At 53.5% G+C, this 69,980-nt stretch overlaps 2 protein-coding genes, 1 long non-coding RNA gene and 1 gene segment (V, D, J or C); 2 read left to right on the plus strand and 2 right to left on the minus strand.

The window, feature by feature from the left end:
• The window catches only part of LOC142821349 (uncharacterized), a 5,811-nt gene extending 1,739 nt beyond the window's left edge, over positions 1 to 4,072 (minus strand). The window contains exons 1-2 of the long non-coding RNA XR_012898148.1: positions 2,588 to 4,072; positions 2,199 to 2,311 (exon numbers count right to left, since the gene is read on the minus strand). This is a non-coding gene — a long non-coding RNA (uncharacterized LOC142821349). The remainder of the gene's footprint in view (positions 1 to 2,198; positions 2,312 to 2,587) is intronic.
• A 17,500-nt stretch (positions 4,073 to 21,572) lies between these two features.
• Positions 21,573 to 24,747, plus strand: LOC142821215 (mast cell protease 1A-like). The gene is made up of 4 exons (XM_075912065.1): positions 21,573 to 21,960; positions 22,823 to 22,958; positions 23,206 to 23,478; positions 23,766 to 24,747. Exons 1-4 carry the CDS (start codon positions 21,860 to 21,862, stop codon positions 23,901 to 23,903), a joined length of 648 nt encoding a protein of 215 aa, XP_075768180.1. The 5' UTR covers positions 21,573 to 21,859; the 3' UTR covers positions 23,904 to 24,747.
• Positions 24,748 to 28,885: 4,138 nt separating this feature from the next.
• Positions 28,886 to 30,791, plus strand: LOC142821264 (granzyme H-like). Its single transcript, XM_075912100.1, is given in 5 exon segments — positions 28,886 to 29,043; positions 29,501 to 29,554; positions 29,556 to 29,634; positions 29,953 to 30,225; positions 30,528 to 30,791. Coding segments are annotated over 5 exon segments (720 nt in total). The 3' UTR covers positions 30,684 to 30,791.
• An 8,501-nt stretch (positions 30,792 to 39,292) lies between these two features.
• Positions 39,293 to 39,995, minus strand: LOC142821265 (Ig heavy chain V region MOPC 21-like). The segment is given in 2 exon segments: positions 39,293 to 39,564; positions 39,944 to 39,995. Coding segments are annotated over 2 exon segments (324 nt in total).
• Between the last annotated feature and the right edge of the window lie 29,985 nt (positions 39,996 to 69,980).

Consider the following 69,980-nt stretch of genomic DNA (forward strand, 5'->3'; position numbering starts at 1 on the left):
TAGCTCCCTGCTCTTGCCCCTCTCCAGTATCTGCTCCTTCCGTCTTTCCCCAGCCGCCCTACCAGCAGCTCGTGGCGTCTCCAAGTAGGACACACGGCTTGGCAGTGGGGTCCCACAGAAGCCCTGTGGGCTGATCCCCCCCATCCGCATAGGCGGAGAGCCTCAGAGATACTCAGGAGAGGCTGCAGGGGTCCCACTAGCCCCTCGGCCCCAGGCAGGTCAGGGGAAGACCCTCGCTCAACCCACAGCCCCCTACCCTGCATGGGGCCCCTCTCCACACACACCCAGTGCCCTTCCCCCACTCACCATCCCAGTCCCCGGGGGGCATGAGGAAGGCCCAGGGGAGCAGCCCCAGCACCAAGCACTTCATCGTCAGATCTATCCTGGGCACATCATGCAGCCTCTCCCTCCGGTCTGAGGCTTTTATGGACCAGGTGGGGACAGGGCCACATACTCTCCTGCCTGGGAACATCCACTGGAGATCGGCCATGGGGGGAGATGCCCATTGGGGCAATTCTCAGGTCTCGGCCACGCCCACCTAGAGGGAGGTTTCCTCTCTGTTCTGGTCCCTGGCCTGGCGCCATGGCCAACAGAGTCCCAGCCACATCCTCAGGCAAATGGATGGGCAAACACAGCGGCTCACAGCCTGGTCCTGACTGTGGACGTGACTAACGCTGCCCCACCCTAGCCAGCAGTCTCAGAAACACTCCAGGGCTGTTCTGCAGCAAGATCCCTTAACCCCTAGATTTCAGGGGCAGGCCAGGAGGGACAAGGCCTGAACCTACAGGCCAGACATACACTCTGACAGCAGCCTCCAGCCCCGCACTGTGGGCAAAGCCAGGGCAGATCGAGAGCGTGGAGATCTGCAGACCTGTCCGGCCAGCAGTGCTGCAAGGAGATGGCTCTTTTGAGGGTTTTGGAGGTGAAGAGGGGACTCTCCTTTGGAGCTGGGCCTAGTAGATTTTGGAGACCCCTGTGTGCAAAACAGCATGATCACCCCATGACGGGGGCACCGGCTCCTGGCTTCTCTGGACTCCAGGATGGTGCCAAAAATGTGGGGGTCTGGACTGAGGCAGGAGTTGGGTGCAGAAGGGGGCAAGGGCTTCAGTGGGAGCAGGAGCCCGGGGGTGCGGCTATGGCCAAGATATTTGGAGTGCCAGGGAGGTTGGTGGCAGGAGTGCGGTGCGGTGCCGAGTCTGGGTTTGAGTTCTGGGAGGTGGCTGAGGGCTGGGCCAGAAGGTTGGGCGTTGAGGCTCAGGGTGGGCGTTAGGATGCGGGAGGGGCTCAGGGATTGGGGTGCAGGGCATATACCTGGGAAAGTGCCCCTTTCCTGATGCAAGTCTCAGGGATCTGCCTTTGGCTGGGATGTCAAAGGGAGTTAGGCACCCAAACCCCTCTGAGGAGCAGGGCCTAGATGGTCTTATTCCTTATTGTGATTACGGCTCTTCCCTGGTTCTCTGAATCCTGTCAGCCACCCCATGCTCCTCCCCCAAGCCTGGGCCTTTCACACACCGAACCTCCCAGTGGCCAACATGTCAACCCAAAGAGCCCCAAGAAAAGGGTTGCATGCGATTTCTTTCCATAGAGCGATAGAACTCTAGGGCAGGAAGAGACCTTAGAAGGTCACCGAGTCCAGCCCCATGCCCAAAGCAGGACCCAACTTAACAGAATCCTCTCCCTGTTGGGGGTGGAAGCGGGGCGGATTTGCACACACATAGTAGTGAGCATCACAGGTCCAGCCATTTCCGCATCCCATCTCCCACAGGGGCTAGTCTCCGATGCTCCTGGCCCACATTCCAAATGGCTGTGGAGCCCTGTTCAGGTGGGTCCAGCACTGGCCAGATTGGGGAGAAGAGTCTAGAGCGATGCATGAGAATCCTGAGGTAACTAGAATAGATCTCTCTGGACAGGGATGGGGCTAGGACGGATGTTTGGGCAACTAGAAGAAAGTAGAAAAGATCCCGATGGAATGTGATGGATCTAGAATGGATGTGTGGTGATGTAGAGGAAACTAGAATAGATCTCTATTGACGTGGATAGATCTACAATAGATATGAGTCTCTAGAGAAAACTAAAAGATCTCTATGGATAGGAATGGATCTAAAATGGATGTGTGGGGATCTAAAGGAAATTCAGTGTCATGTGATCTGGTCACATGCTCTCGTGTGATTTGCCGAGCGACAGCTGCCATTACTCACAGGTTATCTGAATGGTTCCTAAGAAGGCTGAGCTCTGGCATGGTCCATTGTCTTGGTTGACGGCCCATCGGCTCTCTCTCGCTCCGCCGCTGGTCGTGGGTTAGATCCATGTCCTGTATTTGAAATACAGATTCATTGTCCGTACTCCTCTCCTCAGACACAAAGATGACACGCTCAGAAATAGGACATATCCTATTGGGCCGATCCTCACGCTTCCAATGACACCTCACATGGCCCGTCTTGTATAAATCTCTCCCCCAATCATGGAGCTCTATATTGTAGAGGTTCATGCGTCTGTCTGTCTGTGAGTCTGTTCAAGGACTCCTCCTACACTTTAAGAGCTAAGCCAGGGGTGGGCAATTAATCTGTGGCAATGCACCAGGGTTCACCTCCATTCCCTCCCGATGGATCACTTATGTGCCTCTGAAGGAACAGGCAATCGCAGCTCTCATGGGTTAGGAAGCTTGATCCTTGGCCAATGGGAGGGGTGTTATGCTGGATCTGCAGAGAAAATAAGATGGGATGGGCCCTGACAGAGGGTAACCCTGGCCGATAAGCCCCACCCCCCACATCAGTTGAGCCTTCCGTATTGGCTTCATGAGAAGCAGCCCGATCTTCAGCACTCCGTCAGCCCTCCCAATTTCTCTGCATGGGGACGTCCTTGCTGCATTGACATCTTTGGGCCTGTGACGGCACGTTGGGTTTTTCCCGTCTCCTGCACCCCCGTAATGGCACGAACAGACTCCACCGGCCAGTAGAATAGAAGGAGTTTATTGCTTCTCCAGGATACAGCACTGCAGAGAGGTAATCTGGTTAGAACAACTGGGGCTAGGAGGCCTCAGTACCCCCCCTTGAGATGGGGGGGTGGCTGGGCCCTACAATCCCAGCCCCCTCCCTAGCTCCTTCTCCCCTGCTTCCCAGACTGAAACTAACCTTCCAGCCCTGCCCCCTAGCCAGGGGCAGCATTTCACCTTCCTTTCTTTCTCTCCCTGGGGGGTAGCTGGTCAGACAGGTTTGGAGCCCCCTTTGTATAATGACTCACCCCCTGCCCTGCTGGGCCATGCTACAGACAGCAGAGGTCGCCCACAGCCCACTGCCCAGCATAGCAACCAGCAAGGGCCGTATTCTGGTATTCACTACGTCACAGGGCCGTATTCTGCTGCTCCTGCCTCTCCTTAGGATCAAGGATGTGACCATTTCGGGATCTCTTTCACCTCCATCACCTTTCACCTCCCAAGTTGCAACTAGTCCCTCCTGGTCTGTCAGGGGGATCCTGACTGGTTTGGATGCCAAGCTATCAAGCACTGAAACTTCAGTTGCCCTTCCACCCACTGTCCTGATGCTCCTGCCTTGGAGCGGCCCCCCTGGGAAACTCCTCCTTTCCGGACAGGTTGTGGGAGGGAGAAGAGGGGGTGCTGATGTCAGGGTGTCCCTCCCCTTCCACGCCTGTATCCCATCTCCACACAGAGAGAGGGGGATGGAGGGATCTTGGCAATTCAAATCTCTACCATTCTCTCACATTGTGGGTCTCTCTCAAAGTCTCACAAACACACACTGCCCTCCCCTTGCATCTCCCACTCACCAACACACACGTGGGGGACTGTGGTTACTCCTGGTACTGCTCACAACATGGGCTAGTTTGGGTTCATGACTGGTCTGGGCATTGTCTCAGTTTCATTTCCTCTCTTATGCCTGAATTGAATTTTGAGGAGTGAGTTCTAAAATGGAGAAGTAGTACAAGGGCCCTACCATCAATCAAACATTAGTCCCGCCCCCTGTCACCAGAAGTCCCGCCCTTGGGGGGTAACACATCCGGGGTCAAGAGGGACAGGTGACCGGAAGTAAGGGGTGTCATGTGACCCTCTAAGAACTCGCCCCGCCTCCCTCTACAGACTCGCCCCGCCTCCCTCTACCAATCAAGAAGGGTTTTTTTCCCTGTGGGACCACCCTGCAAGCTGCTTTGACCAATCGGGGGGGGCAGTTCCAGGACCCATTGACCAGACCTGGGGTCGTGTGACCCCTCTAAGAGCTTCCCATGACACCCTCTGCCAATCAGAGCATAGCACTTCCCCATAAGTTCTAGCGCCACACAAAAGGAGGCCATCTTGTTCCAAGAGCGCATGTTTCAGAGAGCATGCAAACGCTGAGCGGAAACATGGCTTCTTTCACCAACTTTGTTTTGGTGCTGAGAAGAAAGCGCTACATCAGCGACAGTTCCGAGGAGGAAGGAGAAGTTGAAGGGAGCCCTTTGGCCCAGCCACTGATGGATACACCGGAATCTGACGCCAAAACCCAACCGCTCACGAGGCAGCCCGACGAGCTAGATGGCCTGCAGGAGGAAGGTGACCACGGCTCCCAGAAGTTGGAGAAGATGCATGGAAAAGAAGCCAAACAGGTAAATGAAACACCGAAGTTGGGGCATCATGGGGTTAGGAAACCGCGATTTAGTAAACTTTAAAAAAAAATGACCAGAGCGTCTTACATTATTTCTTTCTGGCAATTTCTCAACAGCTCGACGATGCCTTTCTAGCTGACCCTCAGACCCAGGACAGCATTGCATCGGACAAGGAAGACGAATCAGGCCCACCTTGTTTTTGCTCAACACCGATACAAAGCATTGAAGAGAACGCCAGGGACGACGGCCATGAAGAATTCAGGGGGTGGCTTGGCATTCACCTAGTTGAGCCAGTGCCACATCCTAAGCGTAAAAAAGTTATGCGCTCTATTGTACGCGTTGGTGTTTATACCGTCCTTAGCCACTGTCTTAGGGTATGTCTACACTACCACCCTAGTTTGAACTAGGGTGGTAATATAGGCAACCGGACTTGCACATGAAGCCCGAGATTTGAATTTCCTGGGCTTAATTTGCATAAAGCCGGGCGCCGCCATTTTAAAATGTCCGTTAGTGCGGACTCTGTGCCGCGCGGCTACACGCGGCACGGACCAGGTAGTTCGGACTAGGCTTCCTATTCGGAACTACCTGTACTCCTCCTTTCACAAGGACAGAATTTAAAACTCTACGAGCGCCCCCACCCCTGTTTTTTACAACTGTCACAAGGAGGCGCAATGTTCCATTGAGGTGCAACTATTACTCTGGAACAGCTTTGCGGTCTGGTTTAAAAAACCCTCAGCAGACAGCTCGTCCCTAGTTCTGACCGAAAACAAAGGGTTAGTTAAATTACGGCTCTCTAAACGTAACTGAACATAATCATCGGGGCCTACCCTACCACTAACGTCATCTAGAACTAACTGTATTCCCCTACGCATGGCTTCAATAACCTGTTCAGCTGAATTTATTTGCTCAAGATTGGCAAAACAAAATTCCTCACAATACACTTACCCCACAAATCTAGGTACTTCACGTTGCCAACTTCTCGCTCTCTCCATAAACAACTCTGGATTTTCACAGGCACTTGAGGGTTCCTCTACGGGCCCATCAGGGGCATCTTCTACCTCAGATGCTATTTCAGAGTCAGAGCAGTCTCCGTGAAATTCATCAGGACTAGCCAGGGACCCGTCTACAGACTCACCACCCCGCAGGTCAGATAAGCCATTTTGTGAGCCTCCAGCAGGGGGCATCTCTTTTTGGTATTTTTTCCTCATCACCTCTTTAGCCTTTTTTAAAAAATGTGCAGTGATCTTGGCCTGGCACTTTTTGGAGGCCACCCGTTCATTTGCCAAATGCTGTACCCCCTCTTTCTTTTAGGCCCCCTGAGGATACAGAGTTCCTCAGTTTTCTGAATGAAGCATCAAACTCTTCCCCCATACTAGAATATGGGGGAGCTGTGATGAGCTTATGGTTTTAGGAGAATGGTTTGTCAGTCCTTGGTTTTTTATTCACAACCTCTAGAGCGCATGCTCCGGGTTTGTGAATGTGTGTGGTATTGCGCACGTTCAGAACCCCTAGAGCGCCTGCTCCGGGTTTGTGAATGTGGGCGTTTTTGCTCACAGTTCTCAGGGCTTGGTGTGGCAGTAGCCGCTGAGGAACTGGAGTTGTGTTTGTGTGGCTGCAACACCTCGGCAATGCAGGAGTTTTCAGTCCTTGGTTTTTTATTCACAACCCCTAGAGCGCATGCTCCGGGTTTGTGAATGTGTGTGGTATTGCGCACGTTCAGAACCCCTAGAGCGCCTGCTCCGGGTTTGTGAATGTGGGCGTTTTTGCTCACAGTTCTCAGGGCTTGGTGTGGCAGTAGCCGCTGAGGAACTGGAGTTGTGTTTGTGTGGCTGCAACACCTCGGCAATGCAGGAGTTTTCAGTCCTTGGTTTTTTATTCACAACCCCTAGAGCGCGTGCTCCGGGTTTGTGAACGTGTGTGGTTTTGCACACGTTCAGAACCCCTAGAGCGCGTGCTCCGGGTTTGTGAATGTGGGCGTTTTCGCTCAGTTTCCTCAGGGCTTGGTGTGGCAGTAGCCACTGAGGAACTGGAGTTGTGTTTGTGTGGCTGCAACACCTCGGCATTGCAGGAGTTTTCAGTCCTTGGTTTTTTATTCACAACCCCTAGAGCGCATGCTCCGGGTTTGTGAATGTGTGTGGTATTGCGCACGTTCAGAACCCCTAGAGCGCCTGCTCCGGGTTTGTGAATGTGGGCGTTTTTGCTCACAGTTCTCAGGGCTTGGTGTGGCAGTAGCCGCTGAGGAACTGGAGTTGTGTTTGTGTGGCTGCAACACCTCGGCAATGCAGGAGTTTTCAGTCCTTGGTTTTTTATTCACAACCCCTAGAGCGCGTGCTCCGGGTTTGTGAACGTGTGTGGTTTTGCGCACGTTCAGAACCCCTAGAGCGCCTGCTCCGGGTTTGTGAATGTGGGCGTTTTCGCTCACAGTTTCCTCAGGGCTTGGTGTGGCAGTGGCCACTGAGGAACTGGAGTTGTGTTTGTGTGGCTGCAACACCTCGGCATTGCAGGAGTTTTCAGTCCTTGGTGTTTTATTCACAACCCCTAGAGCGTGTGCTCCGGGTTTGTGAATGTGTGTGGTTTTGCACACGTTCAGAACCCCTAGAGCGCGTGCTCCGGGTTTGTGAATGTGGGCGTTTTCGCTCAGTTTCCTCAGGGCTTGGTGTGGCAGTAGCCACTGAGGAACTGGAGTTGTGTTTGTGTGGCTGCAACACCTCGGCATTGCAGGAGTTTTCAGTCCTTGGTTTTTTATTCACAACCCCTAGAGCGCGTGCTCCGGGTTTGTGAATGTGTGTGGTTTTGCGCACGTTCAGAACCCCTAGAGCGCGTGCTCCGGGTTTGTGAATGTGGGCGTTTTCGCTCACAGTTTCCTCAGGGCTTGGTGTGGCAGTAGTCGCTGAGGAACTGGAGTTGTGTTTGTGTGGCTGCGACACCTCGGCATTGCAGGAGTTTTCAGTCCTTGGTTTTTTATTCACAACCCCTAGAGCGCGTGCTCCGGGTTTGTGAATGTGTGTGGTTTTGCGCACGTTCAGAACCCCTAGAGCGCCTGCTCCGGGTTTGTGAATGTGGGCAATTTTGCTCACAGTTCTCAGGGCTTGGTGTGGCAGTGGCCACTGAGGAACTGGAGTTGTGTTTGTGTGGCTGCAACACCTCGGCATTGCAGGAGTTTTCAGTCCTTGGTGTTTTATTCACAACCCCTAGAGCGTGTGCTCCGGGTTTGTGAATGTGTGTGGTTTTGCACACGTTCAGAACCCCTAGAGCGCGTGCTCCGGGTTTGTGAATGTGGGTGTTTTCGCTCAGTTTCCTCAGGGCTTGATGTGGCAGTAGCCACTGAGGAACTGGAGTTGTGTTTGCATGGTTGTTTCTTACCAGAGTCTTTTGTTTTGTCCTTGGGTTTGACGTATGTGAGGTTCGGACCGCCCAGATGCTTCATCTGTATTCTTGTGCTGTTTTGCGTTGTTAAGGGTCTCAAAGCAGATTCCTGGTTCTTTGGCGGTTCTGGAGGAGGTGTCCTTGTAGCTCTGACTACAGCATTGTCAGAAAAGTTGTCCATGCCTGTTAGGTGGGGGAAAAACTTTTTTTTTGTAAAAACACAACAACAACACATCTAAACTTAACATCTCTCTCACCCACACCTGTGTATTTACTTAAAACCTCAGAACAACCAAACCAATAAACAAAATATGTTTACTGGGCTTCATCGATCCATCAGTCACTGATGCTGGGGAATTTTCCTTTTCAGCTGTCTCTTTCCTTTTTCTTTTGAGCTCCTTTTCCCTCTGGTCTAAGGGCCTCTCACGTTTTGACTGTACTGTGGAGCAAACAAGATTATTATAAAACACATGAAACCCTCTTGTAAACTTTAAAATCAATAGCGTGTTTTTCTATTTAAAAAGTTATAGCTTCAAAAACAAAATAATCCACTTCAGGCTGTACAACAAACACCAGTTTTGAGTTTATTTCTACCACTTAAAAAAACAAACAACAAAAACCCACAAAATTTTTTAAATACATCTCATTTTGCAGAATAAAAGCCAAAACTGCTTTTAAAACCCCTTGTTAGTTTCAACAAACCAAGTACTGTAAAAAACCCTACACCTATGCCTTGCACAGCCTCTTCCCCCTCCCTCCACACACATACACTAAACAGCAGCTTTATAACACACACCAAACCAAGTTTGCAGCCATATACTTTTCAAAACCCACATGCATTTAACACATCACATTTTGCACAGAAAAAGCAACCCACCAAACACTCTATACCAGCAGTTTGCCAATGTCAGGGACTTTAACCCGGACGGCCTCCGTTCGTTGTCTGACCGCAAAGAGACAGGCAACACCAGCAAGATCCAATCACAAGCTCTTTATTGAATAGTGCACACTACAATAGAGAGCGGCCCGTCTCCTAAGTGAACCAGCTCTGATTTCAGTAACAAGTAAGATTATATAGACAGTTCCATCGCGTCATAAAACATTTGCCCAAGCATCTCAGCCTTCCCTTAATTAGTTAGAAGCTTCTAGTGTTAATGTGTATACTTCATGGCCTTAAGCAATTCATAATACGTCAACAGCTTTCTTATCAGCCCAGAAGGCAAGTACCAAACAACAAAGAGACAGGGAGTTAAAACAACAGAGGGCAGAGACAGTTCGTTAAGATCAGGGTGAGAACAGAAACAGGGAGTTACCTTCTCAGTTCTCAAACTAGCTGTTCCCATCACAGGCACAGCCTTTCACTTACTTTACTTCTGCAACTCAAGCAAGTATGTAGGGAGCGCCCCCTTGCTTGAACTATGTCTCTAGTCCTGCTCAGGGACTACTTAGAAACTTTTGTTAACCTCTTTCCTTGATCTGTCTTAACATAACTGCACTGGGCCCAATTCTCTAGGGCCTAACACCAACATCTATTTTAAAAACACACCTGTGTGTGTGTCAAACTCCATCACACACACACCTTCAAAAACTCCCCACAATGGTTTTAAAACCATTTGCAACACACACTAAATCAAGTTGGCAACCATATACTTTTCAAAACCCACATGCATTGAACACATCACATTTTGCACAGAAAAAGCAACCCACCAAACACACCTTACCAGCAGTTTACCAACATCTATTTTAAAAACACACCTGTGTGTGTGTCAAACTCCATCACACACACACCTTCAAAAACTCCCCACAACGGTTTTAAAACCATTTGCAACTCTATTTTTTTAAAAGCAGCGGTATGCAACAAACTGCTTTTTAAAAACCACTTATCTGTAGCATAAGCCCCTGAATCACCCACAACTTAACCCCTATTGCCAGCTTTTTTAAAATAAAATCGCCAGGTAAAAACACTCCACCTTTTTGTAACCATCCCAGATACTTTTAGCCTAACCCCATCACTTCCTCCCCCAACTCAGAATTGAACATTTATTTTGAAAACACATTTGGCACAGAAAGAACAACCCACCACCCAGCAGTTTGCCAACATATAGTTTAAAAACACCAATAAGCTCCCCCACAATTAAGTTTTGAAAAAAAAACCAAATCACGATTTAAACGTTACAATTAGTTAAAAGAAAAAAAATAACCCGCACGCTTTAAAAAATGATTATGGATAGTTACCTTCTACCACAGGGTAAAGGCATGCTGGCACAGGGCTATTCTGTTTTCCCCTATGTATATTTGGGACTATGGAATAAAGAACAAGCAAAAAATGTGAGTTAGGATTACCCCCAAATGCTTCAAACCCCATTTTAAAAACACACCTAGGTCTTGCACAGACCTCATCTCTCTCTCTCACAAATCACACACACACACACACACAAACCCCACATAACTTTAAAAGCCAATTGCACACAAGTTACCTTTCACTATGGGATAAAGTGTTGCAGGCACATGCTTGTTCTGTCCCCCCCCCCCCCCCCCCCTCCAATGTGTGCTTGGGCCTTAAGGTTAAAGAATAAGCACAAATGTTAGTTAGTATTACCCAGGTTTTTTTTAACAGTATTAAGCACAACTACAGTTAAAAATGGTTTTTACCTTGGCCTGGTGGGGAACTGCAGCTTAAAATTACTGGTTCCATGTTAAACAGATCACACCGCAATAAAGATAGCCACCATTATTTTACTAAGAGAGCATGGCCAAAGAGTGGCATTATAGAATATATATTTTCAAAGTTAAAAACAAGGAACATACCTTCTCCTGTTGCAGTCCAGCAGCCATTCAAGAAAGTTTCTGTTGAAAAGGACAGTCTCCAAACTACCTAGGTTTTTGATACCTTCCTAACCCATTGTTTGAAACAACTTCAACATAGGAGCTAACAGGTGAATCTGATCACTGCAACTCTGAAATAATAGATCCTTAAAGACATAGGCACCCCTCCCTAACATTGCCCTTTGTGATCTGAGGGTGGAAGAATTAAGCTGTCTCCACAACTGAGTTGCTTTCGGCTACATTTATTTTCTTTTAGTTAAAATATATTTTTTGTAGGGCTTTCTTACAGTATTAACAGTAAAAGCACCAATCCTTAATGTAGCTGTATCCATTTCCACGTGGACACCTTTTGCAGATATCAATACATGTCTTGGGGTTTGTTTTTTTTAAACATGCTTCTTTCATGCTGAAGGCTTGGGGTTTAAATGAAATGCTTTTAAATGTTTGATTGTCTTTAGAGCAAATGCTTGTTCTACAGTATGGGTAAAAGTTGGAAACATTTCAGTTTGGGGTTAGACCCTTAATTTTTTTTAACTTTTAATGGCTAGAAAAAGTAGCCCCTAACATTTAACCAGCTCTTGGGTCATATTTAAACTGTCCAATAGCATTTCTACCAACTCCTGTGTCCTTTAAACTATCCAATACCGCTCTACCCACCCCAGGGGTTATATTTAAACTGTCCAATAGCATCTGCAAACTCCTGAGGTGTTATTTAATTAGATATTCATCAGAGCCAGCCCATCCAACCCATCAAATTTAATTACTAAACATTAACCTCAACAAGGGTAAGTGGTCACACCTAAACCTAACCACTGACTAGAGCCCCTGGCTATTCAGCGAGGTGCGGTGAAACCATTGAGTTCATGTCTAATAAATCCTAACTGGGGGGGGATACTTTTTTCCTTTTATTTAAAAAAACAAAACATTTTGAGGGGTTTTTCCTTCCCCCGAGTTTCTACCATACATCTTTCAGGCTTTTTCAGTAAATGGGCCTCTTTATACAAAATGGATTCTCACAAACTTTATTTTTTTTAAATGATTTTATTTAAAAAACATACAGACCATGTGTTCCACTAAATCTTTTACTCATGTAAGGATCACACAAACCTTCTGAGAGAAGATAGTCACAAAAGCCCCTTTTCAATAGATATTTACAGCTACTACGTTTTATATCTCATGTGTGTCCCCTCACCATTTTCTAACTTCATCCTTTTAGACATCTTACAAATAGGCTTTTTCTTAAGCAGGGTTTTGGCATTTCACGAGGAGTAACAGTAGTTTGGACTAGGAAGCCTAGTCCGAACTACCTAGTCCGGGCCGCGTGTAGCTGCGCAGCACAGAGTCCGCACTAGTGGACATTTAAAAATGGCGGCGCCCGGCTTTATGCAAATGAAGCCCGGGAAATTCAAATCTCAGGCTTCATTTGTAACTCCGGTTGCCTACATTACCACCCTAGTTTGAACTCGGGTGGTAGTGTAGACATACCCTTAGGGAAAAGCTTTTTGAGGACTGTGAGGGTTGTGTCATAGATGCACCAGCCCAGTGGTACCATGACTGTGTGACTTGGACTCCAGAGGATATAAACTGCAAGCTCCGGGGCCTATGTGCTGAACTGTGTTTGGAAAGCTTATTAAATACTAATAGAAATGTAGCCGTGTTAGTCTGGTGTAGCTGAAGCAAAAAACAGGACCATGTAGCACTTTAAAGACTAACAAGATGGTTTATTAGGGGATGAGCTTTCGTGGGCCAGACCCACTTCCTCAGATCAAATAGTGGAAGAAAATAGTCACAACCATATATACCAAAGGATACAATTAAAAAAAATGAACACATATGAAAAGGACAAATCACATTTCAGAACAGGAGGGGGATGCGGGGGCGGGGGGGGGGGGGGGGAGGAAGGAAGGTAAGTGTCTGTGAATTAATTATATTAGAGGTGGGGAGAGTGAGATGTCTGTGAGCTAATGGTATTAGAGGTGATGGGTAAGATAGTTTGAGCCTTTGTTCATTCCTTCCCGGAGAGTGTCGAATTTTAACATGAATGATAGTTCAGAGGATTCCCTTGAAACTATTTTCTTCCACTATTTGATCTGAGGAAGTGGGTCTGGCCCACGAAAGCTCATCACCTAATAAACCATCTTGTTAGTCTTTAAAGTGCTCCATAGTCCATTATTAAATACTGTTATTGCCGTAGGTAATGCTATGCAATGTCTGTGCTTAACTCAAGAACACTTAGCACAAGGGGTGACTTTGGTAAATGCAGTGCAATTCAGTCAAGATCCTCACAGTGTTTTAAAGACCATGACCAAGCCAAAAGACCCCTGCTTAGAGGGTTATATTGAATGTCTGGTGCGTACAAAAAGTTACAGAACCCTGCTTAAGAAAAAGACTATGAAAGATGTATGGTAGAAACTCAGGGGAAGGAAAAACCCCTCAAAATGTTTTGTTTTTTTAAATAAAAGAAAAAAATCCCCCCTTCCCCCCAGTTAGGATTGATTAGACAAAAACTCAATGGTTTAACCGCACCTCACTGAATAGCCAGGGGCTCTAGTCAATGGTTCGGATTAGGTGTGACCACTTACCCTCAAGTGAGGGTAATGTTCAGTAATTAAATTTGATGGGTTGGATGGGTGGGCTCTAATGAATATCTAATTAAATAACACCTCAGGAGTTTGCAGATGCTATTGGACAGTTTAAAGGACACAGCAGTTGGTAGAAATGCTATTGGACAGTTTAAATATGACCCAGAAGTTGGTTAAATGCTAGGGACTACTTTTTCTAGCCATTAAAAGTTAAAAAAAATTAAGGGTCTAACCCCAAACTGAAATGTTTCCAACTTTTACCCATACTGTAGAACAAGCATTTGCTCTAAAGACAATCAAACATTTAAAAGCATTTCATTTAAACCCCAAGCCTTCAGCATGAAAGAAGCATGTTTAAAAAAAACAAACCCCAAGACATGTATTGATATCTGCAAAAAGTCTCCACGTGGAAATGGATACAGCTACATTAAGGATTGGTGCTTTTACTGTTAATACTGTAAGAAAGCCCTACAAAAAATATATTTTAACTAAAAGGAAAAAAATGTAGCCGAAAGCAACTCAGTTGTGGAGACAGCTTAATTCTTCCACCCTCAGATGACAAAGGGCAATGCTAGGGAGGGGTGCCTATGTCTTTAAGGATCTATTATTTCAGAGTTGCAGTGATCAGATTCACCTGCTCGTTACTGCTTTGAAGTTATTTGAAACAATGGGTTAGGAAGGTATCAAAAACCTAGGTAGTTTGGAGACTGTCCTTTTCAACAGAAACTTTCTTGAATGGCTGCTGGACTGCAACAGGAGAAGGTGTGTTCCCTGTTTTTAACTTTGAAAATATATATTCTATAATGCCTCTCTTTGGCCATGCTCTCTTAGTAAAATAATGGTGGCTATCTTTATTGCGGTGTGATCTGTTTAACATGAAACCAGTAATTTTAAGCTGTAGTTCCCCACCAGGCCAAGGTAAAAACCATTTTTAACTGTAGTTGTGCTTAATACTGTTTAAAAAAAAAACCCCTGGGTAATACTAACTAATATTTGTGCTTATTCTTTAACCTTAAGGCCCAAGCACACATTGGGTGGGGGGGAGGATTGACAGAACAAGCATGTGCCCATAGTGAAAGGTAACTTTTTTGCAATTGGCTTTTAAATTTATGCAGGGTTTGTGTGTGTGTCATTTGTAAGAGAGAGAGAGCGATGAGGTCTGTGCAAGACCTAGGTGTGTTTTTAAAATGGGGTTTGAAGCATTTGGGGGTAATCCTAACTCACATTTTTTTGCTTGTTCTTTATTCCATAGTCCCAAATATACATAGGGGAAAATAGAATAGCCCTGTGCCAGCATGCCTTTACCCTGTGGTAGAAGGTAACTATCCATAATCATTTTTAAAGCGTGCGGGTTATTTTTTTCTTTTAACTAATTGTAACGTTTAAATTGTGATTTGGTTTTTTTTTCAAAACTTAATTGTGGGGGAGCTTATTGGTGTTTTTAAACTATATGTTGGCAAACTGCTGGGTGGTGGGTTGTTCTTTCTGTGCCAAATGGGTTTTCAAAATAAATGTTCAATTCTGAGTTGGGGGAGGAAGTGGTGGGGTTAGGCTAAAAGTATCTGGGATGGTTACAAAAAGGTGGAGTGTTTTTACCTGGCGATTTTATTTTAAAAAAGCTGGCAGTAGGGGTTAAGTTGTGGGTGATTCAGGGGCTTATGCTACAGATAAGTGGTTTTTAAAAAGCAGTTTGTTGCATACCGCTGCTTTTAAAAAATAGAGTTGCAAATGGTTTTAAAACTGTTGTGGGGAGTTTTTGAAGGTGTGTGTGTGATGGAGTTTGTAATAGACACAGGTATGTTTTTAAAATAGATGTTGGCAAACTGCTGGTAAGGTGTGTTTGGTGGGTTGCTTTTTCTGTGCAAAATGTGATGTGTTCAATGCATGTGGGTTTTGAAAAGTATATGGTTGCCAACTTGATTTAGTGTGTGTTATAAAGCTGCTGTTTAGTGTATGTGTGTGGAGGGAGGGGGAAGAGGCTGTGCAAGGCATAGGTGTAGGGTTTTTTACAGTACTTGGTTTGTTGAAACTAAGAAGGGGTTTTAAAAGCAGTTTTGGCTTTTATTCGGCAAAATGAGATGTATTTAAAAAAATTGTGTGGGTTTTTGTTGTTTGTTTTTTTAAGTGGTAGAAATAAACTCAAAACTGGTGTTTGTTGTACAGCCTGAAATGGATTATTTTGTTTTTAAAGCTATAACTTTTTAAATAGAAAAACCCCTAATGATTTTAAAGTTTACAAGAGGGTTTCATGTGTTTTATAATAATGTTGTTTGTTCCACAGTACGGTCAAAACATGAGAGGTCATTCGACCAGAGGGAAAAGGAGCTCAAAAGAAAAAGGAAAGAGACAGCTGAAAAGGAAAATTCCCCAGCATCAGTGACCGATGGATCGATGAAGCCCAGTAAATGTATTTTGCTTGTCGGTTTGGTGGCTCTATGAGGTTTTAAGTAAATACACAGGTGTGGGTGAGAGAGATGTTAAGTTTAGGTGTGTTGTTGTTGTGTTTTTACAAAAAAAATGTTTTTCCCCCACCTCACAGGCATGGACAACTTTTCTGACAATGCTGTAGTCAGAGCTACAAGGACACCTTCTCCAGAACTGCCAAAGAACCAGGAATCTGCTTTGAGACCCTTAACAACGCAAAACACCACAAGAATGCAGATGAAGCATCCGGGCGGTCGGAACCTCACATACGTCAAACCCAAGGACAAAACAAAAGACTCTGGTAAGAAACAACCATGCAACCACAACTCCAGTTCCTCAGCGGCCACTGCCACACCAAGCCCTGAGGAAACTGTGAGCAAAATCGCCCACATTCACAAACCCGGAGCACGCGCTCTAGGGGTTCTGAACGTGCGCAAAACCACACACATTCACAAACCCGGAGCACGCGCTCTAGGGGTTGTGAATAAAAAACCAAGGACTGAAAACTCCTGCAATGCCGAGGTATTGCAGCCACACAAACACTACTCCAGTTCCTCAGCGGCCACTGCCACACCAAGCCCTGAGAACAGTGAGCAAAATCGCCCACATTCACAAACCCGGAGCACGCGCTCTAGGGGTTCTGAACGTGCGCAAAACCACACACATTCACAAACCCGGAGCACGCGCTCTAGGGGTTGTGAATAAAAAACCAAGGACTGAAAACTCCTGCAATGCCGAGGTATTGCAGCCACACAAACACAACTCCAGTTCCTCAGCGGTCACCACCACACCAAGCCCTGAGAACTGTGAGCAAAAACGCCCACATTCACAAACCCGGAGCACGCGCTCTAGGGGTTCTGAACGTGCGCAAAACCACACACATTCACAAACCCGGAGCACGTGCTCTAGGGGTTGTGAATAAAAAACCAAGGACTGAAAACTCCTGCAATGCCGAGGTATTGCAGCCACACAAACACTACTCCAGTTCCTCAGCGGCCACTGCCACACCAAGCCCTGAGAACAGTGAGCAAAATCGCCCACATTCACAAACCCGGAGCAGGCGCTCTAGGGGTTCTGAACGTGCGCAAAACCACACACATTCACAAACCCGGAGCACGCGCTCTAGGGGTTGTGAATAAAAAACCAAGGACTGAAAACTCCTGCAATGCCGAGGTGTCGCAGCCACACAAACACAACTCCAGTTCCTCAGCGACTACTGCCACACCAAGCCCTGAGAACTGTGAGCAAAAACGCCCACATTCACAAACCCGGAGCACACGCTCTAGGGGTTCTGAACGTGCGCAAAACCACACACATTCACAAACCCGGAGCATGCGCTCTAGGGGTTGTGAATAAAAAACCAATGACTGAAAACTCCTGCAATGCCGAGGTGTTGCAGCCACACAAACACAACTCCAGTTCCTCAGCGGTCACCACCACACCAAGCCCTGAGAACTGTGAGCAAAAACGCCCACATTCACAAACCCGGAGCACGCGCTCTAGGGGTTCTGAACGTGCGCAAAACCACACACATTCACAAACCCGGAGCACGTGCTCTAGGGGTTGTGAATAAAAAACCAAGGACTGACAAACCATTCTCCCAAAACCATAAGCTCATCACAGCTCCCCCATATTCTAGTATGGGGGAAGAGTTTGATGCTTCATTCAGAAAACTGAGGAACTCTGTATCCTCAGGGGGCCTAAAAGAAAGAGAGGGGACAGCATTTGGTTAATGAACTGGTGGCCTCCAAAAAGTTCCAGGCCAAGATGACTGCAAAATTTTTAAAAAATCCTAAAGAGGTGATGAGGAATAAATACCAAAAAGAGATGCCCCCTGCTGGAGGCTCACAAAATGGCTTCTGACCTGCGGGGTGGTGAGTCTGTAGACGGGTCCCTGGCTAGTCCTGATGAATTTCACGGAGACCGCTCTGACTCTGAAATAGCATCTGAGGCAGAAGATGCCCCTGATGGGCCCGAAGAGGAACCCTCAAGTGCCTGTGAAAATCCAGAGTCGTATGTGGAGAGAGCGAGAAGTTGGCAACGTGAAGTACCTAGATTTGTGGGGTAAGTGTATTGTGAGGAATTTCATTTTGTCAATCTTGAGCAAATAAATTCAGCTGAACAGGTTATTGAAGCCATGCGTAGGGGAATACAGTTAGTTCTAGATGACGTTAATGGTAGGGTAGGCCCTGATGATTATGTTCAGTTACGTTTAGAGAGCCGTAATTTAACTAACCCTTTGTTTTCGGTCAGAAGAACTAGGGACGAGCTGACTGCTGAAGATTTTTTAAACCAGACCTCAAAGGTGTTCCAGAGTAATAGAGAGTTGCACCTCAATGGAACATTGCGCCTCCTTGTGACAGTTGTAAAAAACAGGGGTTGGGGTGTTCATAGAGTTTTAAATTCTCTCCTTAGTAGTCAAATTATTCATAAAAAGAGACGATGTTTAGTAGACTTGGCTTACACCGGTATCAATCTGTGTTTTGCGGGCGGGCTCTTGGCCGTCATGTCCCATCGTAAACCTACGGACGCCAAATTGTTAGAGGGGGTGAGAGAGCTTCACGAGAAACTGGGGTGGTCAGATCCAAAACAGGTTATGCTCAGCGGCGTAGCAAAGTTTGAACAGCATTTAGGAGTTAACATACAGGTGGTGCTGTATACGGCGAAAGGCGGCTGGGGCTTTTTTAAAATGGAGGGCCCGGTGTACCCCAAGACAATTTTATCCTGTTGCACGATGAGCATTACTATGGGGTTCTGGATGTGAAAAAGTTGTTCGGAGCGAAAAATTGAGTTTTGCCACACAGTGTACAGTCACGACCACTCTTGCAGGTATTGTTGCTGCCTCTGCTTGAGCGGAGCGTGCTCAGACAGCGTGGGCGTGTCACTGAGGTGTCCTAGCTGTAGACTATTTTGTCAATCCAAAGTGTTCTTAGTCACACATAGACGGCGCATTGAAAAAACAAGTCGAATGCCTGTCTAAAACTTTGTGTGATGAGTGTCAGTCTTCCGTGGACAAGCGGTTGCGCTGTAATCAGTGTAAGGGCTTTCTTGTTGGCAACATAGACAATCATCTCTGTTTTATGGACAGCCTTAGAAAGCCCGAATCCTCAGAGTATATTTTTTATGATTTCGAATGCACGCAGGAGACTGGGTTGCACACCCCCAATTACATTTTTGCTATGGCCGTAAAACCAGAAAAATCCTGGGAATTTAAGGGTAGTGAGTGTGTCTCTATGTTCGTTAAGACATTTATTGGCAAAGAGTTCCTTGACAACACATTCATAGCACACAATTCCAAAGGCTACGATGTGTACTTAGTCGTTAGACAGCTACTGAAGGAAAAGATGTGCCTAGAACTGATCACTCAGGGTAGTAAACTAATGTGTGTGAAAGTTAAGGCCCTGGGCATTTGTTTTATAGACTCTTTAAACTTCTTGCCCATGAGGGTGTCATGGGAAGCTCTTAGAAGGGTCACATGACCCACTTCTGGGTGGGTCATCCGATCCTGGAACTGCCCCCCGATTGGTCAAAGCGGCTCATGGGGTGGTCCCACATGGGGAAAAAACCCTTCCTGATTGGTAGAGGGAGGCAGGGCGAGTCCTTAGAGGGGTCACATGACACCCCTTATTTCCGGTCACCTGTCCTTCTTGACCCCGGATGTATTACCACCAAGGGCGAGACTTCCGGTGACAGGGGAGACGGGACTGCCGGGGTAGGGGGCGGAGCTAACATTTGATTGATGGTAGGGCCCTTGTACTACTTGGGGAACCTGCCAAGGTTGGGGTTGTGATCCCCATGGTAAGTGGTGCTCCTGGACGGGGCTGACATGTCCCTGAAAAAGGCAGAGAAGGGAGCGCTCCCATGCAATCCTTGATGGAAGACACCTCTCTTGCAGCTTCCACTGGTCGATAACAGGGAGCTGTGGCCAGTAGAAGCTGTGGGCTCGGTGCCTATCGGAGTGGGGCAGAACATGGCACCATGGAGCCATCACTGTACACGCCAGCTGCTTTCAGGAGTGGGGCAGAGCTAGGACAGGCACAAGCTGCCTTAACTCTACTGCTCCACCAAACAGAAGCCGTCTCAGTGGGCTTACCAACCATCAGTACATGTATGAACAGTCCATACAAAATTAGCCTCAATTGGACATGTCCATAAAGTCCATAAAAATGTAGGTGGCCGTAAATTTCATAAAAGCACAATACAATTGCAAAAACCAGCAATTCTTCTATAGCAATTACATTTTCTCTGTGCTGCTTCAGCCTTTGTAGTGCAGAGCAGCAGAAATTAGACCTTTTAGTTGTTTATTTAGGTCAATGGTTATTTAGGTGCATTAAGAGGAGCATTGCCAGCAGATCCAGAGAAGTGATTATTCTCCTTTATTCAGCTCTGGGGAGGCCACATCTGGAGGATTGTGTCCAGTTCTGGGCCCCCCACTACAGAAAGGATGTGGACGCATTGGAGAGGGGCCAGCAGAGGGAGACGAAAATGATTCCGGGGCTGGGGCACAGGACCTACGAGGAGAGGCTGAGGGAGTTGGGTCTGTTTAGTCTGCAGAAGAGAAGAGTGAGGGGGGATTTGAGAGCAGCCTTCAACTTCCTGAAGGGAGGTTCCAAAAGGCTGGAGAGAGGCTGTTCTCAGTAGTGACAAATGGCAGAATGAGGACCCATCATCTAAAGTTACAGTGTGGGAGTCTAGATTGGTATTAGGAAAAACTCTATTTTCTAGGAGGGTTGTGAAGCACTGAGATGCAGCGGGGGGATGAGAGTGCTGTGGGGCCCAGGGCAGCACAATTTCGCAGGGCCTCCCCCTTTGACACGGCGCATGCGTGGGGCCTTGGGTAGCATGGGACCCAGGACAGCCGCCCCGTTTGCCCTGCCCTAAATCTGCCGCTGCTGGGATGGGTTCCCTAGAGAGGTAGTGGAACCTCCATCCCTAGAGATTTTTAAGTCCCAGCTTAACAAAGCCCTGGCTGGGTTGATTTAATTAGGATTGGTCCTGCCTTGGACAGGGGGCTGGACTTGATGACCTGCTGAGGTCTCTTCCAGCTCTATGGTTCTATAATTCTATGACAGGCAAGACAAGTACACCATCAACCGCAGACAGGAGCACCCTCCTCGGAGTTACAGGAAATATCTCCCAACCACTCTCGAGTCAGCTAATGGGCAGCACCTGGTCACAGAGGCCTGGGAGCCAGGATTCCTGGGTGCTTTCCCATGAATCAGAACATGAACCTGTAGGAGAGCATTTTAACCTTTCTGGCCCCTCGATCATAGGTTTAAAGGTAGCCATTCTTCTACAAAAGGATTTCACTAGCCAATTGCAGAGAGAGTCTGTAGAATCTCAAATCGACAGATTTGATACCGGTACCCTGGGCTTGAACAAAAACATTAACTGGTTAATGCAGTACAAAGCTCATTTCCCCTGCCTTTGATATTTGCATTTTCACATCAAAAGCAATGAAAGGGACACATTTAGCCTCGTTACGGCACTTCATGAACACAGGTCCTACAATTGACAGGAAACTACTTTTGCTGTACTATTTACCATACAGTCTGTTGTTTCCGCTCCAACACACCAATGAAGTGGGTTTCACCCACAAAACTTCATGATCATAGATACATGAAGAAAAATCTATATTTGTTAGTCTCTACCGTATCCAAGTCTGTAGCTGGGGGAGGGGGCATCCTGAGAAGCTCCGTCCGTGCCCTGCTGGCGAGTGGCTGGACCAGCCTGGGGTGACTTCAGTGCACAGTGCGGTGAGCACAAGGCGAAGCAGGGTGAATAGTGCCCCGCTCCAGATTGCCCGCTCAGTGGGGTTAGAGTTGCATATTTCCCTTCCAGCCGATGCGGGCCCGGTGTGGGGCAGAGCTGGGCAGGGGGCAGAGATCCAGAGACACGGATGCTCTGAGGGAGGATCAGAGAGGGAGGGAAGACCCTTGGAGGCTATCAGTGTGGATGGGGAGTTGGATCCCAGCCCAGCGAGTTGAGGGGGCTCTCTGTATGGACCTGGCCTCCCCCCAGGTGAGATCATCGGGGGAAAGGAAGCCCAGCCCCACTCCAGGCCCTACATGGCGTATCTGGAAATACAACGCAGAGATGAGAGGATTAGATGTGGTGGGTTCCTGGTGGCGGAGAACTTTGTGCTGACGGCTGCTCGTTGCCAGGGAGAGTAAGTGCCTCTGGGCTGGGATGTGGGGGTGGGTGGGGTCAGTGGAGGATGGGGATCCGGGAGCTCTGGTGTCAGCATGGGGGGGGCGCAGGGAAGGAGCAGAGGGAGGCCAGGCTGGGGGAGCAGAGCCCAAGGGTCTGACCTGCTCAGGGGGCGTCGGAAAGTCTCTAGGGGCCTCTGTGACCCACGGACGAAACCCAGCACTTGGCAAATCAATGGGGCTAAAGCACAGGACAGGGAGGGGTCATAGCCCCAGGGCATAAGAACGGCCGTACTGGGTCAGACCAAAGGTCCATCTAGCCCAGTATCCTGTTTACCGACAGTGGCCAGCACCAGGTGCCCCAGAGAGGGTGGACCGAAGACAATGATCAAGTGATTTGTCTCCTGCCGTCCCTCTCCAGCCTCTGACAGAGGCCAAGGACACCATTTTATCCCCTGGCTAATAGCCTTTTATGGATCTTACCTCCATGAAATTATCTAGCTTCTCTTTAAACTCTATTATAGTCCTAGCCTTCACCGCCTCTTCTGGCAAGGAGTTCCACAGGTTGACAACACGCTGTGTGAAGAAGAACTTCCTTTTATTAGTTTTAAACCTGCTACCCATTAATTTCATTTGGTGTCCTCTAGTTCTTCTATTATGGGAACTAATAAATAACTTTGCTTTATCAGCCCTCTCCACACCACTCATGATTTTATAGACCACTCATGATTTTTATAGAGTGCTGAGCTGGGGAGGAGCAGACACTCAAGGGGAAGGGAAGGAACTTGAGACCCATCCAGAGAGTCCCAGGCTGCCCCATCCCAGCGAGACAAGAATTAGTGAGCCAGACCAATCTTAGCAGGTTGCTCTTGGCTTTCGCAGCAACATCACTGTGCTTCTGGGAGCCCATAATGTCAAGCTTCGGGAACGGTACCGACAACGGATCCAGGTCTGCCGGCAGATCCCCCACCCACAGTACAACAGGGAGACTTTAAACAATGACATCATGCTGCTGCAGGTACCGCCCCATCCCCCACACCGTGACCTCACACTGCTGCAGGTACCGCCCCATCCCATCCCCCACCCCCAGTGACCTCCCACTGCTGCAGGTACCACCCCATCCCATTCCCCACCCCCAGTGACCTCACACTGCTGCAGGTACCGCCCCCATCCCATCCCCCACCCCCCATGACCTCACACTGCTGCCCATACCAGCCAGGTTTTGACTGCAACACTCCTATTTAACTTTGTTTCTTTTCTCCCAGCTGGAAAACGTTGCGGTCCTGAACAGATGGGTTGGTACCCTCGCCCTGCCCTGCTCCGGGGAGAGAGTTGCACCGTGGACCACTTGCAACGTTGCTGGCTGGGGCCGGACTCTGCCCACTGTTGATTGTCTCTCGGACACGCTCCAGGAAGTGGACGTGGTGGTGATGCCGGATGCCACATGTCTGAGACACCCGTACAAGCCGTACCGTCGCTATAACCCGTGCAGCATGATGTGTGTGGGGGACCCAGCCTTTCTGAATGACTCGGCCAAGGTGCCTCCCGCCCCTCGTGTTCACCCCTCTTGAGAAGTGGTTGGGATTGATGAAGCTGCTCTAACCAGAAAATGTTGGACTAAGTGGTGGAAAAGCTAGTGGGGAAGTGTCGCATCTTACGGGGAAGCAGCGACCAGCAGGACAGTGTGTGTGTGGGGGGGGGGGGGTTGAATCCATCTGGGTGATGGGAGGGGTCAAGTGGAGACCGGGGGGTGTTGCTGATCCAGGTATCAGCGAGAAACGACTCCTTGAGCTGTTTTCCATTTGTGGCTTCTCCTGTTTCGCAGGGCGACTCCGGGGGCCCCGTGGTGTGTGGGGGAAAAGCCCAGGGCATCGTCTCCTGGGGGATTTGCAAAGCTCCCTCCGTGTACGTAAAAGTCTCCACCTTCGTCCCCTGGATCGAACGCACAATGAGGAGGCTGTAGCCCGGAGCCCGGCTGTGAATTGCTGCCCCGGATGGAGCTGCGCTGCTTCTGTGCTTTGGAGGAGACAGATGTAGGGCTGCTTTGCAAGGGGCTCCCCCTCCCCCATTTTGTACCCACAAATCACTGCTATACTCAGGAAGCCCCCAGCCCATAAGCATCAAGGAAGAGAGCCTAGGGGAGTTAGGAGCTGCATTCAAGCCCAGTTCCCATTGGTAAATCCCAGTTGTGTGGCCTGCCTCTTCCCAGGTTCATGTCCTCTGGGGCACTGGACACGACCCCAGCCCTGGGGCAGACCTGGCGGTTTGGGGATCTCCCCACCAGTCAAGTGATGTTTGTGGCAGATCTTCACCATCCCCTGCGCTGCTGGGCCACGTTTAACCTGCTGCCTGCCCTGTGCTCCATGGGCCCCCAACCCGTTACAATGAAGACAGGAGCCTAGGGGAGTTAGGAGCCAGGCTTAGGCAAAGCTCCCATAGGGAAATCCCAACCCACTGGCTGCCTTTCCCTGCTGGATTTCTCGTGGGGTTCTGAACCCAAGCCCAACCCTGGGGTAGACCTGGCGGTTTGTGGCTTTCCCCCGCATCAGCCGGTTGATGAGGTTTCTGGCAAATCCTCACCATCCTCCACCCTGCTGGGCCACGTTAAACCTGCCACGGTTGGTTCCCGGGGGACAATGTCCGTTCCAGACACTCCTGAGCTCTGCGCCGGCCAGGCAGCTGGAAGGGACTGGAGCAACAGCCATGCCGAGCAATTTCAGATCGATCCCCAGGGCTGATCCCTCTTTCCCACCTCTCTCAGCCTGCCCCACCCCTGCCTTGCTGCATTTTGCTCCCTGTTTCATGGTCAGCACTGAATAAAAATGAAGTTCCAAAAAAAGGCGACTGTGGGTCTGAGTGATCACCCCGAATTGCAAAATCCAGAGCAGCTGCTGCCTTGGCCAGGGATTGGGTAGTGGTTGGGGGTGTCACTCCTATGGGGGAAGGCTGGGCTTGGGTCTTAGCAAGGCTGTTCCCCACTCTGGCATTCCAAGTGCAGAAGGTGGGGCCCACAAGAGATCTTAAATCCCTTGTCTCCATGGGCTTCTGCTTAAAATCTCCCCTAAGTCACAGATCCCCTGGCTATGGGTGATAACTGCCACCAGCAAGGGAACCAAAACCCCCTTTCTTCTTGAACTGAACAAGAAAGCACTTCGAACTTCTACCAGAGGAGCACCCCCTAGCTCCTTTACTGCAAGCGTCCAGACTAGGGCGCTGAGCCGACAAACAGCTGATCAGCTGTTTGTTGGCTCAGTGCAGCAGCCATTTAAATTTAAATGAAGCTGCGATTATTTAAATCGCGGCTTCATTTCCCTTTGCCGATCAGCCTCATCTACATGGCTCCATCGATGGAGCCATGTAGTTTAGACGCACCCTAAAAGTTGACCTCTCTGCCTTAGGCAGGCACACACAGACCTCCTGGTACCTGCCAGGCCAGAAGAATCCAGCTGTTGCCTCAAAAAAAAAAAAAGGAGATTTTAGGAACTAAACAAAAGATGTACTCGATAAAGCATTCCGCGTTGCCGGGTGTTACAGAGCAACTGAGAGAGAACAGATTAAAACAGAGAGAACACAGTACCGCTGGGCTACAGTTTAAAACATACAGGCTGTGTCTACAGTGGGCCATTGATTCTGGAAAAGCAGCCGCTTTTCCGGAATAACTTGCCAGCTGTCTACACTGGCCCCTTGAATTTCCGGAAAAGCACTGACGATCTACTGTAAGAAATCAGCTGCTTTTCCAGAAAAACTATGCTGCTCCCGTTCGGGCAAAAGTCCTTTATCCGGAAAACTGTTCCGGAAAAGGGTCAGTGTAGACAGCCCAGTAGTCTTTTCCGCAAAAAAGCCCCGATCGCGAAAATGATGGTCTGGGCTTTTTTGCGGAATAGCGTCCGTGGCCAATGTAGACGCACTTTTTCCGGAAATAGTTATAGCTTAAAATGGAACAGTTTTCCATATTTCCGGAAAATCATGCCAGTGTAGACGTAGCCACAGTGTACAGGGGCCCACAGAGAAGTTGATCCAGAACACAAGACAAAGAAAATAACCGGATCTGTGTCCAAGGTCCAGTTCAATACCCCATATTCCTTGTAGGCCTGGTAGTCCTGCCTGGTTCAATTCCGCTTCTTCCCCCAACTCCTGGAACATCTAGTGCCCATACATCTATTGGAGAATCATCTCCCCACCCTTCCAGTTACGGACCCACCTGCCAGTTGGACATGGCTGGTTGCTCCAGTAGGGGTCGCTGACCTGACCCAGAGCCTCCACGGGGATTGGTTGGGACCTTCTACACAGATATGGCTGGGCCAGGGATGCTCATGGTTCTGTGTGATCCATTCCCTGGAGGGAGATGACACCTCCCCCAATGGCCAGGGACCAAATCGACAGGGGATGGGGCTGAGCTCTGTTGAGGGCCGACACACTGAATGCGGCAGAAGCGTCTGTCACCCGACACCTGGCGTGGGGGTAGCGACGCTTTGGGTGTCACGTACACAAGGTCGGAGATGGTAGGCGGGTATCAGGGAGATCAGAACCACCCATCTCTATCTCACACAGTGGGCAGGGTGTGACTTCTCACCCTGCGCCGATACTGATCTGTGTTGTGCACAGCCCATGGGGATGGGAAAGGGCAGACAGAGGGAAAAGGAGCTGTGATAGTTGCACAGACATGTCCTAGGGCAGGTGCGGACAAGTCCTTTGGCCTGAGGGTCGCATACTGGACCTGACACTGGATGGGGGCACGAATGGGGATGTTACCACCCTGGGGGAGGTGCTGTCTATGGGGCGCAGTTGGGGGAGGGGCTCTAAGAGGGAGGTTACTTATGTGGGGATATGAGGATTCATGGGGTGTGGCAGGGGAGCTGTATGGGGTGCACCAGCCCTCCCTCCTTAGTGCCACCCGATGCCCTAGGCTGGCTGTGTCACCGCCATACCTGAGAAGCGCACGGCCCCTGTGTTGGGGGAGCTGAAGCTGGGGTGAAGGGTCCAGATGGGGAGGAGCTGGGGACCATCCTAAGGTGGGAGCTCAGGGCAGTGCAGAAGGGACTGATATGGCCCGTGAGCCAAACTTTGGTCCCTCTGCCCTAGAGGGAAAAGGCCCCGGGTCTCCTACTGCCAGCAAGTGGGTCCGGTCTCTGGAGTGAGCAGAGGGGCAGGAATTGGCCCTCCTGGCCCCCCTGAAATCTCGGGGCTGTGACATCTCGCTGCAGAAAGGCCCGGGAGCGTTTCTAGCACCAGTGGTTGTGCAGGTCAGTGTTAACCACATCCTCAGCCAGGGCCATGCAGTGGGTGGCCGTGTTAGCCACATCCTCAGGCAGATGGACGGGCAGGGGCCCTGTTGGCCATGGCGCCAGGCCAGGGACCGGAGCAGAGAGGAAACCTCCCGCTAGGTGGGCACGGCCATTACCTGAGAATTGCCCAATGGGCATCTCTTCACTGTGGCCCCATCTGCAATTGATGTTCCCGGGCAGGAGTGTATGTGGCCCTGTGATTGGCTGGCCCTGCCTCCACCTAGTCCATAAAAGCCTCAGGCTGGAGGGAGCGGCTCCGTGCCTGGCCCGGGATGGCTCTGACGATGCAGCGTTTGGTGGTGGGACTTCTCCCCTGGGTCTTCCTCCTGCCCCTTGGGGGCTGGGCTGGTGAGTGGGGGAAGGGAGCTGGGGGTGTGCGGAGAGGGGCCCATGCAGGGTAGGGGACTGTGGGGTGAGTGAGGGTCTTCCCCTGAACTACCTGGCGCAAGGGCCTATTGGGACCCCTGCAGCCTCCCCTGAGTAGCTCTGGGACTCTCGGCCTATGGGGGTGGGTGGATCAGCTTCCAGATGGCTTCTCTGAGATGCCACTGCTAAGTCGTGTCCCCCACTTGCTACGAGCCACCGGCAGGGTGGCCGAAGAGACTCAAGGAGCAGATACTGGAGAGAGGTCCCTGCTCTTGCTGCCCAAGGTTAAGGGCTCGGACCTAAGCAACTTGGGATCCTTTTCCAGCTCATCCCACGATCTATGGGGGGGACGTTAACCTGTCTATGGGTCTCTTATTGTCATGGATGGAAATCAGGCACCTAAATGCTTAGCAATATGCTCTCGGGTATCCAATTCCCCTTAAAGGACAAAAATGATTCTGTGTCTTTTTGAACCCAGAAGGGATGGGTGGGTCTGTGCAGTGACTAGCACAGTAAGTGGTCCCTGACCTGGGTCTAGCTCCCACAGTAAAGCCAATCTCTGCCATTCCTTAAAGGGGAGATTTTCCAACACTCCCGCCCACCCGCCTGGCGCCTTTTGCTGAGCAGATCCCAGAAGATTTGTTGTTTTCCCGAGGGATAGTCTCACTTTTCACTTTCAACCCCCAAACTATTTTTTTTCATTCTGAAAAATTGTCCCTTCAACATGTCCAGCAATGGAAGGAAAAAGACAGGTTGCACAAAAAAAAAAATAAAAAAAAAATCCAGCCAAGCTGGGAAGGGAGAAAGTGCTCCCTGGGCTAGGATTCATTCAGTTGAAGCCACTTCCTCGGTCACCGATACTTCGGTGAGTCGGGAGAGGAGCAGCCCAGCCTGGTCCTTGTGGGTGGGTGAAGAAGCAGCAGCCACAGAAGCCCCGTCCGTGCCCTGCTGGGGACTGGCTGGACCAGCCTGGGGTGACGTTGGCCTGCAGAGCTGTGAATGCGAGGCAGGGCAATAGTGGACCACTCTTGGGGTGGCTGGTACTACACAGAGCAATTACTGGCCCACGTCCAGTGCTTTTGGCACCAATTCTCCACCCAACCTCTTCAGAACAGTTGATTGACCCTCCAGCCCCGTGGGCGGGGGGCAGCGTGAGGCAGACCAGAGCAGGGGGCAGGGATCAGGCACTGGGATGCCCCAGGGAGAGCATCAGGGGGGTGGAAGTAGGCTGTGGGAGCCCCCCTTTGGGAAGGGGGGCTTAGTCCCTGTCCAGGGAGTTGAAGGAGCCCTTTGTATGGCCCCGCAGGTGAGATCATCGGGCAAGGAAGCCCAGCCCCACTCCAGGCCCTACATGGCCTTTCTGGACATCCAGCATGGAGAGGAGACTTATCGCTGCGGCGGGTTCCTGGTGGCGGAGAACTTTGTGCTGACGGCCGCTCACTGCCAGGGCGAGTAAGTGCCTCTGGGCTGGGAAGTGGGGGCGGGTGGGGTCAGTGGCGGTGGGGGAGGGGGAGCTGGGAACTGTGGCATGGGCATGGGGGGCAGAGGATGGGTAGAGAGGCCAGGCTGGGGGAAAGGATCTCAGGGATCTGATCTTTTATGGGGCCGTCAGTGAGTCTCTAGGGCTTCTGCAAACCGCAGCCCAGCCCCAGGGCTGGGTACATCAATGAGGCTGTGGCCAGTTGCCCCAGCTGGGGTCTGTAGCATGGCCCAGTATGGTGCAGGGAGTGGTCACAGCCCCAGGGCAGCTGTGCAGGGCACTGGGCTGGGGGGAGGGGTCAGTACAGCAGGAAGGAGTGATGGGGATGCAAAGGAGATGAGACACAGGGACATCAGTATGTAAGAGCAAATCCCCTGCCCCCTGCCCCCGACCCCCTGACAATCCCTGTGTTGCGTTTGGTGTTTACAGCCGGATCACTGTGTACCTGGGAGCCCATAACATCCGCCAACAGGAACGGAGCCGACGAGATCCCTGTGCGCCGGCAGATCCCCCATCGGCAATACAATAGGGAGACCTTAAACAATGACATCATGCTGCTGCAGGTACCGCCCCATCCCATCCCCCGCCCCCAGTGACCTCACACTGCTGCAGGTACCACCCCCATCCCATCCCCCGCCCCCAGTGACCTCACGCTGCTGCAGGTACTGCCCCCATCCCATCCCCCACCCCCAGTGACCTCACACTGCTGCAGGTACCGCCCCCATCCCATCCCCCACCCCCAGTGACCTCACACTGATGCAGGTACCGCCCCCCATCCCTTCCCCCACCCCCAGTGACCTCACACTGCTGCAACATTGATCTTATTGCATGCCCGTGGCCCGTCTGACTCTGACATTCCCGTCTTCCTTGTGCTCTCTCAGCTGAAGTCCAATGCGGAGCTGAACAGCTGGGTTGATATAGTGAAGCTGCCGAACGTGAAAGAGAAAGTGAAACCTTACACCGTCTGCAGCATCGCTGGCTGGGGCTTCACCAGCACAGAGAGTTCCTATTACCCAGACATGCTCCAGGAGGTGGAGGTGCAGGTGATGCCGGATGCCGCATGTCCGAGGAAACCTGTTTGGCTATATGGTCACTACAGCCCCAAGACCATGATGTGTGTGGGGAACCCCTCCTACTGCAGGGACTCTGCCCAGGTAAGTCCCCTGCCTGCTTCTGGGTGTCTTCATGAATCTGTGTGATGAGTGAGGTGTTGGTGGGTGGCAGGTCGAGTGGTGACCAGGCCGTGCCCGGTGCTGGAGAGGTGAAGGGGAACACTTCTACTCTTCTTTTGGGGAGCTGCAGGAACCAGCTTGACCGGGAACGGGGTGAGTTGCTGAGCCTGGGACTCGAGGTGTAAGCAGAGCCAGGGAAGACATCAGGGGTGTCACGGGGCCGGGTATCAGCGGGGACTGACTCCTGGGGCTGTTTTCCATCTGTGGCTTGTTCTGTTTCACAGGGCGACTCCGGGGGGCCCCTGGTGTGTGATGACACAGCCCAGGGCATCGTCTCCTGGGGGCCTTGCAAAGCTCCCGGCGTTTACATGAAAATCTCCGCCTTTTTGCCTTGGCTCAAAAAGATAATGAAGAGGCTGCGGGACAGACCCCGGCTGTGAATCCCTGCCTAGGCCGGAGCTGCGCCGCTTGTTTGCTTTGGAAGTGCCCGGATGTGGGGCAGCATTCCAGGGGGCTGAGTCCACTCCCCTAAGCTGACTGATCTCCCCCCGTCCTTGGTCCACTCAGGCAGCCCTCAGCCTATGAGCATCCAGGCAGGAGCTGAGAGGGTTTAGGAGCTCTGTCGACAGAAGGTGTTATTGCCTGTAACACTGCGTCCAGACTACGGAGTTCTGTCGACAAAGCGGCTTGCTTTGTCGACAAAACGCAGTAGTCTAGATGTACCCTAAGGGTCCCTGCAAGGTCCGATTGGCCCACAGCTGGAGATCTTGCTGCTGGCCCTATAAATCCCCCAGGGTTCAGACTCAAGGCCTGCTGATTTCCCTAGATATTGGTGCTCATGCAGATCCTGGTCCTGATGCTGAGAACCGCCAGCCGTGGGGCCGGTGAGTACGCAGGGACGGGATCCCATGGGGAACAGAGCCGGGAGCTCTCTGGGCTGGCTGCAAATCCCAGCTCCTCCCCAGAGTCAGAGGCTTCTGTCAGAATGATGGCTGGTTCCCGGGACCCAACTAGGGGATGGTGTGGAGGTGGGGGTGGAGGATCCATGTCCTGGTTTGTTCTGCAGGGCGACTCCGGCGGCCCCCTGGTGTGCAATGGAAAAGCCCAGGGAATGGTCTCCCGGCTATTCATCGCTGGGAAAATCCCTGGCATGTACACCAGAGTCTCTGCTTTTATCAGTTGGATCCAGGATGAAATGAGTCAGCTTCAGGCCTGAGTCCCCCCAGGGGTCACTGCACAGCCCGGCTCTGCCTCGCTCCTGTGCCTTGGAGAGTGCCAGGTGTCAGGCTTCATCGGCAATGGGGCTCAATGCCCCACATCCCAGCCTGAGTTTCCTCCCCCTTGCAAGCTGCAGTCCCCTCCCCCAGCCACTCTTCTGTTCTGGTCGTGCCCAACGCCTCAGGAGACTAAAGATCCAGGTTCAGGGCCGGGTTCTGCCCCTTGGCTAGGGAGCAGCTGGACCATGTTCGTGAGGAGCCAAACCCTTGTGTGGACCCGGCAGGTTGCTGCTCTCCCCGGTGTGAGCCGGGCGAGTTACGGATTGTGTGAGATCCTTCCCGTAATGTCCACCTGCACATCCCCGCTGGAACCGCCCCCGGCCCTGCCCTCTCTGGGCCTTCCCTCCATGCTGGCCCCTGGAGCATCCACCGCTCACTCCAAACACACCCGGTCCGGGACGCAGCCAGTCCAGCTGGAGAGAACTCTGGGACATCTGTTCTGATCTGCTGCCGATCAAACATCAGCCCTGATCCTCTACTGCCCCAGTCCCCTGCCCGGCTGCATTTTGCTCAGCTCCCTTGCTTTGCTACTTACTCCACAGCCAGCCAGTAATAAAGGCAAGTTGCAAAAGATCCAGACATTGATGCATCCTACTTTGCCCACCAGAGCAGCGGCTGGACCTGCCCATGCCAGGAGCGGACGGGGAGGCTGGGCTGGTGGTTAATGCTCTTGGGTGGGTGCTAAGACTCCTGGGTTCAGTGATGTTATCCACAGTGAGGATCTGGGGGTGTAGGTGGGACCTGAACCCCTCGAAGTGGGAGGTTTCCCCATTGGCTGGAAGGGGCACAAAAGTTACTCAGAGGAGAAAAGGAACTTGTGCCGTGACTTGTCCTTAGTCCTGACGCCACTGCGTCTGGAAAAATGGGGAGGGGTTTGAAGAAGTTCTAGCTGCAACCAGATCTAATCTTCCAATTCCCATCCACCCGTCCGTCCATGCAGCCTTCCATCCCTAAACCTCTATCTACCCTATCTCACAAGGAATGCTTCTTGGTGGTCTTGCAGGCCGTGACTGACCACCAGGGCCAGTTCATGAACATCTCAGTAGGGTGGTTGGGGAAGGCGTGTGACACAGGTGTGATCCGTAACTCATGCATGTTCCAGAAGCTGCACCTGGGGACTTTCTTCCCTGATGGCACCAGCAGGTTGGGGTTCGTGAACATGCCCATCTGCCGGGTGGAGGAAGTGGCCCATCCCCTATAGCCGTGGCTCATGAAGCCCTACACCGGCCACCTCATCCCCTCTTGAGCAGTGTTCAATGCCAGGCTGAGCCGGACACACACAGTTGTTGAGCGCACCTTTGGACGCTTAAAGGCGCAGTTCAGATGCCTCCTCACCTGCCTGGACTTGAGGGAGCACAACCTCCCGTGTGTGATGGCTACGTGCTGGGTATTGCACAACATGTGTGAAGGGAAGGGGGAGGCCTTCCTGCCAGGGTAGAGGCTGAGCACAAAGGCAGGGCATATGAGCAGGTGCTAGGTGCATCCAGGTGGCCCTGAGGGAGAGCTTCTCCCCGGGGTACCAGTGATTCTCTCCCCATCTTCTGGGGGCTTCAGCTTCACCGCTCACTGCCGACCCAGCCCTTATGCCTCCCTTCCCCCTGCCCTCTTTTCTTGATGAAAAAAGAAAGGGCACTTTTCTTCTGAAAACCTTCTGCATTTTTACTCTGGGGTCAACAAAACTGAGGCGAGGCTGGAGAAAGAGACTGGGAGAGGGGAGGAGAGAGGGTGGAAGAAGGAGGGTGCTGAGAACCTTGAGGGAGGGAGGAAGGAGCTGGAAGGGAGAGGAAGGGGGAGGAGAGGCTCAGGGTTGGGTCTGGGAGGGGCGCTGGACTCTGTGGATCCCACCACCATGGCTGTGGGGGCCTCGGCAGGATGCGGAAGGTGGGGAGGGAGAAGTGGGAGTGGGAGGAGGAGCGACAGCTGGAGTGGGAGCAGAGGCTGGAGAGGGAGAGGGCAGCATGCTCTGCACAAGGGAGAGGAAGTCATTGCGTGAGTGGCCCTAGGCAAGCAGGTCCCAGCAGCTCTCCTGCGGTAGCCGTGGCTCCTCCTAAACCTAGCCCTGCAGGGTTTGGTGCAGCACTCAGAGTACCCCCAGGTGCTGTCGCTGGGACTTGGCCATGGGACGCGGGGGCCCTAGGAAATGTGGGGTGCGGGAGGCTATCCCAGGTGGTGCAGTCCCCCTCCCTCCGACAGCTGGTCCATCTGTACAGAACACAGAGAGACGGTCAGTCGTCCCAGGGGACACGGTGCCCGAAGCCCAGCCCCATTCAGCGTCCAAGCTCATGGGACACACCTTGTGCATAGTACTGCCCATTAACCTGGTATTTGTATTCAGATGCCAGCTTCATTTTCAGTTTCGATGAGCCTAGACCACATCCCTTTCTCGGAAAAGGGGTGTCATTTAGACAGACTGTCGCTGTGTCTCCTATTCCCACCTGGTACAAAGTCCTGTCTCTCTGGCTAGTCCCTCTCAAACATCACAGCTGTGGAATAAGCTGCTGGGGCTGTTCTGCTGGGCTCACAGAAACCCTCCCCTAAGGGGAACTCACGTTAGAACAGAGACAGCTGGGAACAAGGAGCAGGAGTTTAACAACACTTTATTGGGCTGTTCCTGCCCCACGGAAGAAGGGATTTTCCTTTACTGAACTTTGTGTGTGGTGAGACACGGCAGCCTGGGGAGCACCCCCCTGAGGGTGACCTGAGGTGAGTACTGGGGGGCACGGGGAGCAGTGGGGTGAGGCTGGGAATGGGGGAACCTACTCATGGGAAGAGCATGGACACAAGGGGTGGGGAGATAAGAGGCTGGAAATGCAGGGAGGGAGTTTTGGGGGGTACCAGGATGGGAGGACAGAGAGTGGCACTAGGAGTAGGCAGAAGTGGATTGCAGTGTGGTGGGACCCTGGGCTGAAGCAAGTGGGGTCCCCTCCACTTTCTTTCTGCCTGGAGTCCCCAGAATTTCTGCTAGGGAGTGGGGTCAGGGCACAGAGGCCGGCCCCTCTCTGCTGGGTGCCTCTGGTTCTCAGAGGAGATCTGGATGAGCCCCCCCCCAAGAGCTTTTATTGCATTCACTGGAGGTGGGTCACGTTGGGTGGACAGAGCAGGGTGTAACCTCGAACTGGCACCAGGATCTCCGCTCCAGCCCCTGGCCTGTCACCCTCCTTTTGAAGGTAATCGGAATAAATGGGGATTTTAACTCCGGATTCCAGCATCATGCTCAGATGTGAAGTTTTGCTGCCATCATGTGGATCTTTAAATAAATCAATAGAGATGCCTATCTCCTAGAACCAGGGCCGACTGTAAGCACCAGAAAAGCAAGCACATACTTGGGGCGGCACATTTCTAGGGGTGACATTCCGGCTGAGAGCCGCCCGCTGAGTGAGGACACTCACTTGGCACAGTCCCCAGCAGCCCAAAACTCCGGAGCTCAAGCGATCCACCGGTCTCAGCCTCCCGGGCGCTGGGATCACAAACACCTGCCATGGCGCCCGGCTGGCTACCAAAGCCAGGCTGCACCTTGAACTCTCTGTCCAGTGGAACCGAGCGCAGGCGCCATGTGGTATTGGCATCTCCCTTGGCATTGCCCTTGGAACACGGGCCATGGGGGGGAGGGGAGAGGGTTGGGCCCAGCCCTGAGAATGGAGCGCGCGACGGTATCAACACAGACCGGGTCTGGCTCGGCCCCAGCTAGTCCCAGGGGCGCCCGGTTCTCAGTGCGCCCCGCCCAGAGCTCTGACCTGCTCCATTTCTGACCCGGCTCCCCTCTCCCCGGCCCTCAAACTTCCCAGCAGTGACTGTGTCAAGGCCGAACGTGGCCCAGCAGGGTCCCCTGAACTGCGGATGCCTCCAGCCTCCAGCAGCGCTCGGAAAAGAAGCACCAGCCTGTGTGTGTGCGGCTGGGGCAGGTCCCCTCTTCCCCCCCATGCGCCCAGTTTGACCGATGGGAATGGAGCCCCCGAAACACCCGGGGCACCTTAGATCATGTGCGGGGAGCGGCATTAGCGCAGCTCCCTGGCGCCCGCTCTGGCCAGCGCCTCAAACCGCAGAGCTTGAACCTTGAGTCGGGTGCCTGGGATCCCAGCGCCCAGGGAGGCTGAAGCCGGCGGATCGTTTGAACTCAGGAGGTCTGGGCTGCAGGGGGCTGTGCTGAGTCGGTGTCTGTGCTGAGGGCTGCATCGACATGGGGGTCCCCAGGTTGCCTTAGGAGGAGCGAACCAGCCCAGGTCGGAACGGAGCAGGTCAAAGCTCCCATGTTGCTCAGTAGCGGGATAGCGCCTGTGAGCAGCCGGCCTTTCTTTATGGTGTCCCCCCCCCCCCCCCCGCCACAGAGCCTTGGGGGAGGAGAATGGAGGCCAAACACACAGCTGGGATCCGGACTGGAGCAGCGTGGGGGGGGGGGGGCGCCCATTCACCAGAGACCCTGAAAGGGGAGCAGGCCCCCGCACACTAGACGGGCTGCAGGTTTCGGAGAGACACACGTGAGTTGCGAGCCCTCCAGCTCCTTCGAGACTCAGTGAAGCAGCGCTGCGAGCCCCTCTGTGTCCAGCCCGGACATTTGGCGCCTGGGGTCCGATCGCGCTTTGAAGATCCCTGACTCCTGGGTGTCTCCCCTCCCCCCATTCCGGATATCCCCGGGGTGGATGCCCCGCTCCCCAGATGGTCCAGTCCGGCCCGGGGGCACTGAAGCCCCCAGAGCCTCACTCTGACCTTCGCTGTCTCGAGTGTCTCCATCCCCAGCGGTGTATCTGGATCTGGCAGCCTCCCGGGACAGGGCCTCAGTGCCTGAGACGAGTATGTTGGGGTTCCACCTGGTACCCAGAGTACAGCTCTTCCGTCCAGACTCCTTCAAGAACCAAGTCTCCCTGCAGCTCCGCTCGCTGCTAGCTGCAGAGACGGCCCCCTATTGCTGCGCCGGGAGAGACACACAGCGACACAGAAAACAGCGAGCACCGGTACCCAAAGGAGGAACCGAACCTGCACTGGAGTTCAGGCCTTAATGATGCTGTAATTGTAATTTATCTGTCTAGAAAAACAGGAGAGCCACGTTCCCGCTAGATGGCAGTAAAGGGGAGGCTTCACTTGAGAATAAAAACAGAGGTTGTCCCTTTAGTGCCATCTAGCGGACAAGTGGGTCTCCTGCTAGTTAAGCCCTGGTGTTGCTCTCCAGGACTTTTCTCCCGACTGCTGGAAGTGTTGCCATTGAACATCCAAGGAGAGGTGAAAGGAGAGTAACTCTCCATTGCTACAGGATCTGCAGAGGCTGCGCTCTCGGGGCGCTGACACCCCCAGGGAATCACAAGGGCGTGTCGGTCTGGCTGTCATGTCCCAGCATTTGCAGTCAGAGCAACCACCCTGCCAAGGCCAATCCCAGCAGCCTCTTCACTAGCTCCAGGTTTCATTATTTCCAACGCTCCTCTCCAATAAGCCTTTTCCTTTAGAAGCCATTACTCGGGTGGCCAGTGGAGGACTCTTCTGTTTCCCAGAAGGACAATGGAAAAGGAGATCAGAGATGAGCAAAGGTCACAAGAAGGCGCCACGGGGAATTAAACCCAGGATCTAGGCCGTGATACCCTGCTGACAATGTATCTTTCAACTGTTCTACTTCATGGTCCAAGACAGCCCCTTTCGTTTCCAAAGTGCAGACATTCCCCATTTCCATAAAGACCTACTGAAAGAGAAAGCAAAACTAACCCATCCAGATGCCCTGACAGAGGCCCGGGGAGGTGTCTCTCCGTTTTCTTAAGGGTTGGAGTTGCTCAGGGGGGCGGAGGCGGAACCGCTTGTTGAACCCCTCCCAGCCCTTGCACAGCAACGCTAATGGACCTTTGCCAGATCTAACCCAGATTAAGAGTTTTTCTACTTTATCCCCAGCTGCGGCAAAGGGCACCTCTCAGGGACGGTCTAGATAACACTGAGCCAGGCCAGGAGCGCAGGGGGTTGTACGGGATGGTCTCTCTAAGCCCCATCCAAACCCATGAATCTGTGTCCTAAGGAACCGGGGATTTAAATCAGGGAGTTCCCATTCCAGTATCCCCTGCCTGCCGGTGTGTGTATGGGCGGGGGAGTGGGAGCGGGAGCAGGGGGTTTCCTGTTGCTCCTTGCCGGAGGACTCAGCCCTGTCAGTGTCCGTGTGAGGACAGGAGGGGCTCTGGGCTAAGCTCTCTACTCCTCCGGCTTCACTGCCCTGCTCAGAATCCGCTTCCCCTTTTTGTGCCGGTCCCTGCTTCGCTCCGTGTCACTGTGTAGCCTCTGGCACAGAAATACGTGGCAGTGTCTGCAGCTGTCAGCGCGCTGAGCCGCAGATAGTACTTGGTGCTGGAAGAATCCACGGTGATGGTGATGCGGCCTTGCAGGGACGGGTTGTAGTATGAGCTCGCGGTCCATCCTCCCATCCACTCCAGCCCCTGGCCCGGAGCCTGGCGTATCCAGTGCCACCAGTAGCTGCTGGTGATGGTGGCCCCGGTGACAGAGCAGGTGAGTGTGAGGGTCTCTCCAGGCTTCACCACGCTCGGGCCGGACTCCTGGAGCCGGAACTGGGACAGAGCACCTGGGAAAAGCAGGGATCGGTCAGACTCCAACCCACCTGCCTCCTCCCCCAACCCGCGCCACCTCGCACCGAGACTCACCCCGGGCCAGGGCCAGGAGGAGCAGCGGGAGGAGCGGAGAGTTCATGGTGCACTAGGAGGGGAGGACACGTCAGTTTTGCACTCACGGGAGCCGCTTCTTTAGCTCAGAGCCCGGAGCGGGGATTTGCATAACGAGGCATCCCCCAAGGGAGGGGCGAGAAGGAGTCAATCAAAAGGCCCCTCTGCAGACATAGTCTCCCCCCCCTCTCTCTCTCTCTCTCTCTCACACACACACACTCGCTTTCCTCATTGCTGCAAAGGAGGAAAAAACAAAATCCCAGAGTGAATGAAACACTCTCACTCTGCTCCTGTCTGTTTCATTAGTGTCTGGTGTCAGTTCATTGGTGTAAACAAAGCAGGCACCGAAGAAATCGAATTTTGGGCGCTGGGACTCCAGTTATTCCGAACCCTTCCTTGTTCCAACCCCCAAACACTTATGCCTGATGCATCCCAAATTCAAGCGTTATCGATTATTGACATCTGCTTATTGGTAATTGGAATTCCCTTCGGGGATCTGGCTCTGAGCGCCTACTGAGAGCCGCAGGCAGGTGGCTGTCCGGCTCCCCCGGACTCCAGTCCTTCCAGAATTCAAACCGATGTGCCCAGGCTGAGGGGCTGCGAAGCTCCGAAGGGATTATAAAAGGACTGAGGTGCCCATATGTATGGTAACGAGTGGCAAAGCTCAGCCTGGCTGCGAGAGAGGGGTGTAACTAGCGTGTTTTCATGCACTTTGCTGTCGGTTCTCTCAGCCTGGTCTGCGGGGAGATTGGCAGGGGGTGAGGAGAAGCGGGAGCAGCGGAGCGAGGGGCACAGAATGTGGCAGGGGGCAGGGAGAGCTGTGGGCCTGGCTGGCTTTTTCTAACGCCGCGCTCTGTCCCTGCCCACATCTCTCTGTGAGGGAGCCACAGGCTCCCTCAGGAATACAATTTGGAAATCCCAGCCCTGATCCCGGTCTCCAGCCGTAGCTCAGCCATTGACAAGGCCAGGGAGGTGCGGAGTTAAAAGTTCAGGGCAGAATTTTGATTCACACTGATGCCTGTTCTCAACCCTGTTCCCTCTGCTGCACGGTCACTGCCAGGCAACTCAAGGCAGAGGGTGCAGGCTGGGTTCTTGTAGAATCTCTGGCACGTTTTGTGTCAGTGTGTGTCACTACAGGCAGGTCATTTGCAGGGACAGCAGGTTTTTGGGATTGTCCCTGGAGACGGTGAAGCGCCCTTTGACCGAATCTGTGTAGTGGGTTGTTTCTGAATCGTGTCTGATCCGGGCCACCCACTGCAGCCCGTTCCTGGGAGCCTGGCGCACCCAGTTCATCGAGTAGCTGGAGAAAGAGAATCCAGCGGCTTTGCAGGAGAGTGTGAGGGACTCGCCTGGTTTTCTGAGTCCTTCCCCAGACTCCACCAGCTCCCCATCGCAGCGGGCACCTGCGAACAAAGAACAAGCCAGTCAGGCACCCGACGCGCACACAGAACCGATCGGCAAACGGGTGTAATTCACCGGCACAAGAACGCACCGGAGAGAGCTGTTAGCAAGAGGAGAAAACCCCGCCCGGACAGCATGATAAAGGGAGTGAAGTAGGAGAAATAGGCCCAGGTCTGCAGACGGGGGGGAGTGGGCTGGAAAGTGTCTCTGGGCGCTTCGGATTTAAGCACAAGGCTTGGCCATGGATGTGCGTGTTTTGCTAGCGGCCCGAGGCGGGACTGGAAGGGCCCGTGGGTATAAAGCCCTGAGCTCAGGGCGGGTTTACACACCGACTTACAGCCAGGAAGGGAACCGCGTTGGTTTCACGCGCCCCGGCCGCACCCTGCGGCAGGTCACAGGAGAACACTGCTGTGATCACTGGGACAAAGCGCATCCCCGCAGGCCTGGCGCTGGAACGCGAAAGGGTTAAAATCAGCCGGTGATTTGGGTGCGGGCCCTGCACTGAGCCCTGGGTGCGGGTAGGAACGTGCCCTGCCTGGCTTAGGGCCACACGGGTGCTTTGGAAAACCTGGAGTCAAACCCTCGCTCTGCCTGACAGGTTGCCTCTGCCGAGTGGAAATGGCTCTTACGTGATTGGGCCGCAGGGTCTTGTGAATGAGCCAACAGCGTGTGACAGGCTGCTGCGTCCTGCTCCCTCTGCCACTCGGCATCTGGTTAGGTTGGGCGCAGTTGTTAATTAGCTCAGACATTTAGTCTCATTGGCCCTTACGGGGGAGGGGTTCTTCCCCTGGCTTGCATGACCTGTGCAGAGCCCAGAGAAAACGGCTGTGACTCTTCTTTGTGTGCGGTTGCGGGGATTTATTTATTCTCAACAAAAAATCCTGGCAGCCGGCCCCTCGAAACTGCTCCAAAACTTCTACTGGCAGGGGATATTTGTGGCCGTGCAGAGGTACTGCCGGTCCTGCGACTCCTGCCAGCAAGTGGGGAAGGCCCAAGACAGGAAGAAAGCTGCGCTGAGACCACTGCCCATCATAGAGGAGCCTTTCCAGAAGGTGGCGATGGATATTGTGGGGCCCTTCAACAGAGCGACCCGGACAGGGAAGAAATACATCCTGGTGGTGGTGGACTTTGCCACCCGCTACCCCGAGGCCGTGGCCCTGCCCTCCATCGAGGCAGACACGGTGGCAGACGCACTGCTGACCATTTTCAGCAGGGTGGGGTTTCCCCAGGAGGTTCTCACGGACCAGGGATCCAACTTCATGTCGGCCCTGCTCCGGTGCTTGTGGGAGAAGAGTGGGGTGCAACACACCTGGGCCTCGGCGTATCACCCCCAGACCAACGGGCTGGTGGAGAGGTTCAATGGGACTCTGAAGCAGATGCTACGGACCTTTATGCACCAGCACCTGCAGGACTGGGACAAGTACCTACCCCACCTGCTGTTTGCATACAGGGAAGTGCCCCAGGAGTCCACGGGGTTCTCGCCGTTCGAGCTGTTATATGGGAGGCGAGTGAGGGGCCCCCTGGACTTATTGAAAGACGAGTGGGAGGGGAAGGTCTCCCCGGAGGGTGAGCCAGTCGTGGAATACGTCCTGACATTCCGGGAAAGACTTGCCGAGCTCATGGGCCTGGCCAGAGAGAACCTGAGCAGGGCCCAGAGGAAGCAGAAGGTCTGGTACGACCGCAATGCACGGGCCCGCGCCTACGCTACCGGGGACCAGGTGATGGTCCTGATCCCCGTGCGGAAGAACAAGCTGCAAGCCGCCTGGGACGGCCCCTTCAAGGTGGTTAAGCAGCTGAACGAGGTGAACTACGTGGTGGAGCTGACGGGCCGGACGCGCGGCCAGCGGGTGTATCATGTTAACATGATGAAGCCGTACTGGGACAGGGAGAACTTGGTGCTGGCCGTGTGTAAGCCCTGGGAGGAGCAGGGGGAGGATCCCCTGGTAGGCCTATTCCCCGGGACGGGAGAGGACTCTTTGCTGGAGTCAATTTCTCTTTCGGACCAGCTCATCCCGGCCCAGCAGGCCGAGATCCGAGAGGTGCTGCGCTCCCACCAGCAGCTGTTCTCCAACAAGCCAGGTCTCACCAACCTGGCTGTTCACTGGGTGGAGATGGGCACTCTCGCCCCGGTGCACTGCTCCCTGTTTAGGATCACGGGGAAAACAGCCCAGGACCTGGAGAGAGATGTCCAGGACATGTTGGCCCTGGGGGTGATCCAGCCGTCCTCCAGCCCCTGGGCCTTTCCCGTGGTGCTGGTTCCCAAGAAGGAAAGGTCAATCCAGTTCTGCGTGGACTACCAGAAGCTCATCGCCATCACGGTGTCCGACGCCTACCCGATGCCAAGGCCCGACGAGCTCCTGGACAAGCTGCAGGGAGCTCGCTACCTCACCAGGGGCTACTGGCAGTTGCCGCTAGACCAGGAGGCCAGATTGAAATGGTCTTTTATCACCCCACTGGGGTTCTATGAGTTCCTGGTCGAGCCCTTTGACCTCAAAGGGGCGTCGGCCACCTTCCAGCGTCTGGTGGACCAGCTGCTGCGGGGAATGGAGAACTGTGCCCTACTGTATATTCAGCCAGTCCTGGGAGGACCACGTGGCCCAGGTCAGCCAGGTACTGGATCGGCTGAGGGAGGCCGGGCTGACCGTAAAGGCTGGGAAGTGCAAGGTTGGAATGGCCAAAGTGTCCTACCTGGGCCATAAGGTGGGGAGCGGCTGCTTGAAGCCAGAGCCGGCCAAAGTGGAGGCCATCCGGGACTGGCCTGTACCCCAGACCAAGAAGCAGGTCCAGGCTTTCATTGGGATGGCAGGGTACTACCGGAGGTTTGTGCCCAACTTCAGCTCCATCGCTGCCCCGATCACAGAGCTGTGGGAACCTCTCAGGGACGGTCTAGATAACACTGAGCCAGGCCAGGAGTGCAGGGGGCTGTACTGGATGGTCTCTCTAAGCTCCATCCAAACCCATGAATCCGAATCCTAAGGAACCGGGGATTTAAATCAGGAAAGGGAGGCCAGACAGGGTGGTCTGGACGGAGCAGTGCCAGAGGGCTCTCTGTGCACTGAAGGGAGCCCTGGCCAAGGCCCCAGTGTTGGTAAACCCAGACTTCGACAAGCCCTTTATCGTGTTTACGGACGCCTCGGACACTGGGCTGGGGGCGGTGCTGATGCAGGCGGACGAGAAAGGGGAACGTCACCCCATCGTGTACCTGAGCAGGAAGCTGCTGCCCCGGGAGCGGAGCTACGCGACCGTAGAGAGGGAATGCCTGGCCATGGTGTGGGCCCTGCAAAAGCTGCAGCCGTACCTGTTTGGCCGGCGTTTCACGGTGTTCACCGACCACTGCCCCCTGACCTGGCTGCACCAGATGAAGGGGACCAACCCCAAGCTGCTGCGGTGAATGAGGAGTACTGGTAGTTCAGAATAGGAAGCCTAGTCTGAACTACCTAGTCCGTGCCGCGTGTAGCTGCGCGGCACGGAGTCCGCACTAGCGGATATTTAAAAATGGCGGCGCCTGGCAATATGCAAATGAAGCCCAGGAAATTCAAATCCCGGGCTTCATTTGCAACTCCAGTTGCCTACATTACCACCCTAGTTCAAACTAGGGTGGTAGTGTAGACATACCCGGAGTTAGGTTTCTGGCTGGTATCATGGAGGAAGCAGCCTAGGCAACGGGCTGGGATTTAGGGGCCCAGTCTCCCCCATCTCAAGGGGGGCTGAGGCCTCCTAGGCCTGCCCTGTAACCAGATGACATCTGTGCTGTGCTGTATCCTGGAGAAGCAATAAACTCCCTCTATTCTACTGACTGGTGGAGTTTGTCCGTGCCATTACGGGGGTGCAGGAGGCTGGTCTTAGCGCCGCTACAATGAGTATAGAGGATAGACAGATAGATAGACTCTCAGGCCCCACAGGTCTTGAGCAGCCCTGCCAGTCCTTCTGACTGCCTTCCAGGGAGCCCTGGGGGCAGAACTGAGCACATGGCAGCCCCCCGCCTCCCAATCTGGAATGCAAAGTAGGCATACCGTGAAACTGTAGGGGAACCCAGCCCCTGAGAGCTCAGGGAAAAGGCTGCTGCATTTTGGGGAGCAGGGGAAAGCACCAGGGAAGGCAGGTTGTGGAAGTCACATCCAGAACCTGTCTGGAACTGAACCTGCCAGGAACAGGCTCTGTCCTTGTTAATCTCTGAGCAACCAGCTCTGGAGTGGGACAGATGGGGAACAGCAACACATGGTGCCACATGGGTAGACTTGCCTGTGGCGCAGATGCAGCCAGCCCTGGGATGGGGCAGCTGCACCCCTTCCCCTCTGCCTCCCTCCTTAGACCCCTGCCTATGGCTCCTCATTGCAGGTTATAGGCTGGGGGCAGGGAATTCAGCACTGACTCCAAGGAGGAAGTTCTCCTTACTGAGACCCACACCCTGCAGCATGACACCCTCCTGCTCTTCACCCACAGCTCACGGCAGGGGCTGCAGCCCCCAGTCCAGCCCTGCACAGCAGGGGCCCCCTCCACAGTTCCTCCCCCAAAGCACAAGAGAGACGCTCACTCCAGCCCCCTCTCCCCACTTTCCCACTCCCCACTTCCTGCAGCTGCTCTTTGGGGCCAGGCCGGGGCCGGGGCCGGTGCAGTCGCTGTGCTGGAGACATGCCGAGGCAGAGCCGAGCGACTATGACTGTCACTAAAAGGAAGACTCGGCCGCAGCAGAGCTGAGAGTTGACCTCAAACCACAGAGCTCGGCTGAGACAGCTGCAGGCTCCGGGCCCCTGGTGCTGGGGAGGAGACCTGCCGCTAGCTGAGCCTCTACTGCCCTGTCCTGTGGTTTGATTTGTAGATGCAAGGGAAACCAGGACCCTCCAGAGAGACTCAACCACTTACTTACTGCAAGCTCCAAGCAGTTAATACAGGTGTTTTACAAGCCTTAAAAACAAGGATTATGCAATTGAACCTTTAAATACTATACATTCTAAAGCAATTCATACAGCACAAAGCCATGCAAAAGCAATTACTAGAAGATTATTATAATACAGTAAGGCTATGTCTAGACTGGCAAGTTTTCCGCAAAATCAGCTGTCTACACTGGCCGTTTGAATTTCCGCAAGAACACTGACGATCTCATGTAAGATCATCGGTGTTCTTGCGGAAATACTGTGCTGCTCCCATTCGGGCAAAAGCCCTCGTGTGCAAATCATTTGCGCAAGAGGGCCAGTGTAAACAGCACAGTACTGTTTTCCGCAAAAAAGCCCCGATCGCGAAAATGGCGATCGGGGCTTTTTTGCGGAAAACCGCGTCTAGATTGGCCACAGAGTGCTTTTGCGGAAAACCGTCCTGCCAATCTAGACTCGATTTTTCCGAAAATGCTTTTAACGGAAAACTTTTCCATTAAAAGCATTTTCGGAAAATCATGCCAGTGTAGACGTAGCCTAAGTAAGACAAGATCACTTACACTTCACCCGTATGCTACCTACAGCGCCAGGCGGGAGATCGTAGTCCCTTTGATTCCCACATGTCAGGACACCAACCACTTCTAGTTCTATTGAGCCGGACCTGTGGGTCAATCCTGCTCATTCCCTCCCTCTGATTATCTGTTCTACTCCTATATTTATGCTCCACTTGGTCATTCTAGTAATATCTACCAGTGATTGCATAGTGCATAAAATACCTGTTACACCCATATTTGGGATACATCCTGCTACTCAGGCTGTTCCAAACACTATATATTTGATTGACAGTTCTATGGCTGTACCTTATTAGAATTGTTATGTCCCAGTGCCAGGTTTCTCCCAATGTTCTTGGCAGGGTGTCACTATACCGTACTCCCTGCGCACGATTGTTTAAAGCGCTCCTGAGTCTCAGAGCTCCCCTTTGCCTTGTCCTGGCCTGTGGGCTTATCTGCACCAGACTTGAATCAGGCCTGGGTTTGCTTTGTTAGAAATCCACACTTTGGGCAAGGCAGCCATCGCGTCTGGTCAAGGCAGGGCTGGACAATGCAGCCTGGTCAATATGGGGTTGTCCACGCTCCCCTACGCTGCCCTCTCTGTGGTGTGAGATCACCTCTCAGCTCGGCCGCAGCTTGGTCTTTAGTGATGGCCACATCCAACGTTCTCTAATTGTTTCCATCCACGTGCACAATAGTTTTGTTCTGGGCACTGAGGCATGTGCAGATTTGCCCCACCAGTGGGACCACACGCTGCCGACTGTGGGCACTTTGCTCATCAGCTGGGTGGCATTCGAATCTCCTCTGGGCGGCTGCCCAAGCACTCAGCTTGCAGGGAACATCCCCTCAGCCTGGCTCCCAGGACCCAAAGAGCAGCTCCTGGAAATGCCGCAGGAAGTGAGGAGAGAGGGCTGGAGTGAGCCCCTGCGCTGTGCTTCGGGGGAGGCATTGGGGTGGGGTCATGCTGCAGAGAGTGGGGGATGGGGCTCGGTAGGGGGTGTGTTCCACTGGGGTCCATGCTGACCTCAGTGCCCCAGTGTAACTCCAGGGGGCGCTGCCTCTTACTCTGGAATGAGAGACCCTTAGGCAGTGGCACTCTGTGCTGGTCCCCAGCTGTCCCACCCCAGAGCTCGATGCATTTCCCAGACACACAAACTAGCAGGATCCTCCTCCTCCCTCCACCCAGCCCACCAGCCCCTGGCTGCTCACACCTGGCCCACGGGTGCAGAGCGGCTGGGGCTGCAAGGCATGCTGGGAGTCCCAAAGCTGGGCTGTGGTCAGTCTTGCTCTGAGCCTGCAGCACTTGACATCTCAGTGCTGGGGCTGGGGGGGTGGTGGCGGCATCCCTCAGACAGCACTTCCGCTGTCTGCGCTGATAGGACCCTGGCTGCTGTCAGCAGAGAGGCAGGGCCAGGCCTGGGGCTTGCAGCTTCCAGCCTCTGCTAGTGCAGCCCAGGATGGAGCTAAGGGGCCTTTGTGCTGTGCTGGGTGAGTGACCCCTTTTGCCCCTCATATCCATGCTTGATCCTCCCTGCCCCTGCCCCTGCCTCAGTCCCCCATCCCTTATGCCCCCGACTTCAACCCCCACCTCGGCCAGTCTCTCTGCTCTTGGTCTGGTTCCTCCCTTTGCTTTCTGTCCTTTTTCTCTATCACCCGTTTTCATTCCTTCTCTGCATCTCCTGCTGCCCCTCCACTCCCCGGCCCAGGTGCTCTTTGATTGTCTGCCTCTTCCCCCAGCTCCGCTTCCATCCCCTGAACCAGGGCCCATGTTGGTGACGACTGCAAAATGAGTCCCCTTCCTGCAGGGCTTTGGGCCTTGAACGGGGCTGAGACAATGCAGGGTGGCTTGTCGGGACCCGCTTCTGCCTGCCCGCTCACCCTGTTCTTCCTGCACCAGCGCATCCCCTCTGCCCACCAGCTTTCCCTACCTCGGGCGCCTGGGTTCCTCCAAGATTAACAGAGCCGGCGTCTCACACCTGCCTTCCCAGGGGCTTTCCCCGGCTCCCCAAACAGCCACCCCTTCCCAGAGCTTGCAGGGGCTGGTGTCCCCTTCAGGCTGCACTTCTGCTGGCTATTCCCAGCTGAGATGTGTTTCCGCATCCGTCTGTGCTGCTGTGCAGGGAGTCGTAGTAGCACTAGCTTGAGGAGGCTTTTGGGTGGGGAGGTTTCTAGAGCAGCAGGACCCCTTGTGCTGGGGGCTGCCCTGTCCTCACCGGGATCAGGGCCCCCTTGTGACTACACACGCTGAAAGTGACATGATTGTGTCAGTGTCACCCAGCAGCTGCCAGGTGAGGGGCCCTGCCATGTGCTGGCCTCTGCCTCCAGGGCTTCTGGGCGTGGGTCGGCCGGTTCCCCAGCAGGCTGTGACCTCGCAGGGCTTCCCAGGATCCGGCAGGCTTGGGAGCCCAGGATCTTCCGCAGCCTGTCAGCAGCCCAGCCTGCGACCCAGTGACTGGCTGTCAAACCTCAGATGTTGCCAGGCCCAGCTCCAGTGGGACTAGAACCCAAGTGTCCTGATGTCCAGCCCTGGCCTGTAGCCTTAGACTCCGAGTCCAGCCCCAGGCCCTCCGCTGGCCTTCTTCCATGTCCACCTGTGGCCTAGGCCACCCACCCACCTCCAGGTCCTACCCCAGCCCCATCCACTGAATCTTTTTCTTTCTTTCCCTGCCCTGCACCCCATAACATACCAGGGGGACTGACTGTAAATCCAGCGTCCAGGGTTCTCTCCCCCACATCCCTCACACCCCATGTCACTCCACAGCTCTCACCCGCCTCTTGTCTCTCCTCTTACAGCCTGGCTGCAGATCCTCCCCCAGCCGGTGTCATTGGAGGCTCCTGATTCACCCCCTGGTCTGTCTTGGGGGTCTGTGGGAGTCGTTGTTGGGAGGGATTAGCTGGTTTGCTCCAGGGGGCAGGGAATGAGGCAGGGGGCCTCTCCTCTCTAGGGGCCTGTCCTCTCTAGGGGGGCTGGCTCTGATGAACCCCAAGGGAGAGACTAGCTGGTTGGACAGGGAATGCGGGGAGGTTTGCCATCTCTTTTCCCCTCCTCCCCTCATTTCTGGTGTCTCACAGGAGTTCTCTGCTCCAGATCCCTGGCTATGGGGTGGGGATTGGGGTGGGGGGCTGGGGAACCTTTCAGCAGAGCCAGGCCTGGACTGAGCAGAGTCTCTCCTGGGGCCACTGGACCCAAACAGACCCTGTGGTTGTTCCACATCTCAGCCTGCACAGGGCTGGGCCCCTCAGCTGGGGAGGAGCCGTGCCAGAGGCGTCAGGCTGCACATGTGGCAGTAACTGGGCACCAGGCTGTTGTCATGAAACGTGGCAGCACAGGCAAGCTGCGAGTTAAAGGCCCAGCCGGGAGGCCGACTCCACCAGTATCCCCCCAGTGGCAGCAGGCGGTACTGCAGCCTCTAGCCATTGCAGCTCCTCAGGGTGGCACGTGCGGATCCCTGGGTTCCCTGCCAGGTGCTGATTCCCAGGCTGCAGCCACAGACCCGCAAGGAACGGGGGCTTGGTTCTATCACTTTGTTCTCGGTATCACCAGCCCCTTTTCCATCTTTTCAGCTGCCTCCCCTTCTGCCTCTGTTCCAGACCCCCTGCCGCCCCCCACACTCTCCCTGGGCTCCCAGGCCCCTGTGTATTACCAAGGGGAGCGTCTCAATCTCAGTTGCTCGGCTCCCAGAGGCAAGGCAGTGACAGGATACAGATTCTACAGCGGAAGAAGGGGCCAGGCCCCGGAGAAGCTCCCATCTCCCAGTGGGGCACCCTGGCTGGAGCTCAGGGCTGCGACAGGGGCTGAGGGGCTGTACAGCTGCCAGTACTGGAGAATGGAGTCTGGGCAGGAGGTCCCCTCCAGGGACAGTAACAAGATCTATGTAACTGTGCGGGGTGAGTGCCTTGGGACGGGCATGCGAAGGGCCGTTAGTTACCCTCAGCCAGGGGAGATGGGGCTGGTGCAGGGCAGGGAGGGAGGGGTCACAGGAGCTCAGCAAGGTTGATATGGATTCTGGTGGGACTCAGGGATTATCATGGATGGTGACTCCCAAGGGTGTTAATGCAGGGATACGGGCCTGAGACCCAGAGTCTGCCTGGATGGTGCCCAGGTTCTGAGATTTCGCCGCAATTCACTTGCCCCTTATACTTGGAGTGCAAGGTTCAGCTCCCACCAGCAGCGGCAGATATAGGGCAGGGCAAGTGGGGCGGCTGCCCTGGGCCCCACGCTTCAATAGGCCCCGCGCCAGCCCCGCTCGCCCTGCCGTGTATCTGCCGCTGCTGCCCTCACCGGCTGGAGCCGCCTCCGCCGCTGCCTTTCGCTGCGAGCCCACGAGCGGCTCCGTTAGCCAGTGGCGCGTGCACCGCAGCGGCTCGTTGCCAGAGAGGCGAAGGGCAACACCTGGCCATGGCGCCCGGGTATCCTGCTGCTCCACCCTCCTGCCCCGCCCAGAGAGAGGCTGGGGGTGGTACAGTCCCCTCCCAAATCCCAACACCTAATGCTGCCTGGCCCCCCAAGTCCCAACAGACACATGCTGCCTCCCCCCAACACCCAGCGATGCCTGGAAAATACCAGCCATGGGCAGCCAAAGAGAATCGACTGCGAGCCAGGAGCGTTTTGTAGGGCTTTCGATTATATCGATTGAAAACGACCTGTGTAAAGAAATGGACTTTACTGACATAATTGAAGAATGTGCTGCCAAAAGAGCTAGACAGCTAGACTAGACTTAAATGCAAATGAAAATGTTTAATTATTCATGCAGAATTGTGTTTACGAATGAATTACAATATCATTAAACTAAAAATAATCCAACTAAATTAAGTTTCCATCAGATTTACCCAAGTCACATTTAATATGAAAATAGCTTCAATTTGTGCATTTGACGCCTTTTTTCTATTTTGTCTCCAAAGGGGGGCCCCAAAATTGTGCTGCCCTGGGCCCCGCAAAACTCTCATCTGCCCCTGCCCACCAGCTACTGCTCCCTGCCTGCCCCCAATGGGATGCCCTGGTTCCTGCTGCTCCAAGTGAAGCCTGGTGTTGGGTCGCATGGGGAGTGGGTGTGAATGGGGGCTAAGGAAGAGAACAGAGCCCGGGGCTGACTGACTGGGAGGGGGCAGCTCCTGCCATTGGCTCTCTGGCTGGGTATTTCTCATTCCTGATTCCTCCCCTGTGATCTTCTGTCCCAGCTGCCCCAGCATCCCCCAAACTCTCGCTGCACCCCCCTCAGCCTCTCTATCTCTCTGGGGAGCATGTGACCCTCAGGTGCTCAGCTCCAGGGGGCGAGAGGCCACAGGGATACAGGTTCTATGGAGAGCAGGAGAGGCTGATCCAAGAAGGGGTCCCTGCCCCAGACGGAGTCGCCCAGCTGGAGGTGGTGGCAGAGACAGGGAGGGCCGGGACGTACACCTGTGCCTACCGGAGCCTGCGATCCGGGCGACAGATCCTATCAGAGAGAAGCCGGACGGTGTCCCTATCAGTGCAAGGTGAGGCTGCCTTCCCTGGAGGAGGGGGCAGTGCTATGGGGTATGGGAGTGTTATCTCTCCAGGGACTCCCCCTCCTCTCCGGCCCAGATTTCCCAATTGCCAGCAAACCTCACCCCGTCATGCCGCCCGCCCACTAGCTCCCTCTGACCCCATGTGTATCACCACTCCCTGCCCTCCACGGCCTGCGCACTGCACTGCAGTGTGTGTAGTGGGAGCCAGGCCCTACCAAGATCCATCAAGCCCAATCTGGGGGGAAGCTCACCCCACTGGGCTTCCTGAGGAGGGGCTGAGCCTGGCTGTGGTTCGGGGCCTATTTTGGGAATCCCCATATCCCAGTAGGAGCTGGGCTGGGGTGGGGGAGCTGGGGTGGGGGAGCTGGGCTGGTTCACCCCAATTTCTGACCAAGCAGGGTCTGATGGCATCTGAACCAAGTTGGGGGTGGGTGGGGAAGGGCCAAGCAATGCAGCACAGAGGGGGCAGGAGAACAAAGAAGGGAACCAGGCTCAATCACCAGGGGCTGGCCAAAGTGAGAAGGTTTCCGACCCTTGGGGGGATGCTCTGAACAGGCCTCCGCTGGCTGTTTGGAGACGTTTGCCACAGGAGGTTAAATTTTGCTCGTTTTCCTGCAGATCTTCCTCCGAAGCCCTCGGTGTCGCTGTCTCCGCATAAACTGGCCTATGTGTCTGGGGAAAGGGTGGAAATTCGCTGCTCGGCTCCCCCGGGGGTCTCCCCAGAGCGGTTCGGGTTTTACCAGAGTGGGAAGGCGATAGGACAAACGTTGGGAGATAGCTCAAATTGGCAGATGGATCTCCTAGCCAATGGCATCACAGACACAACCCGCTCGTTCTCCTGCATCTACGAGCAGCTGATCCAGGGGCGGGCGGTGCCCTCTCGTGCTAGCGACCCCATCTCCGCCTCTGTGTTCCCGGCACCAGCGGCCCCGTCTCTGCGACTCTCCCCGACCCACCCAGTCTACGTGACCGGGGAAAGAGTGACAGTTGAGTGTGTTGTCCCTGCTGGGCCCTACGAGCCACAAGGGACCTGGTTACGGAGAGATGAGGAGCTGATTACAGAGAACCTGGGGCCCGAACTCATCCTGAGCGTCACCTTCAGCAACAGAGGGACCTACCGGTGTGGGTACAGCTCAGAGCTACGTGGGCACCGCCTCCAGTCGCCCCCCAGCAAGCCCGTGCCTCTGAGCGTGACTGGTACGAAAAACCGCAGTGTCCATTGGACTGTATAGAAAATCCCTCCCCCACACCCTGCATTCCACTGACCATTACACAGTATAACCCCCCTTCCCCACCCACCCTCTGCTGCCCCCTAGTGCCCATTATACAGTATAGCCGCCCCTTCCCCACCCACCCTCTGCTGCCCCCTAGTGCCCATTATACAGTATAGCTGCCCCTTCCCCATCCCACCCTCTGCTGCCACCTAGTGCCCATTATACAGTATAGCCGCCCCTTCCCCGCCCACTCTCTGCTGCCCCCTAGTGCCCATTATACAGTATAGCCGCCCCTTCCCCGCCCACTCTCTGCTGCCCCCTAGTGCCCATTATGCAGCATAGCCGCCCCTTCCCCACCCACCCTCTGCTGCCCCCTAGTGCCCATTATACAGTATAGTCCCCCCACCCCCACCTTCTGCTTCTCTAGTGTCCGGTGTACAGTATTGCATCCCCTTTCTCCCATCCTCTGGTGCCCATTGTTCCTGTCTATTCCTTGTCACACTTAACACTGTGGCTCCCCCACTGTTTTCTCTACTTTCCTGCTCCCCACAGATCTGCCTCCCCAGGCGGTGCTGAGTGTGGATCCCCATTCTATGGTGCTGAGCGAAGATTCCCGCCTTCTCATCGCCTGTGAAACCTCTTGGAGTGGGAGAGAGCGGAGGTTTCACTTCTGGAAGGATGGAGTTGAGATCATCCCTGGGGATGTAGGATCTGGGATTGACTTCCCAGAACCCAGCACTGGCCTTAGGAATGTTTCTATTCTCAGCATCTCACAGGCTAATTCCAGCATCACTGGGGAATTCACTTGCAGGTATGAGGAGAGCATAGACGGGAGGTGGGTCCCATCCCTCATGAGCCAGGCTGTGAATATCATCGTGATCAAAAAGGATTCCCCAAGCTGCAATCAGGGTAGGTCTACACTGCCAACTGAGCCTGGATCCCACTCATTTCAACCCAAGCTTCTCCCCTCCTGCCATGCACACACACACACCTGTCTGACTCAGGACAGCCAACACACAGCTGTTGGGTGTCAGGACTCTGCAGCACAGCAGGTTCAACCCAAAGTCCTGCAGTTATATGAGTTCCAGCCTGGTCCGTTTGCAATGTGGACACAGCGCAAGGCACAGACCCAGCTCAGAAGGAACATCTGGTGTAGATTTTCTGTGGCTTCTACTTCTGATCTGGAGAGGACAGCATTGCAGCCGAAAGCAACATCTGCTCTCTAGCAGCAGGTGCAAAATTCCCCTTATATCCCCCCGACAGCTCACCTGTCCCCTTCTCTCCAGGCTGGATGCCCCTCATGTCTGGATGTGTCGGAGCCATGGTGCTGCTCTCCTCACTTCTTCTCATCTGCTTCTGCAAGAGGAGGAGGAAAGGTGCTGCTGGTGGTGGTGAGAGACTGGGAGGTTGGGTCTCTGGTGTAGAGACCTTGGGGGTGGGGGAGGTTGGGAGAGGGGAATCCAACAGGTCTTTTATTAACTAACATCCCTGGATGTCATCTGGGACATAAGTGTCAGAGCTACAGACATGGTGGCTATGTCTAGACTGGCATGAGTTCCGTTAAAGTTTTCCATTAAAAGCATTTTCGGAAAAGTGCGTCTAGATTGGCAGGATGCTTTTCCGCAAAAGCACTTTTTGCAGAAAAGCGTCCGTGGCCAATCTAGACGTGCTTTTTTGCAAAAAAGCCCCGATTGCCATTTGCGCGATTGGGGCTTTTTGCAGAAAACACATCTCTGCTGTCTACACTGGCCCTTTTACGCAAAAGTCTTTCGGAAAAAGACTTTTGCCCGAACGGGAGCAGCATAGTATTTCTGGAAAAGCCCTGACAATCTTACATGAGCTTGTCAGTGCTTTTCCAGAAATTCAAGCAGCCTGTGTAGACAGCTGGCAAGTTTTTACGGAAAAGCGGCTGATTTTCCAGAAAAACTTGCCAGTCTAGACACAGCCGGTGGCTTTGGTTGTGTGGGGGGCGGTCAATCAGTAGAGCAGAGCCCATGGGTTCCTGACGGGGGAAATTCCCTCTGGCCTCCCGCTCTGAACCTCGCTCTTCTGAAACAAACCTGGCCCCCAAAGTTGGTCACCCGGGCCAGCCCACAACATTTTGGCACTTGAGGCGGGGACCTCAAATGATGCCCCCATTCCCGCTAGCTTGGGCCAAAACTTTGAAAGGTCTCAATTCTGCCTTCTTCCCGTTCTACTCCTCTCATGGAACTGCCCTGCTGCACATGCACCAGCAGCAGACACAATTTTCTACTGGGTCCTAGTGGTGCCCCCCACAGTATGGCACCTGAGGTGGCCATCTCAGTTCGCCTCCTGGTAAGGCCAGCCCTGGCGGTCACACTTGCCTGCTGAGTCTCTCGACCTCCAGGAGGCCAGGATGTCTCTGGCTTCTTCACCTCAGATCATCACTCTCCTCCAGGTGAGACACTCAGGCATGTCTCTAAGGACACTGAAGGGCTAGTTACTTCATGGGGCTAGAGGTAAAGGGGCAGAGATCCTCAGGAATCAGGACTTGGAAACACAGTGGCAAGACCCCATGAGATGCAATCAAGAGCGGCAGCTTAGGAACAAGGTACTTCCCTGTCCCCTACTGTATGTCTCATTCCCAACAGCAAAACGTGCAGCCTTGTCCGGTCCAAAGAGATCCCCCTTTCAGGCCTTTCATTTCAATCCCAACAAGATTATTGCACAACATCCTACATTGCTGTAAAACTGTTCCCTGCACTCACAGAGATCCCCAGACCTTAGCTTGCAGCCAGAGACCCCAGAGATCCTCTAGACCATGTGTCCAGCTGCTTAATGGCTCCATTTCCCCGTCTCTTCGCAGGTCATGTTGCAGAACCAACAGAGTAAGTTGCCCCACTTGCAGAGGCTGATATGCTTCCAACCAAAGGGAAATGGGTTTGCCCACACCCAGCCAACTGGCTCACCCCATTAGGAACTTGTAATTGGTGGGCAGGGGGAGGGAGGACAGGAATGGCTATCCCAGCCTGGCATCTAACCCAGGTGGAATGTGCCCAACTTCTAATCGACCATCACCTGGTTATGGCTGCTCAAAGCCAAGCTAGTAGGATTTAAATTGAGAACACGGCTCAGAAGAATCTGGTTTTTATTTTTCTATAAGATTGATGGTGATTTTTAAGTGTTTCCCCCAATTTTTCCTCTTTGAATTGTCATGGTCATGAGAAATTCCGAGTGGGACTTACGCTCTAATTATTTAAGGTCCCAACAATCACAGACAAGAATCACAGCTTGCTAAGTGCCAAGGGAAATGGCTTATTTTAACATGGCACATTAACAAAGTAAATGTCCCTAAGGCAAACATCAATTTTCAAGCAGCATGTTTCTTACTTTGCTTATTATCATCAGTGGGGATACTTTAGTCAGTCTGCCTGCATATGGAAAAATGGATGATTGTCGATGCTTACTGAGGGAGATCAGAAGGGAAGAATGGGAGGCAGAGAAGGAAGGAATTGGAAAGTAAAGCAATGCATGAATCAATGAAGGAAAGAAGCAGAGGAGATGATAGGGACAGAGGAAAGAGGGTGTGAAAGAAGGTATCAAACAGAGAACAGAGTAGTGAATATGAGACACAGATAGACATGGAGTAAAGGAGCATGTGAAGAGGGAAAAAAGGAGGTGAGAGCAGATGACGGAGTAAAAAGGAATGATGAATGCAAGGACAAAAAAGCTTTGTTACCCCTGACCCGACCACCTACTTCCATTCCCTTGCTGACCCTAATTCTTCCTGCTCCCGGATCAGACCCATCCCCATGCCTGCTCATTGTACCCTGCTCCGCCACTGATGTATGGTTCTCCCCTTTTCAGGCCTGTGTATGTCAACAGTTCCTTTGGGGCTGGCACAGGTGAGTAACCTCTTCCCAAGTGCCCAGCCACCATGACAGACACAGCCCCCTCTGGGGAGGGACATGGGATCTGGAATGCTGGAGCACAGGTGCTGTGGCATCTCCCCTTTAAGAGGGAAATTTCTGCCACGCTGGCTTCTCTATGGTATCGCCACATGAGGGTGCCACCTAGTGGTTAAAGCTGGCACAGAAGAAAGATTTGCCCTGAGGGCTTCCCAGAGAGCCCAGGAAGCTGATCTGTTGTGTGATTAGCCCTGCAGCAACGGAGCCACGATGGGCAGATCCAGCTGCTGACCCAAAACCAGCCGGCACAGATCAACAAGCCTAGAGGGAAGCCTGGAGTGTGTGGAAAACCCCCGAAAAGGTTCAGGCAAGAAGAGAACACAGACACCAAGGCAGAGTGCAACCTCTTGGTAAGGTCAGGAGAGAGTGGTCCCCTTCTGAGTCCCCCATCCTGCTCCCGGCAGCACACTGACCCCCAACACTGTATTGGGGTATTGGGACCAGCACTGACTGTGTGGGGAGAGCACCCCCCCACTGCCCCACCACCCTGCTCCTTGCAGTACAGCACTGCTTTTGCTGCATAGGGCTCAGCATGGACTCCTACAGGAGAGCACCCCCTAGTGAGCCCCCCATCCCACTCCCCACAGCACAGTGTCCCCTAGCTGAAATGAGGCTCTTGTCTTTTTTTTCCTAGGAGACCAAAACCATCTATTCCACGTGGACGCCCCCACCCAGCACGGTAGCTCCTCAGAGAGAACACAGTTCTGTCCTAGAGACTGTGTACAGCGAAATCGCCTAACAATCAGTCTGTGTGGCCACTCCGTCCCCATCCCATCCTCTTTTCAAGAACACCCCTCATAATGTCCCATCTCCCAACTTTCCTTCCCCTGGAAAACCTGCTAATGACCACAAACCTCTTCCTGCTGCACTTTGAATGAGAGTCCTGGTCTACCCTGGGAGTTAGAGGCTATGTCTAGGCTTCATTCGGAAGAAGGTTTTTTCAGAAGAGGTCTTCCGAAAGAGAGCATTCACATTGCAAAAGTACTTGGATTCACACGTAAGCTGTGATGCTATGGATGGACTGGCCATGAGGGCACCTGTACTTTCCCCTCTTCCCTCTTCTTCTGAAAGAATTCCCTCTTCCCTGTTCACAAAAAGATTTCTTCCTTGTAGAATGAGGAATACCAATCCTAGAAAAACTCCTCTGAACTTTTGATTTTCTTGCGGAAGAACGCAATTGCAGTGTGGAAGTTCCTCAAACTATGTAGTGTAGACATACCCTTAGGGAGTCAGATTTAACCACAGTAGATCAATTTTCTGAACAATGAGTCCACACCACCAAGCCCATCCCATTAACTTCAAGGGCTATTAAAGCTGATTTCAGTACTCCCGCTTTTCACACCAAATGGTAGATTTGAATTTTCATGGTCAAACTCAGGGCAGTGCAGATGCAGTGCTGTGAAAGTCGATGTTCTTGGCCTCCAGCAGGTGTCCTACAGTGCCCCACTGTGAGTGCTCTGGCCAGGACTTTCAACTCTGCTGCTCTCCAGGTGCACAGGAAAAGCACCAGGAAAATTTGAATTTCACTTCCTGTGTGGCCTCAGTAGTGAGCAAACCTCAGCAGCACAGCTTAAAATGTGTAAATAGGGAACAGTTTGGCTGTGTCTAGACTGGCCACTTTTTCCAGTGAAGCAGCTGCTTTTCCGGAAAAACTTGCCAGCTGTCTACACTGGCCGCTTGAATTTCCGCAAAAGCACTGACGATCTCATGTAAGATTGTCAGGGCTTTTGCGGAAATACTATGCTGCTCCCATTCGGGCAAAAGTCTTTTTCCAAAAAACTTTTGCGCAAAAGGGCCAGTGTAGACAGCAGAGATTTGTTTTCTGCAAAAAAGCCCCGATCGCAAAAATGGTGATCGGGGCTTTTTTGCGGAAAAGTGCGTCTAGATTGGCCACAGACGCTTTTCTGCAAAAAGTGCTTTTGTGGAAAAGCATCCTGCCAATCTAGACACACTTTTCCGAAAATGCTTTTAACGGAAAACTTTTCCGTTAAAAGCATTTCAGGAAAATCATGCCAGTGTGGACGTAGCCTTTAGGTTTTGTTTTCCCTGTTTGGGGGTTTGTACATCACGTCTGAGCTGGTTAATTGATTTTCTCTTTGGAAGTAAGGATTGCAACCCAGGGACTTTCCCTGAGTCTATTTCACTCCATGGCTTTTTAAAACCCAGTCATTTACTGTTTGCAACAGTAGTTTCATTTTGATAATAAAAATGTTTTTCTTTTTGTTTTGATTAACTGGTGTCAGGTGATTATTGTATCTTTAAAGCCTGCGTGCCTAAATCCTCCAGGAGGAGCAGAGCCCATTGTTCCCTGCAGATTCCCTCTGTTTGTTTTCCCAACTCCAAGCAAGACGGAGCAGAGAGGAGGGGGCAGCTTTGCCCTAGGAGGAGATTCCCAAGGGATCGTTTCCCTGGAAAAGGGCTTATTTTATATTTTCTTTCACTAGTTTGGGTGGTGGAAGTGAGTAAATCAGTCTTTGTGGGTTTGGATCTCAGGGAGGCAATGTTTAGACTACGAGTTTTCTTGGCAAAAAATATACTAATGAGGGATTCATTTGCATGAGTTATGATCTTATTTGCATATTTTCTGCCAATCTGTTTTTTTGCTAGAGGTTTTGGGGAATTGAGGTGACACACCAGGGATGCCCAGCAGCACCACATGAAAATAAAGCAGCTGGGGCAGATATACCAGTAGACAAAAGAGGCAAACAGATGGTCTGGGTCAATGGTTCCCAATGTTTTTTATGCTGCAGACTGGCAAACCCCACTTTTGGCGGACAGGAAATATTTTATTTGCATATTTGCTTACTCATTATGGAAATATTGCATTACCGGTCTGTCAAGCCCCAACATAGCCCCTTGCTCCCCAGTGCCTCCCACCCTTTGACACCCCACCCCTACAAGCTGTGCCCTTTGACCCTTTAACCTCTGACCCCTACATCCCATGCCAACACTCTCTTGCCCCATGACCCCATCATGCCCTCACCCAGCACCCCTTTGCCTCAACCCATCCCCACACTCCTCAGAGTGAGGTTGCCCCTCCAGAGAGAGCGCCCATTACTGCCGCACAGGAAGGGGAGCAGCTATTGGCAGCGCACATGCTCCCTTCTCCATCGCACCCCCTACGTCCCCAAGTGCATCTTGCACCCTCATGGGTGGGGGTATCGTGGAGCCCTAGCAGAGACATCATCTTACCTGGGTGGGAGGGGGGAGGAGAAAAGTGTCGCCTGTTCTGCCTCCTCCTACCCCCACTGACCCAGCACTGCCACTGCACAGAAATCAGCCTCCAGGGCGGCCAGAGCTCAGCTGCCATGAACACCTGGCCTCAGTGCTGGCAGCTCCTGCAGCCCGGCACCCCGCAGTTCATAAACTGGCAGCCAGTGTTTGGGAACCACTGCTCCGAGGGACTCGCAGCCCCTCCCTGTCTGATCTCGCCAGCACACTCTATAAGCGCGCACTCTCGGCCATTAGCTAAACTCTTAATGGAGAAAATCATCCAGTTTAGTCCGGCTCCGACATTCGTGGCAACAACACACAGAACTCAGCTGGTGCCAACCAAGACTTACAGCTGAGCCTGGCTCCCAGCGCAGTAGGTTCCAGGCCGGGGACTCGTTAGCAATGCCAATGTTTTAATTAATCCCAGGGCCCCTTCCACCCCATGGGGTAGTGAGCCAGGGCTGGGGATAACACATCTACAGAGATTAATCGTCATGTCTGCCCTGCATCCCAGCTCCCAAGAGAGGTGCCCACCAGGGAAGGGCAGGGAATGAGACTGATTAGAGGGATCACTGGGGGTCTTATTAGACCTGCAGGGCTGGGACACAAGCAAGTGGCTGGATGAGCTCGTGCCCCTAGTGTAGGGGCCTGTCCCGCTCCCCTCCCTCTGTGCAGTGTCTGTGGCTTTGTCTCCATTACAGAGCGTCCCCCCGTGGAGCCAGCCCCTGCCAACCCCAGAGTGCAAGGTGCGCAGCCCAGGTGTCTGGCGAGGCCTGTGCCCACCCCACTGCCCTGGCTAGGGAGGGAGCAGCTTTGGTTGAGTCCAATTAGCCATAACGCACTAAGGGCCCTTGCTCCTGGGTCCTGGTGGTGCAAAGTGGTGGGGGGGGGGGGAAGGGAGGGGAACAGAACCCGCCCAAGGCCCGGGAAGATGCGGAGCGATGTGCATCCCAGTGAAGGGGGTGAGGGTGATTAACCTTTCCCCGGGTGGGTCACTTAGACAGCAAGCTCTGCCAGGCCAGTCTGGCTGGCTCGGTGTCAGGGGGGTTGGGGGAGGGGCGGCTGTCCTGCCCCAAATGGCTCAGTTCCCTTCTCAGCATCTCTGCTGTCCTGCCACAAAAGGGCTGCGCTGTGGTGCACGGGATGGATGGTGTCTCCGTCTGCCCAGCGGGAATGTCCCCGCACCTGTCCCCACCGTGCTGCATGAACACCTCCCTGTGAACACAGAGAGGAGGCCGGGTGGGGACACCCCCAGGGGGAAGCTCGGCTGGACTCAGGCCTCCAGCCTCTGCTATTTCACCCCGCGGGGGGATTCTCTGGCTTGTGTCAAAGGGCAGCAGGGCCCAGACGAGGGTCAACATCCCAACCCCCCAACAGCGCAGGGCGTAGAACAGGCATCTCAGGGCTTCGGTCTCCGGTGCAAATCTACACGGTTTCTCCAGTCCAAAGGGGTTTCTCCTGATTCACACCCACGTGCAGGGCGGACAGAAACAGCCCCAGTGAACCTGACGGAGCCCTCAGGAGTCAGGCCAGGGGGCCGATAGCAAAATCCGGGCTGGGTGGAGCTGGGGATTGGACCCTTCCGGCTCCATGGTTTGGCCACTAATTACCAGTCTGATGGCCTGGCCCTGGGCGCCTCTGGGCTTTTCCAAAACGAGGCCAAAACTCTGTTGCTTGGTGACTCTGTTGAAGGCTCAGCCTGGAGCCCGGTGGGGATTCAGGGCTGGTCCTGAGGGGCTTGGAGGGGATTTAAGACCCAGGCGGAGCCGGGAGACGGCGGGAAGTGGTGGGCTCAGCAGCAGTGGGATGCGAGGTGCGGTGGCAGCCCTGGCCAGCTGATTAGGGGCCCCTCTCCCAGGCAGTGGGCCGGGCTGGGGAGGATGCTGGATGGGGCTACTGGAGTGCCAGCCGGGGCAGAAGGGAAGAATCCTGGTCAGCTGGAGCCGCCTCTGCCCATGCAGCCAGTGTAAGGCACCTGGTTTGGCACGGCCCTCGGTCTCTGTCTGTCTCTGGCCTGGCCTCGGGGCACCCCCAGGGCCTGTCAGCCAGGGGTGTTCTGTAAAGAACAATCCGACCAGCCCTCTGGCCCCATCCTCTGGGCTGTGTCATCGATTTCTCTCCCCGTCTGTCATAACCCCGCCCTGCAGCCCTGGATCCCGCATGGGGAATCTCCCTGCCAAACGCCACCAGACACTGCACCATCGTCCTTCAAATCTCATTGTAAAAATCCCATCCGGGGTGACAGCTGCCCAGCCCAGCCTGCTGACCGCAGCGGAGCAGATGAGGAGCTGTGGCCAGGGCAGCTGTTGGGGGTGGGGGAGGGCTGAGACATGCTGACCCAAACTGTGAACGCTGCGAATAATGGCAACCGCTTCAAGTTAACATCTCTCTCAGCAGCCCTCGATCCAGCCTCTGGCTGGGGCTGCCCTCTTTTCCTTCTCCCTCTAACCCAAATAGCCACCAAGACACCAGTCTTTCAGTTCTTCCCCACATTCATCCCTTTGCATGTTCCCTTCTCCTCTTCGTCCTCCGTAGTACCCACTCGTCTCTTGCAGCTCCCGTGCTTCTACCTACAAAACCTTCCCTAGATAATCCCTCCACTGCGCACCAGGGCCAGCCCTCTGCAGAGAGGAACCAGAGGGGCAGCTCTGTTGGTCTGTGTCTGCAGAAATGAGGAGTCCCAAAAAGACTGGCCGATTTATTTGGGAATAAGCTTTCCTGGGTAAAAACCTCTTCATTGAATGCATGGAGCCCATGCGGGTGTTTATCTCTGTGAAACGGATTGGATTGGAAAAGATGTGGTTGTACCTTAGGGCTTGTCTGTAGACAGTGGATCATGTGATGTGACCAGGATGGAAGCCAGAGGCATAAGAAGACTGGTCAGTAGGTTTCTGGTATAGGCTGGTGATCATGTGACCGTCATTTATTTGTGCTGTACTCCAGGCATTTGACAAAGTGATTTTTGCCCCCAGAACCTAGGTATCTTTACACAGTGGAGCTATTTTGGGGTATCACAGATAACCCTAAATAGATACCCTGTGCCTTACCAAGCCTCCCGTTACTTCAAAATATTTTTCATTCCGTGAGGGTTAAGGGATGTCACAAAATAGGATGTTATTTTGAACGTTGGTACTGTTTAGCTGCACCAAATTTCAAAAGAAGTGTATCTTATCTTATTTCAAATGTAGGGTGCTATGTAGATACACTTTAAAGTGCCACTGTCTTCTAGTTTCTGAAAAGAGGGTGAGAGAGAGAACCACTCCTCAAATGTTAGCCGCAAACAGAAGGCTTCAGGTTACTGTAGTGAGCAGCCTGAGAGAGAACATGACTGAAGAAACTGTAATTGCACAAGGGGAGAAGAGAAGAAACTTGCGCAGAGCAGCCAGAAGAGATTCTAATAGAATCGGATGGTCCGTTTTGTCTGGTCTGTGTTGACTCCGATATCCATGGCAGGCACGTTCTCTCACCATGCTCAGAGCCCGCACAGTGAGGCCCTGCCCCCAACTGGCATTACAAGCGCAAGGAAAGCGAGTCCTGGGGACAGTGGATGGAAGGGGAGCATTGTAGCTAGAGGGTGATGGGTTTTTTTGTTTCTGTAATTCACTGGCTGTATTTCTCTCCCTTTTCCCCAGGAAAGAGACCCAAATGAGGCTGGAGAACCGCACCCAGGTGACTCATTTCATCCTCTTAGGGATCCCCAACACCGACGGCCTCCAGACCATCCTCTTCTTCACCTTCTTAGCCTTCTACCTCTGCACCCTGCTGGGCAACCTGCTCATCCTATCAGCCGTTCTCGCCGACCGCCGCCTGCACACCCCCATGTACTTCTTCCTTTGCAATGTTGCTGTGCTGGACATTGGCATCTCTTCCATCAGCATCCCCAAATTACTGGCCATCCTCTGGGCCAACAGTAGAACCATCTCGCTGAGCGGGTGCGTGGCCCAGGTCTTCTTCTTCCACTTCCTGGCCAGCACTGAAAGTCTATTCTTCACTGTCATGGCCTTTGACCGGTACGTGGCCATCTGCCACCCGCTGCGCTACCTGCTCATCATGAACCACCGGGTGTGCGCCCTCCTGGCCGCCAGCAGCTGGATCGCCAGCTCCATCCACGCCACCGTCCTCACCAGCCTGACCTTCACGCTGCCCTACTGCGGGTCCAACGTGGTGGACTATTTCCTCTGCGACATCTTCCCCGTGGCCAAACTGGCCTGTGGGGACACGTACATCTTGGAAACAGTGAGCTTCACCAACATTGGGGTGGTGCACATGAGCTGCTTCGTCCTCATCCTCGCCTCCTACGTAAGGATCAGCTACTGCATCCTGAAGATGAACGCGGGTGAAGGGCGGCGCAAAGCGGCCTCCACTTGCGCCTCCCATCTGGCCGTGGTGACTATATTCTTCGGGCCCTGCGCTTTGATCTACTCTCACCCAGAGATGAGCAAAGTGCTGGTGACCCCTGTGGATATTTTTGGGAACCTGGTCACACCCATGCTGAACCCGGCCATCTACACGCTGCGCAACAAGGAGGTGAAAGCGGCTCTGAGAAAACTGAAAGGAGGTCAGAGGCCTGCATGTTGACGTGCAGTTTGTGAGTCTGTTTAGATATCCACCTATAAATACGTCAGCATGGCCCCTTGGTGGCTTTTGTGACTTTCTCCGTTCACCAATGCCAACGCAGCCCCATGTATCTGGAGCTCTATCTACTATAGAAATGCTTCTACAATCCTGAGCTATGTTTTCCGCGCTGTCAGGCTGACATTTTCAATGCTGCCCGAGGGACACGCACACTCAGATTGCACCAGAATGAATCGGAACTGGACACACAAACTTTGTAGAGGTCTCTGAGAGTCTCAGCCTCATAACACAGATCTGTACAGCTTGCTGGTTGTGTCTAGACTGGCAAGTTTTTCAGCAAAATCAGATGATTTTGCGGAAAAACTTGCCAGCTGTCTACACTGGCCGCTTGAAGTTCCGGAAAAGCACTGACGATCTCCTGTAAAATCATCAGTGCTTTTCCAGAAATACTATGCTGCTCCCGTTCGGGCAAAAGTCTTTTTCCAAAAGACTTTTGCATGAAAGGGCCAGTGTAGACAGCATAGTACTGTTTTCCACAAAAAAGCCCCGATCGCAAAAATGCCGATCGGGGCTTTTTTGCAGAAAACCACGTCTAGATTGGCCAAAGACGCTTTTCCACAAAAAGTGCTTTTGCGGAAAAGCATCCTGCCAATCTAGACATGCTTTTCCGAAAATGCTTTTAACAGAAAGCTTTTTCGTTAAAAGCATTTTTGGAAATTCATGCCAGTGTAGACGTAGCCTCTGTTTATCATTATAAGGCAGGATTTCCACTGCACGGATTCTTTAGCTGCTGTTTGCATCATCTCCAAGCAATCAGCCCCTGGCTTGAATTTTGCATGCCAGAACTGGGCAGAGTATTCAAGTGGTGCAGGAACCAGAGGCAAAGCCGCCTCTCTCCTACTCAAAAATCTTCCTTTGTGTGCCCCAGGGTCACATTAGCTGTGTGGCCCCAGCTTTGCACTGGGAGCTCTCGTTCAGCTAAGTCTGCACTTGTGTACTTTCGATGTCTTTCCACTGGCACTAGAAGCCAACTTCCAAAGAGCCACAAGCCCAGACTCTGGTGCCTGGGCAAAACAAACCAGGAATGGGAGGTCAGAGCACACAGGGTGCACAATGATTTTAAAATCAAGGCAGCTTCTGATGCACAATGGGAAACCTCCATTGATCCCCAAACTCTGGGCACTGGGTGGGCCTAGAAGCAAAAGCAGGGACAGCTCAGGGTTATAGTGTTTAGTAACTAAAAACTATCAGTTCAACACAACTGCATTTGAATAGCCCATGGGAATTATTTGCAGAACAGTATGCTGTGACTAAGACAAAGGCTTGACCTACAGGAAGTCGAGGTTCAAGTCCCATCTGGGCAGAAGAATCTCTTGTTTGCCCTTCAGCATGTAACCAAAATGCTTTGTGCCTCAGTTTCCCCATTTGTTATACATGGATAATTACATCTTTTGTCATTCTCAGCTATTCAATGTGGATAGCTACTGACAGCAACCGTCTCTGTGTGCCTGTGCAGGGTGTTGCATAAAGGGACTCAGATCAGAATTCCACACAATAGGTCCTACCATGATGCCCGTGATAATAAAAACAAAACGAGCATCATAGATTCCTAGAACTCTAGCATTGGAAGGGCCCTAGAGAGGCCATCACGTCTCATCCCTTGCACCCACAGTGCACCCACCTGCGCTAGGTGGTCTCATTTCCTGCCCCTGCATTCCTGGAGCAAGAGGAGTGGAATATTCTCACCCAAATCCCACTGACATCGGCTTAGGCCCCACGTATCTGCAGGGAGTGCTGTCAATGGAGCCTGGGGCCGAGAGGCTCCTGAAATAGGCTGCCAAAGCAGGAGGAAGGTTTGGAGCAGAGAAGAGAGGAAGGAAGGAAGCTGCAGCCCTGCCATTGGCAGCCCCGCGACTTTGGGATCCCTGTGAATCCTCCTCCTCCTCACCTCCACCCTCCCCCTGCTCCTCCTCATTCTGGGGCATCCCCAAAGTTTACCTGCTGAGTAGCTGTGACGGCGCGTTGGGGTTCCCCCATCTCCTGCACCCCCATAATGGCACGAACAGACTCCACCAGCCAGTAGAATAGAGGGAGTTAATTGCTTCTCCAGGATACAGCACAGCACAGATGTCATCTGGTTACAGGAATTGGGGCTTGGAGGCCTCAGGGCCCCCACATTGAGATGGGGGGTGGCTGGGCCCTACAATCCCAGCCCCCTCCCTAGCTCCTTCTCCCCTGCTTCCCAGACAGAAACTGACTCTCTTCCAGCCCAGCCCCCCAGCCAGGGGTTGGTCTCTGCCTTCCTCCCTTTGTCTCTCTCCGTGGGAGGCGACCTGTTGGAGACCCATTAGAAACTAGCAATTCTCCCTCCCCAAAAACAGCACCAGCCATCGCTTTTCCCCTCCCTTCTGTGATGACACATTGGGGTTCCCCTGACTCCTGACCCCCATCTTGGCATGAACAGACTCCACCAGCCAGTAGAATAGAGGGAGTTTATTGCTTCTCCAGGATACAGCACAGCACAGATGTCATCTGGTTACAGGGCAGGCCTAGGATGCCTCAGCCCCCCTTGAGATGGAGGAAACTGGGCCCCTAAATCTCAGGCCCCCTTGTTTAGGCTGCTTCCTTCATAATTCCAGACAGGAAACTGCCCAACTTCCAGCCCTGTCCCCCAGCTAGGGCTGCACTCTGCCTTCCTCCCTCAGTTCCTCTCCCTGGGAGGTGACAGGTGGGACAGGTTGGGAGCCCCTTGCCTAGTGACTCATCCGTTGTCCTGTTGGACTGTGCTACAAACAGCTGCCAAGCCCAGCAACCAGCAAGGCACCCCCATACCGGCCGTTTATTATAGAGCAGACAGCACCCCCACTACATCACAGGAGCCAACTGAAAAGGGGACCCTGCATTTCCCCGTGTCAGGGACATGAGGTGACAGTGAATGGGTTGATGGGAATGGGGGCCAGACACATGCCTGGGATGAGCCTTGGATATTACATCATTATCTGGATTCTAAACACACCAATCAATATACCAGGTCAGAAACAGAGAAAACGACTTGTGAGCTGTGAGCTGTCACACTGCAGCATTTCTGTACACCTCCCCCCGGTCTTGGGGAGGTCATAGCTCCAACCAGTACCCCGATCACCCATGGGGAGAGGAATAACTCTTGCATAAGCAGTCCTCTGTTCCAATGCCTCACTGTAAATTTACTTGCACAAGAATGCACATGGGCTGTGTCTACATTGGCACCCCTTTCCGGAAAAGGGATGCTAATGAGACGAGTTGGAATTGCAAATCCGCGGGGGATTTAAATATCCCCCGTGGCATTTGCCTTTACATGGCTGCCGCTTTTTTCTGGCTTGGGGATAAGCCGGAGAAAAGCGCCAGTCTAGACGCGATTCTCCGGAAAATAAGCCCTTTTCCGGAGGATTTCTTATTCCTACTTGAATAAGATCTGCGCTGTGCTGTATCCTGGATTCCTCTATTCTACTGGCTGGTGGAGTCTCTTCGTGCCATTTCGGGGGTGCAGGAGATGGGAAACCCACAAGGCTGGGGTCGTGCCTGGGGGCTGCCCGCTCAGTGCTCCCAGCGCCCCGGGGCCAGGCGCAGACTTGGAGCAGCCGGGGAGGGGGGGCCTCCGCTGGGCTCCCCGCCTGCTCTTCCTGCGGGCAGAAATGCTGCCCCTGGCAATGTGCCACCTCAAGCACCTGCTTGTTTTGCTGGTGCCTAGAGCCGGCCCTGTAAGGAACCTTCCAGGTAAAAGCGATACTCTTTTAAAAGGGAAGATAAAGCAGCTAGTCTCCAGGGCTTCGTAACCACTGGATGCATCCTGAGCTGCGCCTGCAGACATCTCCCCGTGGGACGGTCGCAAGGACGTGGAGGGTTCGCAGGTGACGGCCCTTGGCTCCCAATGATCTTACTTCTCACGCGCGGACCTTGGGCGCCCCCAGCGCCAAGCGGCTTCTCCCCTCACTGCAGGGGAGGTTTGTGTCTGGGCTCAGACCGGCTTCTCCTCACTGTGCTTCCTTCGCGCAGTAATAGCGGGCGGTGTCCTCGGGCTTCAGGCCGGTCATTTGCAGGTGCAGCAGGTAGCTGGGGTTGTCCCTGGAGATGGTGAATCGGCCTTTAACGGCATCAAGGTAGCGTATAGTACTCCCATCACGGTTTATATAAGCGACCCATTCAAGTCCTTTCCCCGGACCCAGCCCATCCAGTAGCTGCTGAAGGTGAAGCCGGAGGCTTTGCAGGAGAGGCGCAGAGAGTCTCCGGGCTTCTTCACATCCCCTCCGGACTCCACCAGCTCCTGGCACCGGGCCCCTGCACATAAAACACGTTAATAATCACCCCTGTAGCCACAGCAAAAGCCGAAGTTCCTTTGCCTCTGCAGAGTATCTAGGGGGAGAAATCGCCTCTCAACGCCGCTCCAGTGAACAGGAAAAAGAACCAAAGTCTCATTGTCCCTGGTGCTGGAGGGGGAAGTTCTCCGGGGACTGGCTGGTCACTGCGCAGACCCAGGGGCTGTGGATTGTCCCTGCGGGTGCGGCCTGGGTAGAGAGAGGCGCAGATTATACCGGAAACTGCAGCTGTATTTGCGTATCTCCTGCCTGATAAGAAACAGCAAGTCCCTCCCCGAGCGCCAGGGACAAGCGAGACCGGCTGCAGATGCACCCAGGGGGCACCCGCCCCCCGCCGCGGGTAACACCTGCCCTGGTTCCGGCTCGGGGCAGGCGGCAGGCCCCTTCCCCCGGCCGCCCCTCAGCAGCCGGCTCCCCTTGCTGCCGCCGCCGCTACAGGCGCCTCCTGCCCGGTGCCCGCCAAGTGCCTGAGCAATCCGCATCTGGAGCCAGACACCGCCTGCTCCGGCGGGAGAGCTGCGATCGCAGCCGCCCCGCCTGCCGCCCTCCGCCGCGGGTCCCTGCAGCCGGGGAAGCAGCAGCAGAGAAAGGGGGCGGGGGGATAAGAGAGGCCGGTGCTATTTTGAGGGAGGGGGAATTGCTGGTTTCTAACGGGCCCCCTGCAGCGGCGGCCGCCTCCGCTCCCCGCTGGGGACCCCTGGTTGCAATGCGGCGCCCTCCACAAACTCTCCGCTCGGCTGGAGGGAGCGCGAGGCAGCCGCTAATCCCAGGCGCTACCAAAGCCCCAGGGGGGCTGGGGCTGGCTCTCTCCCCCCCCCCCCCCCCACCCACACGCGGTCCCAAGCCGGCCGGCTGGAGCCGGGAGCCGCGGCTCTTCCACCCCGCCCGCCCGCTCAGAGTTGCGGGGATCCCCCTTCTGGACACCGCGAGGGCGGGGGAGCCAGGGGAGGGGGAGGCGAAGGAACGTGCTAGAATAGGACCCGCTCGCCTCTCGCCGCCGCACAGGCGCCGTGTGAACCCGATAATTCGGAGGGAAGCCCCAGCGAGCGGAGCGGTCACGACAGACCTGCCTGCCACTGCCAAGCGGCTGGGGAGCAGGGTGACAGCGAACAGCGGCCAGGCACGCACCAATCCCGACCCCCCACTTCCCGGGTGGCTCTCCAGCAGCCTAGCCAGAGGCGGGGAAGTGGGGTGGGATGGAAGGGAACGAAAGAGAAGTCAGAGTCCCGTGTGAATACCGGGCGCTCAGCCTCAGCGGTAACATCCCCTCCCTCCAGCCCTTCCTTCTGTATCGGACACAGAGCTGCTTTGGGTGAAGGTGAATCCCGGGCCTCGTAGGGAGCGAGAGAGACAGAGAAGGTTTCTGCTCTGGTGCACACAGATTCACGGCTCCCAGGACACACCCGGGTGGCAGGACCCCCGAGTTCCTTTTTCTCTCACTACTCCGAGTTCATAAGTAAAAGCCCAAATATTCTCCAGACTCACACAACCTGGAAGAGGTTGCTAGGCGAGCCGAGTCCCTCCGTTAAAAACATCGCTCCTCCTGCGAATGATTAAGAGCTGGTTAGAAGGAAACAGGCCTACGCAGCCTAGGGAACCTTCCAGCTAACACCGATACACACTTCTCTAAACGAGAAGATAAACCAGCTAGTCTCCAGAGCTTCATAACCACTGGATGCATCCTGAGCTGCGCCTACAAACATGGCTACGTGGGCGGTAGATTTACTGATCGCCCTCCAATGGGCAATTATTGGATTGCTGTTATTGTTGTGTTTGATATAAGATGCACATGTTCTCTATTGGGCACTGTATGGACCAGGTATAGAGAATCCACATAGTTTCCCCCAGGGAGTTTACCAATGCATTTGACACAATAGGTTTCACAGTCCTTATTATCTGAGAATCAGAAGGGTAGCCCTGTTAGTCTGAATCTGCATAAACAACCAGAAATCCTGTGGCACCTTATAGACTAACAGATTTATTCAAGCATAAGCTTTTGTGGGCAAAAGTGGGTCTTTAAGCTTGTGCTCCAATGATTCAGTTACTCTGTGAGGGACATGGGAACACACATGCGATGCGAATGTTTGATTCTGTGAATATTTCGCAGACCGGTCCATCAGCCAGGGCCGGATTCAGGAGGGTGAATAGACCCGGAGCGTCCGACCTCCCTCAAGAACCGCGTTGTCCGAACAGTTAGGAGCCAGGTCCTGCAGGGTTCATTGCACA

The sequence above is a fragment of the Pelodiscus sinensis genome, chromosome 30, assembly GCF_049634645.1.
Source record: "Pelodiscus sinensis isolate JC-2024 chromosome 30, ASM4963464v1, whole genome shotgun sequence".
In the NCBI taxonomy this organism is placed as follows: Eukaryota; Metazoa; Chordata; order Testudines; family Trionychidae; genus Pelodiscus; species Pelodiscus sinensis.

Excerpts from the sequence above, each read along its gene's own strand:
- LOC142821215 (XM_075912065.1), top strand. The coding sequence starts at position 21,860 with ATGGCGTATCTGGAAATACAACGCAGAGATGAGAGGATTAGATGTGGT. Across the intron at positions 22,959-23,205 it reads ATGACATCATGCTGCTGCAG|CTGGAAAACGTTGCGGTCCT; the intron begins GTACCGCCCCAT and ends CTTTTCTCCCAG. Across the intron at positions 23,479-23,765 it reads TTCTGAATGACTCGGCCAAG|GGCGACTCCGGGGGCCCCGT; the intron begins GTGCCTCCCGCC and ends CCTGTTTCGCAG.